The following is a 72,089-nucleotide window of genomic DNA, read 5'->3' as shown; positions in this document are numbered from 1 at the left end:
ATCATTCTTATAGCATAACACTAAGCTCCTTTTTATAGCATTCTACTAGGCACATTCTTATTGCAAGAAACTAGAACCCTTCTTATAGCATAGCACTAGGTACACTCTCAATTAAGTAACTATGATCATTCTTATAGCATTGCACTAAGCTCCTTCTTATAGCATTGCACTAAGCTCTTTCTTATAGCATAGCACTAAGCTCCTTCTTATAGCATTGCACTAAGCTCTTACTCATAGCATAGCACTAAGCTACTTCTTTTAGCATTGCACTAAGCTCCTTCTTATATCATTCCACTAGGCACATTCTTATTGCAAGAAACTAGAACCATTCTTATAGAATAGCACTAGGTACACTCTCAAACAAGTAACTATGATCATTCTAATAGCATAGAACTAAGCTCCTTCTTATAGCATTGCACTAAGCTCCTTCTTATAGCATATCACTAGGCACATTCTTATTGCAAGAAACTAGAACCATTCTTATATCATAGCACTAGGTACACTTTCAAAAAAGTAACTATGATCATTCTTATAGCATAGCACTGAGCTCCTCCTTATAGCATTGCACTAAGCTCCTTCTTATAGCATAACACTAAGCTCCTTCTTATAGCATTTCACTAGGCACATTCTTATTGCAAGAAACTAGAACCATTCTTATAGCATAACACTAGGTACACTCTCAAACAAGTAACTATGATCATTCTTATATCATTGCACTAAGCTCCTTCTTATAGCAATGCACTAAGCTCCTTCTTATAGCATTGCACTAAGCTCCTTCTTAAAGCATTGCACTAAGCTCCTCCTTATAGCATTGCACTAAGCTCCTTCTTATAGCATAGCACTAAGCTCCTTATTATATCATTTCACTAGGCACATTCTTATTGCAATAAACTAGAACCATTCGTATTGCATAGCACTAGGTACACTCTCAAACAAGTAACTATGATCATTCTTACAGCATAGCACTGAGCTCCTTCTTATAGCATTGCACTAAGCTCCTTCTTAAAGCATTGCACTAAACTCCTCCTTATAACATTGTACTAAGCTCCTTCTTATAGCATAGCACTAAGCTCCTTCTGATATCATTTCACTAGGCACATTCTTATTGCAAGAAACTAGAACCATTCTTATAGCATAGCACGAGGTACACTCTCAAACAAGTAACTATGATCATTCTTATATCATTGCACTAAGCTCCTTCTTATAGCAATGCACTAAGCTCCTTCTTATAGCATTGCACTAAGCTCCTTCTTAAAGCATTGCACTAAGCTCCTCCTTATAGCATTGCACTAAGCTCCTTCTTATAGCATAGCACTAAGCTCCTTATTATATCATTTCACTAGCCACATTCTTATTGCAATAAACTAGAACCATTCGTATAGCATAGCACTAGGTACACTCTCAAACAAGTAACTATGATCATTCTTACAGCATAGCACTGAGCTCCTTCTTATAGCATTGCACTAAGCTCCTTCTTAAAGCATTGCACTAAACTCCTCCTTATAGCATTGCACTAAGCTCCTTCTTATAGCATAGCACTAAGCTCCTTCTTATATCATTTCACTAGGCACATTCTTATTGCAAGAAACTAGAACCATTCTTATAGCATAGCACTAGGTACACTCTCAAACAAGTAACTATGATCATTCTTATAGCATTGCACTAAGCTCCTTCTTATAGCATTGCACTAAGCTCTTTCTTATATCATTGCACTAAGGTCCTTCTTATAGCATTCTACTAGGTACATTCTTATTGCAAGAAACTAGAACCATTCTTATAGCATAGCACTAGGTACACTCTCAAACAAGTATCTATGATCATTCTTATAGCATAGCACTAAGCTCCTTCTTATATCATTTCACTAGGCACATTCTTATTGCAAGAAACTAGAACCATTCTTATAGCATAGCACTAGGTACACTCTCAAACAAGTATCTATGATCATTCTTATAGCATAGCACTAAGCTCCTTCTTATATCATTTCACTAGGCACATTCTTATTGCAAGAAACTAGAACCATTCTTATAGCATAGCACTAGGTACACTCTCAAACAAGTAACTATGATCATTCTTATAGCATTGCACTAAGCTCCTTCTTATAGCAATGCACTAAGCTCCTTCTTAAGCATAGCACTAAGCTCCTTCTTATAGCATAGCACTAAGCTCCTTCTAATAGCATTGCACTAAGCTCTTTCTTATAGCATTCTACTAGGCACATTATTATTGCAAGAAACTAGAACCATTCTTATAGCATAGCACTAGGTACACTCTCAAACAAGTAACTATGATCATTCTTATAGCATTGCACTAAGCTCCTTCTTATAGCATTGCACTAAGCTCTTTCTTATAGCATTTCACTAGGCACATTCTTATTGCAAGAAACTTGAACCATTCTTATAGAATAGCACTACGAACACTCTCAAAAAAGTAACTATGATCATTCTTATAGCAAAGCACAAAGCTCCTCCTTATAGCATAGCACTAAGCTCCTTATAGCAATGCACTAAGCTCCTTCTTATAGCATTGCACTAAGCTCCTTCTTAAAGCATTGCACTAAGCTCCTCCTTATAGCATTGCACTAAGCTCCTTCTTATAGCATAGCACTAAGCTCCTTATTATATCATTTCACTAGGCACATTCTTATTGCAATAAACTAGAACCATTCGTATAGCATAGCACTAGGTACACTCTCAAACAAGTAACTATGATCATTCTTTCAGCATAGCACTGAGCTCCTTCTTATAGCATTGCACTAAGCTCCTTCTTAAAGCTTTGCACTAAACTCCTCCTTATAGCATTGCACTGAGCTCCTTCTTATAGCATAGCACTAAGCTCCTTCTTATATCATTTCACTAGGCACATTCTTATTGCAAGAAACTAGAACCATTCTTATAGCATAGCACTAGGTACACTCTCAAACAAGTAACTATGATCATTCTTATAGCATTGCACTAAGCTCCTTCTTATAGCATTGCACTAAGCTCTTTCTTATATCATTGCACTAAGGTCCTTCTTATAGCATTCTACTAGGTACATTCTTATTGCAAGAAACTAGAACCATTCTTATAGCATAGCACTAGGTACACTCTCAAACAAGTATCTATGATCATTCTTATAGCATAGCACTTAGCTCCTTCTTATATCATTTCACTAGGCACATTCTTATTGCAAGAAACTAGAACCATTCTTATAGCATAGCACTAGGTACACTCTCAAACAAGTATCTATGATCATTCTTATAGCATAGCACTAAGCTCCTTCTTATATCATTTCACTAGGCACATTCTTATTGCAAGAAACTAGAACCATTCTTATAGCATAGCACTAGGTACACTCTCAAACAAGTAACTATGATCATTCTTATAGCATTGCACTAAGCTCCTTCTTATAGCAATGCACTAAGCTCCTTCTTATAGCATAGCACTAAGCTCCTTCTTATAGCATAGCACTAAGCTCCTTCTAATAGCATTGCACTAAGCTCTTTCTTATAGCATTTCACTAGGCACATTCTTATTGCAAGAAACTTGAACCATTCTTATAGAATAGCACTACGTACACTCTCAAAAAAGTAACTATGATCATTCTTATAGCAAAGCACAAAGCTCCTCCTTATAGCATAGCACTAAGCTACTTCTGATAGCATTGCACTAAGCTTTTTCTTATAGCATTTCACTAGGCACATTCTTATTGCAAGAAACTAGAACCATCCTTAAAGCATAGCACTAGGTACACTCTCAAGCAAGTAACTATGATCATTCTTATAGCATAGCACTAAGCTCCTTTTTATAGCATTCTACTAGGCACATTATTATTGCAAGAAACTAGAACCCTTCTTATAGCATAGCACTAGGTACACTCTCAAACAAGTAACTATGATCATTCTTATAGCATTGCACTTAGCTCCTTCTTATAGCATTGCACTAAGCTCTTTCTTATAGCATAGCACTAAGCTCCTTCTTATAGCATAGCACTAAGCTCCTTCTAAAAGCTTTGCACTAAGCTCCTTCTTATAGCACTCCACTAGGCACATTCTTATTGCAAGAAACTAGAACCATTCTTATAGCATAGCACTAGGTACACTCTCAAACAAGTAACTATGATCATTCTTATAGCATTGCACTCAGCTCCTTCTTATAGCATTGCACTAAGCTCTTTCTTATAGCATTTCACTAGGCACATTCTTATTGCAAGAAACTAGAACCATTCTTATAGAATAGCACTAGGTACACTTTCAAAAAAGTAACTATGATCATTCTTATAGCAAAGCACTAAGCTCCTCCTTATAGCATAGCACTAAGCTTCTTCTGATAACATTGCACTAAGCTTTTTCTTATAGCATTTCACTAGGCACATTCTTATTGCAAGAAACTAGAACCATTCTTATAGCATAGCACTAGGTACACTCTCAAGCAAGTAACTATGATTATTCTTATAGCATAGCACTAAGCTCCTTCTCATAGCATTCTACTAGGCATATTCTTATGCACTAAGCTTTTTCTTATAGCATTTCACTAGGCACATTCTTATTGCAAGAAACTAGAACCATTCTTATAGCATAGCACTAGGTACACTCTCAAACAAGTAACTATGATCATTCTTATAGCATAGCACTAAGCTCCTTCTTATAGCATTGCAATAAGCTCCTTCTTATAGCATAGCACTAAACTCCTTCTTATAGCATAGCAGTAAGCTCCTTCTTATAGCATTACACTAAGCTCTTTCTTATAGCATTTCACTAGGCACATTCTTATTGCAAGAAACTAGAACCATCCTTATAGCATAGCACTAGGTACACTCTCAAACAAGTAACTATGATCATTCTTATAGCAAAGCACTAAGTTCCTTCTTATAGCATTGCACTAAGCTCCTTCTTATAGCATTGCACTAAGCTCCTTCTTTTAGCATAGCACTAAGCTCCTTCTTATAGAATAGCACCAAGCTCCTTCTAATAGCTTTGCACTAAGCTCCTTCTTATAGCATTCCAGTAGACATATTCTTATTGCAAGAAACTAGAACCATTCTTATAGCATAGCACTAGGTACACTCTGAAACAAGTAACTATGATCATTCTTATAGCATTGCACTAAGCTCCTTCTTATAGCATTGCACTAAGCTCTTTCTTATAGCATTGCACTAAGGTCCTTCTTATAGCATTCTACTAGGCACATTCTTATTGCAAGAAACTAGAACCATTCTTATAGCATAGCACTAGGTACACTTTCAAACAAGTAACTATGATCATTCTTATAGCATTACAATAAGCTCCTTCTTATAGCATTGCATTAAGCTCCTTCTTATAGCATTGCACTAAGCTTCTTCTTATAGCATTGCACTCAGCTCCTTTTTAAAGCATATCACTAAGCTCCTTCTTATAGCATTGCACTCAGCTCCTTCTTATAGCATTGCACTAAGCTCTTTCTTATAGCATTTCACTTGGCACATTCTTATTGCAAGAAACTAGAACCATTCTTATAGAATAGCACTAGGTACACTTTCAAAAAAGTAACTATGATCATTCTTATAGCAAAGCACTAAGCTCCTCCTTATAGCATAGCACTAAGCTCCTTCTGATAGCATTGCACTAAGCTTTTTCTTATAGCATTTCACTAGGCACATTCTTATTGCAAGAAACTAGAACCATTCTTATAGCATAGCACTAGGTACACTCTCAAACAAGTAACTATGATCATTCTTATAGCATTGCACTAAGCTCCTTCTTATAGCATTGCACTAAGCTCCTTCGTATAGCATAGCACTAAACTCCGTCTTATAGCATAGCAGTAAGCTCCTTCTTATAGCATTACACTAAGCTCTTTCTCATAGCATTTCACTAGGCACATTCTTATTGCAAGAAACTAGAACCATCCTTATAGCATAGCACTAGGTACACTCTCAAACAAGTAACTATGATCATTCTTATAGCAAAGCACTAAGTTCCTTCTTATAGCATTGCACTAAGCTCCTTCTTATAGCATTGCACTAAGCTCCTTTTTTTAGCATAGCACTAAGCTCCTTCTTATAGCATAGCACTAAGCTCCTTCTAATAGCTTTGCACTAAGCTCCTTCTTATAGCATTCCAGTAGACACATTCTTATTGCAAGAAACTAGAACCATTCTGATAGCATAGCACTAGGTACACTCTGAAACAAGTAACTATGATCATTCTTATAGCATAGCACTAAGCTCCTTCTTATAGCATTGCACTAAGGTCCTTCTTAAAGCATTCTACTAGGCACATTCTTATTGCAAGAAACTAGAACCATTCTTATAGCATAGCACTAGGTACACTTTCAAACAAGTAACTATGATCATTCTTATAGCATTACAATAAGCTCCTTCTTATAGCATTGCATTAAGCTCCTTCTTATAGCATTGCACTAAGCTTCTTCTTATAGCATTGCACTCAGCTCCTTTTTAAAGCATATCACTAAGCTCCTTCTTATAGCATTGCACTAAGCTCTTACTCATAGCATAGCACTAAGCTACTTCTTATAGCATTGCACTAAGCTCCTTCTTATATCATTCCACTAGGCACATTCTTATTGCAAGAAACTAGAACCATTCTTATAGAATAGCACTAGGTACACTCTCAAACAAGTAACTATGATCATTCTTATAGCATAGCACTCAGCTCCTTCTAATAGCATAGAACTAAGCTCCTTCTTATAGCATTGCACTAAGTTCTTTCTTATAGCATTTCACTAGGCACATTCTTATTGCAAGAAACTAGAACCATTCTTATATCATAGCACTAGGTACACTCTCAAACAAGTAACTATGATCATTCTTATAGCATAGCACTGAGCTCCTCCTTATAGCATTGCACTAAGCTCCTTCTTATAGCATAGCACTAAGCTCCTTCTTATATCATTTCACTAGGCACATTCTTATTGCAAGAAACTAGAACCATTCTTATAGCATAGCACTAGGTACACTCTCAAACAAGTAACTATGATCATTCTTATAGCATTGCACTAAGCTCCTTCTTATAGCATTGCACTAAGCTCTTTCTTATATCATTGCACTAAGGTCCTTCTTATAGCATTCTACTAGGTACATTCTTATTGCAAGAAACTAGAACCATTCTTATAGCATAGCACTAGGTACACTCTCAAACAAGTAACTATGATCATTCTTATAGCATAGCACTAAGCTCCTTCTTATAGCATTCTACTAGGCACATTTGTATTGCAAGAAACTAGAACCATTCTTATAGCATAGCACTAGGTACACTCTCAAACAAGTAACTATGATGATTCTTATAGCATTGCACTAAGCTCCTTCTTATAGCATTGCACTAAGCTCCTTCTTATAGCATAGCACTAAGCTCCTTCTTATAGCATAGCAGTAAGCTCCTTCTTATAGCATTGAACTAAGCTCTTTCTTATAGCATTTCACTAGGCACATTCTTATTGCAAGAAACTAGAACCATCCTTATAGCATAGCACTAGGTACACTCTCAAACAAGTAACTATGATCATTCTTATAGCATAGCACTAAGTTCCTTCTTGTAGCATTGCACTAAGCTCCTTCTTATAGCATTGCACTAAGCTCTTTCTTATAGCATAGCACTAAGCTCCTTCTTATAGCATAGCACTAAGCTCCTTCTAATAGCTTTGCACTAAGCTCCTTCTTATAGCACTCCACTAGGCACATTCGTATTGCAAGAAACTAGAACCATTCTTATAGCATAGCACTAGGTACACTCTCAAACAAGTAACTATGATCATTCTTATAGCAATGCACTCAGCTCCTTTTTAAAGCATATCACTAAGCTCCTTCCAATAGCATTGCACTAAGCTCTTTCTCATAGCATAGCAGTAAGCTCCTTCTCATAGCATAGCACTAAGCTCCTTCTAATAGCATTGCACTAAGCTCCTTCTTATAGCATTTCAATAGGCACATTCTTATTGCAAGAAACTAGAACCATTCTTATAGCATAGCACTAGGTACACTCTCAAACAAGTAACTATGATCATTCTTATAGCATAGCACTTAGCTCCTTCTTATAGCATTGCACTAAGCTCCTTCTTATAGCATAGCACTAAACTCCTTCTTATAGCATAGCAGTAAGCTCTTTCTTATAGCATTGCACTTAGCTCTTTCTTATAGCATTTCACTAGGCACATTCTTATTGCAAGAAACTAGAACCTTCCTTATAGCATAGCACTAGGTACACTCTCACACAAGTAACTATGTTCATTCTTATAGCATAGCACTAAGTTCCTTCTTATAACATTGCATTAAGCTCCTTCTTATAGCATTGCACTAAGCTCCTTCTTATATCATAGCACTAAGCTCCTTCCTATAGCATAGCACTTAGCTCCTTCTAATAGCTTTGCACTAAGCTCCTTCTTATAGCATTCCACTAGGCACATTCTTATAGCAAGAAACTAGAACCATTCTTATAGCACAGCACTAGGTACACTCTCAAACAAGTAACTATGATCATTCTTATAGCAAAGCACTAAGTTCCTTCTTATAGCATTGCACTAAGCTCCTTCTTATAGCATTGCACTAAGCTCCTTCTTTTAGCATAGCACTAAGCTCCTTCTTATAGAATAGCACCAAGCTCCTTCTAATAGCTTTGCACTAAGCTCCTTCTTATAGCATTCCAGTAGACATATTCTTATTGCAAGAAACTAGAACCATTCTTATAGCATAGCACTAGGTACACTCTGAAACAAGTAACTATGATCATTCTTATAGCATTGCACTAAGCTCCTTCTTATAGCATTGCACTAAGCTCTTTCTTATAGCATTGCACTAAGGTCCTTCTTATAGCATTCTACTAGGCACATTCTTATTGCAAGAAACTAGAACCATTCTTATAGCATAGCACTAGGTACACTTTCAAACAAGTAACTATGATCATTCTTATAGCATTACAATAAGCTCCTTCTTATAGCATTGCATTAAGCTCCTTCTTATAGCATTGCACTAAGCTTCTTCTTATAGCATTGCACTCAGCTCCTTTTTAAAGCATATCACTAAGCTCCTTCTTATAGCATTGCACTCAGCTCCTTCTTATAGCATTGCACTAAGCTCTTTCTTATAGCATTTCACTTGGCACATTCTTATTGCAAGAAACTAGAACCATTCTTATAGAATAGCACTAGGTACACTTTCAAAAAAGTAACTATGATCATTCTTATAGCAAAGCACTAAGCTCCTCCTTATAGCATAGCACTAAGCTCCTTCTGATAGCATTGCACTAAGCTTTTTCTTATAGCATTTCACTAGGCACATTCTTATTGCAAGAAACTAGAACCATTCTTATAGCATAGCACTAGGTACACTCTCAAACAAGTAACTATGATCATTCTTATAGCATTGCACTAAGCTCCTTCTTATAGCATTGCACTAAGCTCCTTCGTATAGCATAGCACTAAACTCCGTCTTATAGCATAGCAGTAAGCTCCTTCTTATAGCATTACACTAAGCTCTTTCTCATAGCATTTCACTAGGCACATTCTTATTGCAAGAAACTAGAACCATCCTTATAGCATAGCACTAGGTACACTCTCAAACAAGTAACTATGATCATTCTTATAGCAAAGCACTAAGTTCCTTCTTATAGCATTGCACTAAGCTCCTTCTTATAGCATTGCACTAAGCTCCTTTTTTTAGCATAGCACTAAGCTCCTTCTTATAGCATAGCACTAAGCTCCTTCTAATAGCTTTGCACTAAGCTCCTTCTTATAGCATTCCAGTAGACACATTCTTATTGCAAGAAACTAGAACCATTCTGATAGCATAGCACTAGGTACACTCTGAAACAAGTAACTATGATCATTCTTATAGCATAGCACTAAGCTCCTTCTTATAGCATTGCACTAAGGTCCTTCTTAAAGCATTCTACTAGGCACATTCTTATTGCAAGAAACTAGAACCATTCTTATAGCATAGCACTAGGTACACTTTCAAACAAGTAACTATGATCATTCTTATAGCATTACAATAAGCTCCTTCTTATAGCATTGCATTAAGCTCCTTCTTATAGCATTGCACTAAGCTTCTTCTTATAGCATTGCACTCAGCTCCTTTTTAAAGCATATCACTAAGCTCCTTCTTATAGCATTGCACTAAGCTCTTACTCATAGCATAGCACTAAGCTACTTCTTATAGCATTGCACTAAGCTCTTTCTTATAGCATTTCACTAGGCACATTCTTATTGCAAGAAACTAGAACCATTCTTATATCATAGCACTAGGTACACTCTCAAACAAGTAACTATGATCATTCTTATAGCATAGCACTGAGCTCCTCCTTATAGCATTGCACTAAGCTCCTTCTTATAGCATAGCACTAAGCTCCTTCTTATATCATTTCACTAGGCACATTCTTATTGCAAGAAACTAGAACCATTCTTATAGCATAGCACTAGGTACATTCTCAAACAAGTAACTATGATCATTCTTATAGCATTGCACTAAGCTCCTTCTTATAGCATTGCACTAAGCTCTTTCTTATATCATTGCACTAAGGTCCTTCTTATAGCATTCTACTAGGTACATTCTTATTGCAAGAAACTAGAACCATTCTTATAGCATAGCACTAGGTACACTCTCAAACAAGTAACTATGATCATTCTTATAGCATAGCACTAAGCTCCTTCTTATAGCATTCTACTAGGCACATTTGTATTGCAAGAAACTAGAACCATTCTTATAGCATAGCACTAGGTACACTCTCAAACAAGTAACTATGATGATTCTTATAGCATTGCACTAAGCTCCTTCTTATAGCATTGCACTAAGCTCCTTCTTATAGCATAGCACTAAGCTCCTTCTTATAGCATAGCAGTAAGCTCCTTCTTATAGCATTGAACTAAGCTCTTTCTTATAGCATTTCACTAGGCACATTCTTATTGCAAGAAACTAGAACCATCCTTATAGCATAGCACTAGGTACACTCTCAAACAAGTAACTATGATCATTCTTATAGCATAGCACTAAGTTCCTTCTTGTAGCATTGCACTAAGCTCCTTCTTATAGCATTGCACTAAGCTCTTTCTTATAGCATAGCACTAAGCTCCTTCTTATAGCATAGCACTAAGCTCCTTCTAATAGCTTTGCACTAAGCTCCTTCTTATAGCACTCCACTAGGCACATTCGTATTGCAAGAAACTAGAACCATTCTTATAGCATAGCACTAGGTACACTCTCAAACAAGTAACTATGATCATTCTTATAGCAATGCACTCAGCTCCTTTTTAAAGCATATCACTAAGCTCCTTCCAATAGCATTGCACTAAGCTCTTTCTCATAGCATAGCACTAAGCTCCTTCTCATAGCATAGCACTAAGCTCCTTCTAATAGCATTGCACTAAGCTCCTTCTTATAGCATTTCAATAGGCACATTCTTATTGCAAGAAACTAGAACCATTCTTATAGCATAGCACTAGGTACACTCTCAAACAAGTAACTATGATCATTCTTATAGCATAGCACTTAGCTCCTTCTTATAGCATTGCACTAAGCTCCTTCTTATAGCATAGCACTAAACTCCTTCTTATAGCATAGCAGTAAGCTCTTTCTTATAGCATTGCACTTAGCTCTTTCTTATAGCATTTCACTAGGCACATTCTTATTGCAAGAAACTAGAACCTTCCTTATAGCATAGCACTAGGTACACTCTCACACAAGTAACTATGTTCATTCTTATAGCATAGCACTAAGTTCCTTCTTATAACATTGCATTAAGCTCCTTCTTATAGCATTGCACTAAGCTCCTTCTTATATCATAGCACTAAGCTCCTTCCTATAGCATAGCACTTAGCTCCTTCTAATAGCTTTGCACTAAGCTCCTTCTTATAGCATTCCACTAGGCACATTCTTATAGCAAGAAACTAGAACCATTCTTATAGCACAGCACTAGGTACACTCTCAAACAAGTAACTAGGATTATTCTTATAGCATTGCACTCAGCTCCTTTTTAAAGCATAACACTAAGGTCTTTCTTGTAGCATTGCACTAAGCTCTTTCTCAAGCATAGCACTAAGCTCCTTCTTATAGCATAGCACTAAGCTCCTTCTAATAGCATTGCACTAAGCTCCTTATAGCATTTCACTAGGCACATTCTTATTGCAAGAAACTAGAACCATTCTTATAGCATAGCACTAGGTACACTCTCAAACAAGCAACTATGTTCATTCTTATAGCATAGCACTTAGCACCTTCTTATAGCATTTCACTTAGCTCCTTCTTATAGCATTGCACTAAGCTCTTTCTCATAGCATTGCACCATGCTCCTTCTTATAGCATAGCACTTACCTCCTTCTTATATCATTTCACTAGGCACAATCTTATTTCAAGAAACTAGAACGATTCTTATAGCATAGCACTAGGTACACTCTCAAACAAGTATCTATGATCATTCTTATAGCATAGCACTTAGCTCCGTCTTATAGCATTTCACTAAGCTCCTTCTTATAGCATTGCACTAAGCTCTTTCGCATAGAACTAAGCTCATTCTTAAAGCATTGCACTCAGCTCCTTTTTAAAGCATATCACTAAGCTCCTTCTTATAGCATTGCACAAGGCTCAATGTATAGCAATAAACTTGGAACATTCTTATAGCAAGAATCTAGGTTCATGCTTATTGCATTCCACTGGGCACAATCTCATAACATTGCAATAGGATATTCTCATAGCAGTGTGCAAAACACATTGTAATAGTATTGCAGTATGCACATTCTCATAGAAAGAAACTAGAATATTTGTTAAAGCAAAGAACAAGGCACATTCTTAACAAGTAACTAGGATCATTCTCATAGCATTGCACTAAGCTCTTTCTTATAGCATTGCACTAAGCTCCTTCTTATAGCATTGCACTAGGCACATTCTTGAAGCAATACACTAGGCACATTCTTATAGCATAGCACAAGGCACATTCTTAAAGCATTTAATTATGCTCTTTCTAATAGCAATACACTATGCACATTCGTATATCATTGCAATATGCACTTTTATGGCATTAACTAGGCACCTTTTAATATCATTCCACTAGAAGCATTCCAATATTATTCCACTAGGCACATTTTTATTGCAAGTAACTAGGTACATCCTTATATCATTTCTCTAAGCTCCTTCTTATTGCATTGCACTGCACTAAGCACCTTCTTAAAGCATTGCACTAGGCACATTATTATAGCATTGCATTAGGCTCTTTCTTGTACCAAGGAAGTAGGATCATTATTATAGCATTGCGCTATGCTCCTTCTTATAACATTGCACTAGACACATTTTTATATCAATACACTAAGCACATCTTATTGCATTGCATTAGGCTCTTTCTCATAGCAAGGAAGTAGGATAATTCTGATAACATTTCACTAAGCTCTTTATTATAGCATTGCATTAGGCACATTTTTTATAGCAATACACTATGCATATTTTATAGCATTGCACTTGGCATATTCTTATAGCATTGCACTAGGCACATTCTTATAGCAAGTCACTAGAATTATTTTTTTAGCAAGAAACAAGAATCATTCTTATAGCATAGCACTAGGCACACTCTAAAAACAAGTAACTAGGATCATTCTTATAGTATTGCACTTAGATTAATCTCATAGCATTTGGGCTAGGCTAATTCTCATAGCATTTGCCAGGCACATTTTTTATATCCTTACACTAGGCACAGTCTTATAATCAATGCTATCTTTGTACTTGTTTGGCTAAATAAATATTTTGATTTGAGCGTCACTGATGAGTACTAAGGGCATACGATACAGTTACAGGGGAGGTAATGATGTTGCTAACGTAAAATGTTATTTTCGCGACGTCAAACTGTGACATATCGGGAAAAGATGCCTTTTTCGACTGATTTTTATCATTCAAACTGATTTAATTTGAAAACGAGTTCATGGACCCCTAATTTTGAGCAAATATACAAAATTTCGACCTCATTTTATTCAAAAAGTAGCACATGAAGGTATATTTTTTATTACATATTTAATTTAATCAAGTGAAAAATAGCCTATATGCAAATTTTCATGAACTTGTAAATACAGGATCAAAACTGTCTCGTATGGCCTTCAGTAGACGAAACGCGCGTCTAGCGTACTAAATTATAATCCTGTTACCTTTGATAAGTATTATAACATTGCACTAGGCACAGACTTACAGTTATAAACTAGAATAATTCTTATATCATAACACTAGGCAAATGAAATTCTTATCTGGCGGCAGCGAGGAACTTTTTATTATATTTCAAAAGTTGACGACCATTCAAGAGCATTATGTTAATACGAAGTTATATGATAGTTATATTTGGTAAAGGGTATATATCCTAGCAAGGTTTTCATATCTGCTTGACAGGATTACACTGACCCTGAACTCAATTCATTGGTCAATGATCAAGGTTAAAGTAGCGAGATAAGGTTCGCTTCTCAGATACTGAACTTCTACTTCTTCTATATTGGGTGTATTCAATAATTGCAAGGTGTTCAAGTTTGCCTTTTAGATATCTCATGACCTTGAATTCATTGTCATTATTCATTGGTTAATGTTAAGTTCTTTTGTATGTTTTGGCCTGTTATTCAGATACTACCAGGGATATTTCAGTTATATTTCGTGTATGGAATGCTTGTAATAAAATTAACGGTACCAATTTTCTTGCACCAGATGCGCATTTCGACAATACATGTCTCTTCAGTGATGCTCGTGGCCAAAATATTTGAAATCCAAAGCTTATATAAAAGATGAAGAGCTATAATCCAAAAGGTCCAAAAAGTATAATCAAATCCGTAAAAGGAATCAGAGCTTTGCATGAGGGAGATACATTCCTTAATTTATAATAATTTCTATATATTTTGAAACAGCAAATTTTAATAACACAAAATGTCCGTATTTTCATTATTATTTATTTTATTATTATACAGTATTTATAACAGCGCATTATATAATATTAAAATTACCCTAAGCGCTTTACAATATATTTCCATATACATATATAAGTATTAACAATAAAATATAAAAGCCCATGTTTAAAACTTTTAAAAACAAAAAGATTTGAAAAATATAGCATTGATAAAACAATAAAATTTATATAAAATGGGCATGATAAAATTAAGGAGATATTGAAACGGTACCAATAAAAGTAAGTTAAAACTTCAAAATATTTGCTTAAAAAAAACAAATCTAAAATAACCAATAAAAGTATACTAAATTAAAAATTCAAATAAAGTAATATCTTAAAAATTCAAATAAAGTAATATCTTAAAAATTCAAAATTACAATGATGTAGAAATATTTTAAGAACTATTAAAAGCATGACTGAATAAATGAGTTTTCAATTTTTTCTTAAAAACGTTCACACAATGGATGTTTCGTAGATCACTTGGTAAATCATTCCACAGAACGGCTGCTGCTTTGTCGAATCTCCTTTCCCCATATGTTTTAGTTCTTACACGTGGCGTTGTTAAAATCATGGAATTATTAGATCTAAGTGCTCGCATTGGTTTGTATATTTGAACGAGTTCTTGTAGGTAGACCGGTGCCTCCTCGTGCAAAGCCTTAAACACATACAATAGAAGTTTATACTGGCATCGGTATGTTACGGGCAGCCAATGGAGAGACTTGAGGATTGGTGTTATGTGGTCGTACTTCCTCTTCCTTGTAATGACCCTAGCTGCTGTGTTTTGGACTCGTTGTAACCTTTGGATAGATGTTGCTGGGAGTCCATACAGTAATGCGTTACCATAATCTAAACGGGAGGTTACAAGAGAGCATACTAAGGTTTTGCATGCTTCTTCGGTAATAAAAGGTCGAATTCGTCCAATGTTTCTGATCTGATTGAAACATGATTTAGAAATAGCACTAATTTGTTTGTCCATTGTCAAAGTTTTCTCAAAATAAACGCCTAGGTTTTTTACGCACTCAGCATCACTAACAATGTTTCCACCAAGGTTGAGATTCATGTTTGAAAGGTCCTTCACTCGGTTTTTTGGAGCAAATACTATCAGTTCCGTTTTATCCTCGTTTAATTTTAACATGTTCGAGCACATCCACTTGCTGATATCAGCTACGCAAGCCTCAAGTCGCTTTGATATGTTCGTCCAGTTATCGAGTGGCTTGAATACGAGATAAACTTGTGTGTCGTCTGCATAACAGTGATAACTCATGTTATGGCGTTTACATATTTCGCCAATTGGTCTTGAAAAAATGCAATAAAGTTTTGGTCCCAAGACCGATCCTTGAGGAACACCAAAAAGGAGACGAATCTCATCTGAAAGAACAGAACCAATAGCGATTCGTTGAGTCCGAGTTTTGAGATACGACTTCAACCAACTAAGTGCTGTACCGGTAATCCCACATGAGTATTCCATCCGCTTTATCAGAATAGGATGATCTATAACATCGAAAGCGGCCGATAGGTCTAGCATTAGTAAAACGGCACAACAGTCGTTATCAAGTGCAACGGTGATGTCATGATGTACACGAAGTAATGCTGTCTCGGTCGAATGACACGCACGGTAGGCTGATTGCACATTGTCGTGAAGAGAGTTTGTCGTATGATGGTTTTCAAGGCGGGTCTCAACAACCTTTTCAACTACCTTGGATACAAACGGAAGATTCGAGACGGGTCGATAATTCTTCAATACCTCTTTGTCTAGTACTGGCTACTGGGCTGGTGATACCCTCGGGGACTAATAGTCCACCAGCAGAGGCATCGACCCAGTGGTAGTAATAAAATTAAGGTATGTGTGTCTGTCTGGCAGTATCATCTGTAAAGTATCAGTTGTGCCTTTGCAACTTTGATATGCATGTATTCAGGAAGAAAACAAATTAGCAAGGATTTGGCTAATGGTCAGGCAAGAACTTTTTGACAGCTACTAGAAAATTAATTCATGTTGGCTTGAAAGATTAATTGTAACAGGTCATATACTAATCCTTCAAACAGTCATTGCAAGAATTATTTAAAGTTCAAAGAGTGTGATATTTATCTTCACATGGCATCACATTAAACATTCCTATTTGGACCTTAGGTGAATGTGTATTTATACATCCGGCATATCAAAGCGGACGCCCCTCTTTTTATCAGTTTTAATGTGGGATTCGAGAAGTTCATGTTACCAGATGTATATCCAAGTGAGAATAAATAAAAACATGAATTCACAATCCAGTAAAAATATTATGATTTTAGTATCTTCCTCGAGAAGTTATTTGTATTTTATACTGTACATAGTCAATGGGTTTCTGTCCTCCTAGCTTGTGTTAGTTTCAATATATACAGGACCATGGTATTGGTTGATTTGGAATCGAACTCAAGTTCTCTTCATTGTTAAAAATCCTAACTTTAATAGTTTCATTTGTCTTATCCGGTGATTCATACGTTTTTACACATATGAGAAATAGAGGTGTGGGGTAAATGTTTATGACAAGTAAATTACAAAAAAATAACCAAAAGAAACTCAAGAAAATGTCAACATGTCTAAATCGTGTCCATGTTCCATAACAGTTATGAATGAATTGTATACAGCATACATCTAGGGGTGTTCAGTGTATGTGATGGTGATCATTTTGGACTAAAAGCCTCAAAACCTGTTAAGATTTGGAATGATAGAAAGTTTGACATGTGTTATCGACAATTAAGTGATGTTGCTGAATTTATTAACAACGTTATCAAAACATTATATTTAACCAGATGCCTTGTTCGTCATTTTTACTGCACCAGATGTGCATTTCAACAACTATTGTATCCTCAGTTGCTCGAGCGCAATCTGATCTAAAACAGTGCCTCATTTCATAAAAAATCTCCAGTGTCAAATACTCCATAAGTCATACACATTTTAGTATAACTTGTGATCAATTCTAATTGTAATATTTTTGTGTGAAAAGAGGTGCAGATCCTGTGTCCAACCTTTGATACCTCGGATCTGAAATGCACTGTTCTACTTACAAAGTATGTCAATAAAAAAATATTATAAAAATCTTTTTATTCAAAATCACTAATAAAACAAAATTTATGGTAGATAATTTTACCATATAGTTTCAAATCATAAGTAAATATCTAGTCTCACACAGAGTGTAAACCAGAAAATAAAAAATAAAAACAAAGAGTTAAAATCAGACAAAATACTATAAAAAAAATGATTGACAACAATTAAACATACTATAAATTTAAAAGATAAGTACAGCCATTATACCGTTATAATCAAGATATTTTTGTTTCATGTCATGTAAACCATTTGTTCTTAAAATCTTTGTGTCATTTATTGTTCCCTGTTCAAAGGCCATAACTTTAAATGAACAGTGATGTATTCCAGTACAGTTAATTGTACAGTAAAATGACCTTCACCAACATAGCAAAAATAATACCTTAAAAATTTAACGATATATATGTTAATATCTTCTCCAATCTTGTAAGTGAAAAATACACTAATGAAATGATAATAAAGAAAAAGTCAAACTGACCTAACAAAAATGACTAAAACAATTTTAAACAAGTTTCTCATTAAGGGAGTCCATGAGTCCTGGACTCAGGAATATCTGTCTGGCCTGATCAATTCCAAAGATGCATCAAGATTGTAAAATATTGTATCAGCAGAGCACATGTATTATCACTTTATATCTAAAGATATTAAACAAAATATAAATTTGATGTGATTCCCTTGCTCTTTTTTGTCATGGAGAATAAATTAATAAGTCTTCTCACTTTTGGACTAAAAATGTCTGCAAGAACCCTTTAAAGCTTAAAGAATACCACTATTCTTAATTGTCGACTAACAGAGCACTAGAATTACTTGAATGAAATAAAAATTTCACATTGGAAAGAGAGATGTTGTCAAAAGCACTGCTATAATTCCTACTTATAAGGTTTATACTGATAAAGGGAAACAAAATGCTATCTTTTTACAATTGTATTGTTCACTGACAGGGACTCTTATCTTCACTTTCCTGCCAAAGTAAAGGGTTTTCTCTGAGTATCCTGGCTTCCTTCAAAGTAAAGGGTTTTCTCTGAGTATCATGGCTTCCTGCCAAAGTAACGAGTTTTATCAGAGCATCCTAGCTTCCAGCCAAAGTAAAAGGTTTTCTCTGAGTATCCTGGTTTCCTGCCAAAGTAAAGGGTTTTCTCAGAGCATCCTGGCTTCCTGCCAAAGTAAAGGGTTTTCTCTGAGTATCCTGGCTTCCTGCCAAAGTAAAGGGTTTTCTCTGAGTATCCTGGCTTCCTGCCAAAGTAAAGGGTTTTCTCTGAGTATCCTGGCTTCCTGCCAAAGTAAAGGGTTTTCTCTGAGTATCCTGGCTTCCTGCCAAAGTAAAGGGTTTTCTCTGAGTATCCTGGCTTCCTTCAACAAACTGACAGTCATGATATAGCCAAATACTCAGAAATTGTTGTTAAACACCAACAATAAATCTTGCAATAAAATATGTATTAAAATCCCTAGATACCATTTAAATACTGGGTTTATACTTCGTAGCAATTAAGCAAATGGTTTCCAAAGAAAACAAAAAATACTGAAAAACTTTTCATGAGAATGATCCATCACCGATTAATCTTTGTAAGCAAGTATTTCTGACTAGACAATTCACCGTCATAAAAACAATTTGGCAAAGGTGTAATATATATGTATGTCAAAAATATAACAATAAATACTGAGTAACAAGTTATAGGCACTTCTCTGTTGTATTTGGTAATGAATGTAAAAATGATATGTTTTATTGTTTACTAATAATCTATATATTTAAATAATTAAAAATAGCAAATATCATAACACTGAACACACTCTATTAACTGTATATTACACACAAATGGGTCAATATCTTTTATACGCCTCAAATTGAGGTACTAAATAAAGTATGTAAACAATAGTTTACACTGCTACAGTGATAATGGATATGTCTAAATTTTTAGTGACTAAGCTTAACCATTTGTATACAGAAAATTTAACCACCAATGTGAAAATGTCTCGGCTTCAAAACAAGTAAGCATACACATTCAAGTTTAGGGTACCACCTATCTGAAATAAATATTTTTCTCTATTTGAATTCTTCCATTAGTTATTCTATAACTGTTTTTAAGTTTCATTTGTTTCATTACTTGTATCTTTTAGAATAACAATAAATTCAACATCCTATATTGTGGTTTACATCTCAAAAACTGTTAAAAAAATCATGAAAGTGTCAAAACAGCCTTCTCTACTTAAGTGTAAGACCACCAATTAAATATCCCTATCTGTTCAACCAAATTTTGCAATGTTCACAGCTTTCTGAATATTTTAACTTAAGTTTAACTTCATAGAAACCAGGTATATCCTGAATTGCACATGTATCATTTACTGTATGACAATCTTCAACTTACTTTTAAAGCCTTTTAAAAAAAAAATTACCTTCAAAAAGAGGTACTTTAAAAATAACCCCTGGTTTTCTGGAAATCTTAGTATACTATAGAGTGCATAAATACTCAATTTCTAATGCAAACTCATAGACAAGTAAGTTTTAGCTCAAAATGGTCTAAATATATTTCTATTTCACCAAAAGTTTCATTTCTGAAAATTTGTTGGTTAGTTTAAGTAAACAACGACATCTAAAGCACTTTTTTTCTGTCAGAGTAGGGCTACTTTTACATGCATTCTAAATTGGAGGGAGTAATTGGTGGTCTGACACCTAAAGAACACATTAAAAGTGAGTAAGAAATTGTAAACCAAACTGCAAGTAAAAATAAAATAAACATTATGAAGTAAATAAAATAAAATCAACAGTATTCATTTATCTTCAGCAAAATATTTTCAAGGCACCTTATGCGATCTGATGATATGAACAGCATCAAAGTCTTTGTTATCATTTGTCATCCTGCTCAGATCTGTCTACTGTTGAGCCATAATCTGAAGTCAAACAAAACATAAGATTTATAATACATTGTACTGAAGAATTGAATAATTATTTTGTGTATTTTTTTGACTGAAAATTGTTGAATGAAGAACACATTTTGTTTCATGCATGGACGAGCTTCATACTCAAAAAGTTGTTCATTATAATTAGTTTAATTTTACAGGTCAATGAAATAACACACAAAGAAGATTCTGAGTTGCTCATCTGTCAATAATTGGATATAGTATAGGTAAAGATCACCCAAATTAGTAAAAAAAACTTGTCATAATTATCGTGGCAATATTAACTCATATATATACAGAGTCATCCAATGATTTCAGTCGTACTAGTTCTGTCTTAATCTTGTTTTGCTGAATATTTTGGCTGTTTTCAGTAATACCTTTCTTTTATAATGTTTGAGATGATAGGTGATAACTGAATACTTGTTAAAATCAAAATTCTAGTGTCCCAAAAACAATAGTATGTAACATTTTAGCCTCTCTTTGTAATTTGTACATCATAAACAGACAAAAGGAGGAGGCCTTAAAATTAAAATTTCACATAATTTGCAAGATTAAGAATGTGAATTTTTACAGATACTTACTTGCATAATCAGCTTCAAGCAGTCTTGATGAGGAATGATTAGGTGTAAGTATTCTGCTTGGTGCTCTTGAACCTCTGTGACTATTAACTGATGCTAACCTAGATAACACTCTATCTTTCTTTGCTGAATGGAGAGGCATGCAGGCATGTCCCAGTATTGAGGCAAAATACATAAAACTTAACAACATCTGAAAATTAAACCGATTAAGTAGATAAATTGGTTGATTGGTGTGGTGTTAAGGTGGTACCTAACACTACAGTGAGATAACTCTGTAAAGTCAGCTTAACGTTTTAATTACGTTGTGTTGTAAAGGGAATATTAAGCTTTTCAATGATCAAATTTGGTGTTTGCCAAACTGCTATATAACCAGTGTAATTTTTCTGAAAGAACGGTTGGTTCAAAATTTTCAAAATTTTTATGTTTTTGTTAAAGGGTCAAAGTAAATACTGTGTCAAAATTGTATGAAAATTAAACGAGCCAAATTAATTTTAGCGAAAGTGTTGAGTACCACCTTAAAAGCCACTTTGGACACTTTTTTGCTGTTTTGTGGCAGTTTTTATTAAAGGAGGAGGCTGGTGTGCCAACAAAGAACCGCCAACCTTTTGGAAGAAAAATCTCCATGGAAATTATGATTTGAGTCAAGTAAGCCTGCTAAGATTCAAACTCAGAACCTTAATTTTGCCAGGCTAGTAATACCACATGGCCACCAAAGCCCCTAAATACAATAGCATTACATTTTGAAGGTGTCGATCAGGTTAAGTTGAGTTTGACAAATAAAAATTATTTACCATTTCTATAGAGTATAATTCCTCAACAATAAAAACCATTGCAGTAAAAAAATATTATAAGAGCTCTATTTGAAGAGTTTTTCAGGCTAAAATAAAATTTTGTTGTGCTTAAAGATTCAAATAATTTTCCTTCCTTTTCTGTGACCATGGCGACAGAACAAAGAATCCATTATCAACAGAAATGGTCAAAACTATATTACTGTTACTCGTTAGTGTGGCTAAGGTACACAATTAATTGTCTTACCTGCATTGAAACAAATATACAATTGTACCAGTCATAAGGTGTGATGTCAACATTCCCACATAGGGTACCAGTAGACACAGAAAAGTACAGGAATTTACAATAAATTATAGCAATATACACTGGGTCATCTACATCCTCTCGTAAATATTTCCAAGATGACGGCTGCAAAAAATAAGAATCATGCATAATAAAATTCATTATAACCAATTGAAAAAAAAATCAAATCCTTATTGTCATTTACTGTGTGAGAACCAATTTTTGTGGATTGAGGAAAAAAAAACTATTTTGTTGAATATTTGATTTCATGCATGTTTTTCCAAAGTCAATATACAAGCCGATAGAAAATGTAACTTTGTCATAATAATTATGTGTTTTTGTGATATTTTCTTATTGTTTTTGCAGTCTGGTACCTAACACTTTCACAAAAATTAATTTGACTCGTTTAATTTTCATAAAATTTTGTCTCTTTAACAAAAATATATAAAAATTTCACTAATTTGGAACCAACCATTTTATCAGAAATATTACACTGGTTATATATATATATAGCATATATTGACAAACACCAATTTTGATCATAGAGAAGCTTAATATTCCTATTACAACACACTGTAATTAAAACGTTAAGCTGAATTTACAGAGTTATCTCCCTGTAGTTTTAGGTACCACCCTAAGATGAATTTTATCCTGCTGTATTCTTTACCTTTAATCGTTTAGTGATAGTATACAATCCAGCAAACAACAACAGTGTGGCAATGTATGACTGTATAAGGAATATCCAACTAACAGGCTGAATACCTGAAATCATCTGTCTGGCTAAATTAGCTGAAAGTAAAAATAACAATAGAGTAGCAATGTATGACTGTATCAGATATATCCAACTAACAGGCTGAATACCTGAAATCATCTGTCTGGCTAAATTAGCTGAAAGTAAAAATAACAATAGAGTAGCAATGTATGACTGTATCAGATATATCCAACTAACAGGCTGAATACCTGAAATCATCTGTCTGGCTAAATTAGCTGAAATTAAAAACAAATAATTATATAAAGGCAATAGATACTGTGATTTAATTGTAAGGAAAATATTCATTTACTTTGAGTAGTTAGGACTCTTACCTAAGTTGATAATATGGAGCCATTAATTTACGTGTAATGATTGGTACATGTATATACTATATCAATTTTATCATATATGTAGCCCTGCACATTTTCTGCTTTTTACATGATGCACTATCAGTCAATAGAAATATCCCATTATTTTCAAGTAATGTAGTCAAATTTCTTTACCATGGATTAAAAGATTTACCATTTGACTGTTAAAAATCATTAAAATATCTGTTGATATTGTTTAAGAAATTCAAAATTCACTACATGTATAAACAACCAAAAAAACAAGCCCTCAAAAATGTATGCAACTTTTTAATAATCTAACTTACTTGATGTTATGATAATGAGGACTAGATTTATAAGCTGAAGTATAATCATGGTAGCACTACTCTGAAAGAAAATATATATAAGGAAATAACATAAAAAATTTGGTGCACACTGAATAACGTGTGTAGAGGGTTATTTAACAGTGTGCACCACATTTTTTATGTTATTTCAAATAGACAGAAAAAATATTAGTCATTTCTTATAATTTAATCCTAAATTCCATTTTAAACCGTTGAAAACCATGAAAAAACATGATGACGTCATGGTCACATGACTAAATTATGTCTATGGGCTGATAACAAAATAACGTCAGCCAATCAGAAGACGTGTTACATCCAAAATTAAATAATATTTTGATGTTTATCAAACTGTGCTGCAAAATGTTTCCATCTTTTTATTTACTAGGTCTGAAAATCTGTCATTTACCAAGTTTTTAGTATAATGCATAAAAAGTCATTATCATCTTCACAACTTAAATACATTCTATCATTATGTGTGAAATTATGAAAATGTTCAGCCATTCATAAAGTTCTATCTTATGGAAATAAAAACAAAATTGATTTTATAAAAAGAATTGATAAATTGTCTCCCTTAAATAAGTTTTGTTAAAACACATTTTTGCTATTCAATGATTGAACTTTTAAAGTACTGTCTTCGAAGGTTTATCTTTGATTTGTCAATGTCATTTTATACTAATTAGAGAGCATTGGTTGTACATGTAATTAAGGTGGTACCTAACACTACAGGGAGATAACTCTGTAAAATCAGTTAAACTTTTTAATTACATTGTGTTGTTAAGGAAAAATTAAGCTTCTCAGAGATCAAAATAAGTGTTTGTCAAGCTGCTATATAACCTGTGTAATTTTTCTGATAAAACGGTTGGTTCAAATTTTTTGAAATTTTTAAATTTTTGTCAAAGGGTCAATTTAAATTCTTTGTCAAAATTTTAAGAAAATTAAACGAGCCAAATTTTAGTTGGGTACCACCTTAAAATAAAAGAGATCACATCTTTTTATTTCTATGTTCAGAAATGTGTGTGTGCAATTTTTATTGAAATTGTTTGAGGTGTACAAAGATGCAAGACAGATAATTGAGATTTCAGGAAAAGCTGCATATAAACAAAGATTATCTGAGACGCAAGTTTTCATGTTTAAGATGCCTTCAGATTTTTTTGTACATAAATTAGGTCATTAGTTTTCTTGTTTGAATTGTTTCACGTTGTTCATTTCGGGGCCTTTTTATAGCTGACTATGCAGTGTGGACTTTGTTCATTGTTGAAGGCAGTACAGTGACCTACAGTTGCTAATTTCTGTTTCATTTGGTCTCTTGTGAAGAGTTGTCTCATTTGCAATTGCACCTGATCTTCTTTTTTATGCATACATCACAATTTTTCTTTTAAAGTTACAGTATATTGATACTTACTGCCTCTAACACTGCATTTGTATCATTTTGTGGTAGAAAGTCTATTATTGTTTGTATTAACAGATTGATACCCTGAAAATAAACAAAAAACCTAGCTTACAAAAGCTCTGTATAATTGAGGTACAATATTGCCAGTTTTATATATTCTTGAATTTGCCAAAACAAATAAATCTAAACTAGGAACTTGCTGTAATTATTGACTGCATTTCTACAATAAAGATTAAACAAATGAAAATTAATTTTACTTTTAAAATGTGCAAACCAGATGCTCCGCAGGGCGCAGCTTTATACGACCGCAGAGGTTGAACCCTGAACGGTTGGGGCAAGTATGGACACAACATTCAAGCTGGATTCAGCTCTAAATTTGGATTGTGATTAAATAGTTGACACAGCATAGGTTTCTTTCACAGAATGAATGTGGTCTAATGATCTTTTAAAAAAAATGTTTGCCTTTGAGCAATTCACTATGCTGTTGAATATTAATCCTCTCAAAAAAATGTTTGAAGAAATTTTCTTTTATTTATGAAATCTGAAATGAAAAAAATTGACCCCCCAATTTTTTTTTCACATCCCCCTTTCCCTTATTTCAAAACTGATCTCAATTCAAATTTCTAATAAAGTTTGTAACAATAACTACTCATTTAAATACATCATAAAATATTAAAATGTAAAAAAAGTGCTTGTTATTACTGAATGGTAAAGATTGTTTTAATCTATCAGTTTGTAGTAAAAGTGACTATACATTGTATATTGTATAAAACAATGATTTAAATTGATTCAACTACTATTCTAGACAAAGAAAGATAACTCCAATTGAAATCCAATTGGAATTTCTTGCTATTGCACAATATTGTGCAATTAAGATATTTCTTGCTATTGTGCAATACTGTGCAATTGAAAATATTTGCTATTGCACTATACTGTGCAATTGAAGATTTCTTGCTATTGCACAATACTGTGCAATTGAAGATTTCTTGCTATTGCTGAATACTGTGCAATTGAAAATTTCTTGCTATTGCACAATACTTAATATAATAATTTTGGATCCTGATTTGGACCAACTTGAAAACTGGGCCCATTATCAAAAATCTAAGTACATGTTTAGATTCAGCATATCAAAGAGGACCAAGAATTCAATTTTTGTTAAAATCAAACTTAGTTTAATTTTGGACCATTTGGACTTTAATGTAGACCAATTTTAAAACAGGACCAAACATTAAGAATCTACATACACAGTTAGATTTGGCATATCAAAGAACCCCAATTATTCAATTTTTGATGAAATCAAACAAAGTTTAATTTTGGACCCTGATTTGGACCAACTTGATAACTGGGCCAATAATAAAAAATCTAAGTACATTTTTAGATTCAGCATATAAAAGAACCCCATGGATTCAATTTTTGTTAAAATCAAACTAAGTTTAATTTTGGACCCTTTGGACCTTAATGTAAACCAATTTGAAAACAGGACCAAAAATTAAGAATCTACATACACAGTTAGATTTGGCATATCAAAGAACCCCAATTATTTAATTTTTGATGAAATCAAACGTTTAATTTTGGACCCTTTGGGCCCTTTATTCCTAAACTGTAGGGACCAAAACTCCCAAAATCAATACCAACCTTCCTTTTATGGTCATAAAACTTGTGTTTAAATTTCATAGATTTCTATTTACTTACGCTAAAGTTATGGTGTGAAAACCAAGAAAAATGCTTATTTGGGTCCCTTTTTGGCCCCTAATTCCTAAACTGTTGGGACCTAAACTCCCAAAATCAATACCAACCTTCCTTTTGTGGTCATAAACATTGTATATAAATTTCATTGATTTCTATTTACTTAAACTAAAGTTATTGTGCGAAAAAAAAAAAATGCTTATTTGGGCCCTTTTTTGGCCCCTGATTCCTAAAATGTTGGGACCAAAACTCCCAAAATCAATCCCAACCTTCCTTTTGTGGTCATAAACCTCGTGTTAAAATTTCATAGATTTCTATTCACTCTTACTAAAGTTATAGTGCGAAAACTAAAAGTATTCGGACGACGACGACACCAACGTGAAAGCAATATACGACGAAAAATTTTTCAAATTTTGCGGTCGTATAAAAATATTTATTCTTTATATATTTTGAATACTTTTCCATTTATATCTCTGTTCTTTATAAATAAGCAGCCCATAATATTCACTTTTTATTCATTTTCTATTTGCCTTTTGCCTTTCTTTATTAGTTTGCCCATTTGTTGTAGTATTGACGCATTATTTTTGATTTTGTGAGCCCCATCCAGACCTTCAAAGTACAGAAATGACTGATACAGAGAATATTAGTCAGGTGAAAGTCAAAGTTACAATATCCAGGGTACCAATTTAGGAATTCTTTAGGAACTTTTGTCCTCAATGCTCTCCCACTTCATACTTAATTTGGCTTTTTTTTTAAACATTTTTGGATTCAAGTGTCACTGATGAGTCTTTTGTAGACGAAACGTGCGTCTGCTGTATATACAAAATTTAGTCCTGGTATCTATGATGAGTTATTTTAATAGGTAATCTCATCTTGATGAAGTTTGAAGCACTTAAAGAAAATGCTTGTTAATTCTTTTACATTTATTCAAAACATATGTACGACTTGATATTTAATATAATCATCTCTCTCTGTTGAAGACTGTATATTACCCTTTGGATGTCTTTAGGTGTTTCTGTTGTTTGGTTGTTGGCTCATTCCTTTTTATAATTTTTTTGGGTTCGTTATTGGTTTTCCAAAAAGAAAAAATTCACCAACCCTGATTGGTATATTGGAATTTTGTCTTGAGAACTAAATCAAGGTCAATAAGTCTGCTACTACACATAAATTTGTCCTGAGGAAAAGGTAAAATTGATAAACTTAACCTATAGATATACCTGGAGAATAACTGTAAAAATTATAGTTTTCGTTCCAGTGACAGTCCTGAGTACAGATAAACATTTTTTACACATATAATCTCTACATCTGTTGCCATACGTTGGGGTACCAGATGACTGTTCCCTGCTGGCTTGTTTCTGCAAATGAAAACATTCTGTTTGTATACGTTTATTCTGAGCAGACTCAATAACATCCTTTAATTACTAGTATTTGCATGTACAATATATTATCAGCTATAAACAATTTAGAGCAATTGTTCAAAGCATTGTCAAATTTAAAAGTAGTTCAGATCTTACAAAACCCAACCTCAGAATCAGTCTTAAAGGGCATAGGATATAGTTACAGGGGAGGTAATGACCTTGCTAACGTAAATTGTTATTTTAGCGATGTCAAACTATGACTTATTGGGAAAATATTTAGTTTTTGACTGATTTTTATAATTCTAAACTATTTAACTTGAAAACGAGTTCATGAACCCCACTTTTATAAAATGCCATTTGGTTTGATTATGCAAGAAGATTATGTGTGCCAATTTCCTGAAAACTTAAATAGTGATAAATATACAGCAAAAAATTATGTTTTTTTTCTACATTCAGGAATATTTGATAAATATGAGTCATTTCTGAATATTAGGATACTTATAAAATACAGAAATGAAAAATTATTTAACAAAAAAAATATTAACTGTCATTATTCGATCACCTTTGTGGTATTTAAATACCTATTGCCTGACCAGTATAAAAAATTGTCAACACAATTTGTCCATTTAAATTGTACAATAGGTATTGTGAGAACTCATCAACAGGTGGTCATTTAACTACCCCCAGTAAAAAATCTTCACTAAAAGGTAAAATTTAAATGACTGATAGCTAGCTTGCTTTCCTCATGTATCATGACCAATGTCCTGAATAGACTATTCTATTAGATATGGGACATTTTAAGCCATTTCTTTTTGTGTCTCTAAATAGTCAAGATGGAAATGTCAATCAGTGAATATAGTTTATAAAAAAAGGAGATATATGTTTGCTTCATAGTGTTTTTAATGTGGGATGTATTTTAAGTTTCTGATTCCTGATATGGAATTAAAGTGTTTGTGAAAAGGATTTTTTTTAATATACCATCTAATTGTTAATAATTCTACAAGATGAATTATGTGTGGCTTGGTGTTTTCTAATGGGATATATTTTCTAATATATTACGATTCCTGAAATGGAATAGTAGTGATGCTAAGTTTCATTTAACATTCAGGATCTACTTCAATTGGAATTACTGTTAAAAATTTATTTTCAATATATCAAAAAAAAAGTACAAATGGCTTATAGTGAATAGAAATTTCAGTGCTTTATTCTTCATTATGAAAGTGGGATTTACCAGCAATGATTTATTTGTGATTGTAAGCAAAATAAATAAATTTACAATAAATATCATTATTATAAGAACAAATAGTGTATTAAATGTCCCATTCATAAATAGAATAGTCCATTCAGGACATTGGACATGAGGAAAGCAAGCTAGTTATCATTCATTTAAATCAGCTCTGCCCAAAACAAACCAGGTAAATCTACAGGTAGTTAAATGACCACCTGTTCACTGGTATTAAAGAGATAATAGTAACTGCAATTACGGTTATCCCAATATGGCGACGGCAGATATAGGTAAAATATTTACAGTCATTTTACTCAAATGTAGCATGTTTTTGTCACTAATTACTTCGCTGCAAGGTTTTTCTATACCATTACATTATATTAGAATCGTAACGGTGCACTGGAATTGTCTCAGCGATTTGAAAATTGCCGTTGAAAAATTCGGGATGATAATCGTAACTCGGAACAAAAGATAATCGTAATTATGGTATTAAAAAAGAGAAGATAATCGTAACTGAATAGTGTTTTATTGATATTAACACGTATATCTGATAGCACATGAGGAAATAATGGGGATGAATTAATCACGTTTCTACATCTTATGACAAATCTTTTTGTGCATATATTATTAATGGTTCTAATGAAAACAGCTACATAAATTTGAAGGGTGAACAAGCTTCAGGAAATTTGAATATGGGAAAAACACGAACTATGTTAAAATACACAAAACTCCCAAAAACTAGGAATGTTATGATATATATATGGCAATACTTGTAAGGGGAAACGCAATTGTCACCCTACATCAGATTTGTGATTAATAAAATTGAGAATGGAAATGGGGAATGTATCACAGAGACAACAACCCGACCATGGGAAAAACAACAACAGAAGGTCACCAACAAGTCCTCAATGTTGCGAGAAATTCCCGCACCCGGAGGAGTCCTTCAGCTGGCCCTTAGACTGTTAAAGAACATTGATTTATCCTGAATAAAAACATAGTAAATATAGTAATTATTGTTTTAAATCATTTAATGCAGGTGGCTATGTGTGCTATTTCTTCCTCCGGGAAGCGACTGCTGGTTCAACTCTAGTCCATACCCGTTATGCCATAATGAAGTAGGAAAGACGTTTAGTATTCGCAAGAGACAGTTTGATGAGAAATTAAGAACAACATTTTTGCGCTTTTGGAATATGGGATAATGCTAATCCCCCTCCATTTTCTCCCCCAAAAATCACCTTAAACGCGTACATTTCATTGAAACTTTGAAAACACTTAGAATATCTACCTACCACAATACCTGACCCGACAGCTGCTTCATTGTCAATATATTGAACAGGTACATAGATATAGGAAGATGCGGTGCGAGTGCCAATGAGACAACTCTCCATCCACATAACAATTTCAAAAAAAGTTAACTATTATAGGTCAATGTACGGCCTTCAACATGTATACATTAAAAGGTAATGCATATTGTTGTCTGTTATAAGGGCATTTTTCAACTAGAGGCTCCAAAGAGCCTGTGTCGCTCACCTTGGTCTATGTGAATATTAAACAAAGGAAGCAGATGGATTTATGACAAAATTGTGTTTTGGTGATGGCGATGTGTTTGTAAATCTTACTTTACTAGTCTTGCTGCTTACATTTATCTCTCTCTATAATGAACTTGGCCCAGTAGTTTCAGTGGAAAATGTTAATAAAAATTTACAAATTTTATGAAAATTGTTAAAAATTGACTATAACAATAACTCCTTAGGGGGTCAATTGACAATTTCGGTCATGTTGACTTATTTGTAAATCTTAATTTGCTGAACATAATTGCTGTTTACAGTTTATCTCTATCTATAATAAAATTTAAGATAATAACCAAAAACAGCAAAATTTCCTTGAAATTACCGATTCAGGGGCAGCAACCCAACAAAGGGTTGTCAGATTCATCTGAAAATTATAGGGCAGATAGATCTTGATCTGATTAATAATTTTACCCCGTGTTGGATTTGCTCTAAATGCTTTGGTTTTTGAGTTATAAGCCAAAAACTGCATTTTACCCCTATGTTCTTTTTTTAGCTGTGACGGCCATCTTGATTTGATAGTCGGGTCACCGGACACATTTTTAAAACTAGATACCCCAAAGATGATTATTGCCAAGTCTGGATTAATTTGGCCCAGTAGTTTCAGAGGAGAAGATTTTTGTAAAAGATAACTAAGATTTACAAAAAATGGTTAAAAATTGACTATAAAGGGCAATAACTCCTAAACGGGTCAACTGACCATTTCGGTCATGTTGGCTTATTTGTAAATCCTACTTTGCTTAACATTATTGCTGTTTACAGTTTATCTCTATCTATAATAATATTCAAGATAATAACCAAAAACTGCAAAATTTCCACAAAATTACCAATTCAGGGGAAGCAACCCAACAACGGGTTGACCGATTTATCTGAAAATTTCACGGCAGATAGATCTTGACCTGATAAACATTTTTTCCCCATGTCAGATTTCCTCTAAATGCTTTGGTTTTTGAGTTATAAGCCAAAAACTGCATTTTACCCCTATGTTCTATTTTTAGCCGTGGCGGCCATCTTGGTTGGTTGACCGGGTCACACCACACATTTTTTAAACTAGATACCCCAATGATGATTGTGGCCAAGTTTGGTTCAATTTGGCCCAGTAGTTTCAGAGGAGAAGATTTTTGTAAAAGTTAACAACGACGACGGACGACGACGGACGCCGGACGCAAAGTGATGGGAAAAGCTCACTTGGCCCTTCGGTCCAGGTGAGCTAATAAAAGTGTGAATTTCAGACCTAAAAAAAATAAAAATCGAAATTTTTATTTCTAGAGTTATTTTGAATACCTCTATTGTAGACCTGTTTGTAAATAAAAAGTGCAATCTTAAATACTCGTTAAAATGATATCATTTTCATAATGTCTGTACTGTTTTGCAGGGGACATTTGTCCACTACGAAACTGCTTTTAAACGCACATCTTATTGCATTTTAATGTCTCCTATAGACATTCTATGTTGTTGTCCTTTATAAACTAGAAAGATCTCATTTTTTTCTGAATGTGAGAACCATTCATTATCGATAAATATTAGACAGTACTTCACATATGAACATACAACTTATGTTACGCAGTAGACATTTTCATGAGTGTCGAGTGGACAAACCCGTTTGGATCGTAGTGGACAAAACGTTTCGTAGTTGACATCAACCCTATACTATGTGGATAACATACTGAAAATTACATGAAACTAACCCTTGCTATTTGTTTTGCACGAATAGAATTGAAAAAAATAAAAATCTCCAATACTTGTTTCGTAGGTGACCGTTTTGTAGTGGACATATTTACATGTTTTCTTCCACAATCTCCATATTGCAATAGTAACAAGAATGATTTTATTCACCAAAACACGTATTAAGCTGTACACTGATTTTGTTTCATAATTTTAAAACCAGATACTGAAAGAGATTTGAACCGTTTCGAAGTGGACATTAACAAAAATACGATATCACTCTGGTCCATTTGATGTGCTCTTTTTTGTCAACAATTAAAATGTCGTTATCAAAACATCATTTCTTTTGTAAGACCCTTATGTTTATATCTCTTGCAAACACTGAGCATGAATGTTGAATAGGGCGTTTAGGGAAATGCCAGGAATCCATAGCTTATTAGTCCCTCTAAAAATAGTATGTTTCTTTGCTTAAAAAATGTTAAATCTTATTCCATGGACTGACTGCACACAAAATTACTTGTAAAGATCAACAACATTTTTTTTAAAAGTTGCTTGGACAAGAAATCACGGTTTTGTAAAAAAAAAAACGCCAATAACGAGAGATATATAAGTAAATTTGTCTTAAATATTAACCTGTAAGTTTTTCATTTTTTTTATTTTCCGTTGATTTCATCAATTAACTGTACATTTGCATGTTAATACACACAATACGATTGAAATGCTGAAAGACACATTTAATTTTTCGGTTACTATTATCCGATAAAGAAATTACGATTATCAAACAAGAAAAATTCCATAGAGTTACGATTATCATCCCGATTTTTTCAATGGCTATTTTCAAAGCGCTTAGACAATTCCAGTGCACCGTTACGATTCAAATATGATGTAATGGTATAGAAAAACCTTGCAGCTGAGTAACTATTCACAAAAACATGCTACATTTAAGTAAATTGACTGTAAAGATTTTACCTATATCTGCCGTCGCCATATTGGGATAATCGTAATTGCAGTTACGATTATCTCTTTAATACCAGTGCTGTTGATAATAGCTCTCACAATACCTATTGTACAGTTTAAAAGGACAAATTGTGTTGACAATATTTTATCCAGGTAACACTGTAGGTATTATAATACCCCAAAGGTGATCGGATAGGCACAGTAATTAAACTCCAAGAGGTGAACCAGCCTGTGTGAATCATTTCGATAGAGTCCCTGAAGTGGATACCTTGATATGCCTAGTTGTCAAATTATGCAAATGAATGCAACATTAAAATAATACTTCTAAATTGACAACAACACTTCAAATGGTCTGCAATTTTGTATTGCTACTTTCACTTTTCATTGTTTCTCTCACCATGACGACGTCAAATTCAATGCACCACTTTGAGTACTTCAGGGATTAATTTCTGTATAAAATTGTCCTGATGAAGCCTGCCTTGCAGGCGAAACATGTAGACCATAGCAAATAAAATTGCAGACCATTTGAGTGTTGTTGTCAATGTTTTTAATTACATATTTGATTTGATCAGGTAAAAAATAGTCTATATGGAATTGTTTATCAAAATGTAGATGTGGGATCAAAACTGTATGGTATGCCCATAATACACATAATTATAGTTTAATTCATTTATTACAGTCGGTAGAACATATTAAGTGCTAGGGGATGTCTTTGAACTTATGGTAAGATTGAGATTTTGCTCAGTGTTGAAGACCACACTGTGACTTTAAGAAGAAGGACAGTTAAAAAGACATTGTTTTTTTCTTCACTTTTGGGATTTGCCAGATACCTTTGTAATTATTTTATGTCATGGATGAAGGTTTAATTTGGTTCTTCATTTCTTTATTCTCTACACTAGCTGTTAAGATTCATTGAAATCATTGATTAAGGGTTTGTATGTTGACATGAGACAATTGATCTGACAACCCTATTACTGCAATTTATATATTTCAGGGAGAAATTGGCAACAGCTGGACTTAATCCATTTCTTTTAGAATGGGGCAGCAATAAAACAAATAATAGATACAATTGAGAATGGAAATGGGGAATAAAAGCTTTAATACAAAGAGGTACCAATCATACCTTCTCAAGATCTGCATCTATTTCTGACAAGTAGCTGCGTAAGATATCACTGGTTTCCTCCAGATTCTGTATTAGCTGTAAGGTCTGCAAATAATTCAGGTTCATACCCTCATCCCTACAAAATACATACAGTTGTAAACTAAGAGAAATAAAAAAGCTCTATATAAATTTTCAGAAAATATAAATGAGTTGCCATTAAAAAAATGAAAATGATATTCATGAGTTGGTTTAAATGAGGTATTTATGGCTAAGTGACAGCTCTCCAACAAAAAAAGAGAGAATGTGTCCATAGGGACACAGATGATGCCCCGCTATCATATAAAGTTATAAAGGGACATAACTCAGGATCTGTAAAGTGAAGCAAAATTTGAACTTAAACTGTGTTTGGTGGTTATAAGCATTATATATACATTTCATTAAATTTATTTGAGCAACCTTAAGTTTAGAGAACAAAAGCGAAAAAATCAGCAATTTTCCAATAATAAAGGGGGCATATATATAAAGTAAGCACTGAATGGTGAAGATTGCTTTAAATTATCAGTTGGTTGTAAAATTGAATATTGCATTGTATAAAAGCATTGGTTTTAGTTGATTCAACTAGTATTCTGGAAAAAGAAAGATAACTCCAATTTTCAAATTAAACTTTTAAAAGCATTGATTGTAGTTGATTAAACTATAATCATGGACAAAGCAAGATAGCTCTGATTTAATAAAGAATTTACTTGATTGATATTTTTTATTTTTTTCAGCAATTTTTCCCATAACAGTAAAAGTGATGGCCCCGAAATTCAAATCTAATCTGTTTATTGTAGTAATAAGCATTGTGTTTAAGTTTGACAATATTTAATTGAGGTAAACTTAAGTTAGAGAACATAAACCAAAAACTTAGCAATGTTTCCATTTAGAAAGGGGCATAACTCTAAAACAGTAAAAGTGATCCCACTAAAATTTAAACCTGATCTGTATTTAGTGGTAATAAGTATTGTTCATAAGTTTCATAACATTTGAGGCAAACTAAAGTTAGAGAACAGAAACTAACTTTGGGACGTACAGATGGACAAGCGTAAAACTTTATGTCCCCTCTGCTATAGTGGGGGCATAAAAACCATATTGATATCTAGAGGTTAAATATGGTTTTGAACAATTTTAATGTCAATGTTTGACAGCATTTGTCTTAAGTGTGGGGGTGGGGGTGGTATTAGGTGATTGATAGAGTTTTGGTTATGTGGCCCCACCAAGTCCTAAAAATAGGTTGTCAAAATGAAGTGACGTAACATAGTATTTTAAGGACATCTACCCTCGGCTTGTTCACATACCTTTCTTATCTACCTAATGGTCTGATGTGTGATGATACAGGTATGGTAGACAAATACCATAGATACAGGTATGGTAGACAAATACAATAGATAAAACAATGTAAACATTTAAATCAAAAATTATTGTCATTTAAAAGTGAATCATACACTGCACAGAGGGGGGATAAGACCTTAATCAGTACTCCAGGATCGTGTGTTTTTAAACTCGAGATTTCAGAATTGACCCTTTAGGGTTCTGGGAATTCTTGTTTTTGAATTTCGAGAACACCGGATCTATGTTTTTAAGACCGGGATTTCAGGATTTCATGTTTTTAAACCCGGGAATTCGGGATAAGGACCCCTCCTACCCTCCCTGCATACACTTAGGATCAGAATTGTGCCTGTCTGTTCCAATGGAATGGGCCAATCACATTAAAATAACATTATTGTTATTTAAAGGTATTACTGACAGGAACTCAGGCAGAGGTGAAGCAGTAGGCTTGAACCCATTTTTTTTTTTATTTTTTCATAAAAATACCCTAGAAAATTATTATCTGCATCCCTTATAGTTCAGCTTATTAATTAGCTTACACATTACCTAAATATTTAGATCTGACCCTGTCCCAAACATTATGCCTTTATAATAACTCACATATTTTTACATACAAATCTATTCAAACCGCTATGAAATATATCTCAGGTATCTTGTTCAAACTGTGAACATCTTAAAACAGTGATTGCATGGTCCTAATACTTTAGGAATGACTGTAATATTTTTTCTGTCTATGAAGAAATAACATAAAAAATGTGGTGAACACTGAATAACGCGTGTTGCAGGTTATTTAACAGTGTGCACCACATTTTTTGTGTTATTTCGAATAGACAGAATAAATATTACAATCATTTCTTATAATATAATTCTAAATTCCATTTTAAACTGTAGAAAACCATGAAAAAACATTGATGACGTCACGGTGGCATGACTAAATTATGTCTATAGGCTCATAACAAAATAACATCAGCCAATCAGAAGACGTGTTACATTCAAAATTAAATTATATTGTGTTGATAATGATGCAAGATTTAACACTTATATTTAAAATCTTGGCTGACTAAAATGAATTAAACATACACACTTTAATCTGACTACCTTTTCAGTTCAACCCAGTTGGTCACATCAATTAAATAGATTGATTGATTTTTTATTAAAAGCAATGCACATGACAAATGAATATTTTAAAATCCAGTGGCAAATATTTCATGCATATTCAAAACATTAAGAACAAGTTCTAACTTAACTATAAAAAAATATCCAAGTATGGAGAAAGATCAATAGATAGATGGACAGCTGATATATATGTTAATCTAATTCATGTATGCCACTGCAAAAATTAAAACCGGTGAAGGCCAAAAATACAAAAATCATATACATGATTTATATTCAAAACATATAAAACTAAGAGATTGAGATGAATGTGTTGTTTCACACAAGAAGCAGTGCAGCTAGAATCTTATGATATTTAAATTGTTATAAAGTATAACTTATATAATAGTGTTAATGAATGAAACAACAAAATTCAAATATGATCTTAATTAATGCATACCAAAAATGTATCAGATACCAAACTGAATATACTGCATTAACCATTAAAATGTGCTTTACTTACAATTTGTCTTTCCCCATCTTATGGGACTGTATATTGGTCAATTGAAACATTTGTATATTATCGTCAGTAAACTTCATAAATAGCTATTTATTTGTTATCTCATCAAAATTGATAATGATTATAAAATGTGATATCAATTGCTTATGAATATTTATATAAACACAATGTTAAGTAAGGTGAATACTTATATCTGTCACAGGTGTACTCTCTTGCTAGAAGAGATATGAAAGCAACAAAAGTAAAGGAGTAGGTCCAGTAAGACCTGATTTTGACCCCAAAATATAGCAGTTTTACAAAATTGTTAAATTGTAAACTTTTAGTTATTTATTGGAAATTCTAATATGACATGCTTCTTTCGCCTTGTAAACAACACTGCGATAAAATTCTCGATATACTTCCCACATGTATTGAAACCTATTTGCAGAACCTTTGCAGATTTTATTGATTTAAAAAGTACAATTAAAAAATGACAAAATAACTGTTATTCTTATCTATTATCTGAAATTAAATTGTAGTGTTTTTTAATGACTAAATCAGTTAAAATCTTTGACATAAACTAATGGAATCAATTGAAATAAATACTTAAAAGTACTTAAAAAGTGTCCATAATCTTTGGTCAGATAAACCTGAAATTAAGGCCAAAATTAGCCCTTACTGTACCTATAGCTACTCATTTGATTTTCCTGCATTTCAGTTTTATATATGTGTAACATAAATAATAGGAAGTTGAGTGTTTGATACTGACTATATCATGTGGAATATCTGGACGAGCCCGTTTACTGAGGGCGAGTTAAGATATATAGAACATGATATAGTCAGTTTAAAAAAAAGAAACTACCTATTATTCTGTTTATCTGTAATTATGACGTCACGCAATGTTTTGCCTAATATTTTCAGTGATACAGCCAGTACGCAATGATACTTGAAAATATTAGGCAATAAGATCAAAAAGGTAAAATATATGAATTACCGCTAATCAGGTTTATTGATGATGAGCAAAAACATTATACTTACTAAAATTGCTGTTGAAAAACTTCTATTCCTGCATATTCAGAGATAAATTTTCTTATCAAAGTTGTGTCAACCCCCCAGGGCATGCAAGGGGAGATGGGGGGGGGCTTCATTCTAAAATTCAATTTAAATGTAAAAATTGAACACATATACCATACCCTTACCTTATTCAATACCATTTTATTTCCAATTGTTGTGTTTACATTTAAGATTCATACTGTCCCAGACATATACTTTAATAAAAAAAAAATATGCAAAAATCACTTTAATAGTATAATCTTTTATGAATCTTTATTTCATTTATATGTTGTTTTAATATTATAATTGTCTGTATTTGGATCACGCCTCTATTGTGCTCTTTCCAATAAAATATTGAATTGAATTGATGTTGCAGAATTACAAAATTTTTTTTAGGATGTCTATCAAATAAATAGTATTAAGATGTATTATGGACATGTTTAAGCATTCAAAGATGTCTATAGTATTGGACCTGTTGTCATATTTTTATCATCACACAAAAAAGAAAACGACCGTTACCATATACATGATATATAACGTGAGTATAGCTTTTTGGTTATTTGTTATTTCTTTGGCTATAAATTGAATATATATTTTTTATGTTAAAACCTTTTTGATCGATGCAACGGTGTGTTTTCGTCATTCTCTGTCGTAAACGGTGATATATCTCCTAAACTTTCGCCTCCATGATCCCAGTATAACTCCGTAGATAACTCAGCCATGCTGTAGTACAGACAGATGGTTGATCATGTGACAGGGAAACTGAAGGGGTTCCTGTGGAGAGCATATTGGCTTCAAGAATATTAAAGCTAAATGAAAATTACAATGTATAACAGGAAGTCTTTTTCTCGATGAGAGTTTATAAAATAAAGGAGATTTTTTAAATCACAGAAAAATTCAAGTAGGCCTATGATCTTGAAAACTCGTGTATCTTTTATTTGTTATTGTCTAAAGAAAAAGTGTGGACACAGATCAGTGTTGATAGATGAAAAAATGAACTACTACTAGTCCGGTGTTTATAGTATGATTCACGAAGTTTTCTCCGGTAAATCTATTTATAGTTCCAGACGTTTCAGTCTGAGCTTGATGTGAGTCTTTCTCATAGGGTTTTATGTTCAACAGACGACTCTTTATTCAAGTTGACTGACTGTTCGTTTAGCCGGCTAAAAAAAAACTTAAAAAATCTTTCAATAATAGAATTGAGAATGGTGTATACTAGAAGAGTCATTCTGGTATCATGAGTGCACGATTTCATTTGAATGTGTAATAAAGTGTTTTAGAATCTAGATGTGTATGTAATCCTCATAGTTCCATGTTACACTGTCGGCCTAACACTGAGAAGTTTCAAAGTTATACAAATTGGCCATACTATATATTACTATTGGACCAAATATTCTATACCATTTATTCCGTTAGGAACATATACTGTTATATTTATTAATGAGGCAACCATGTCATATTCCAGATATTTTTTCCAGTTTGGAACTTATAATATTATGAAGGAACTTCTATTCCGTGAAACCTGGTAGCAGTATGCGTGGCAAATGATCTGTTTGTGGTAATAAATATGAACTATGCCAACTCCTAAGACCTACATGTATGAACTTCAAAATGATCTTTTATTATTGTTATATGATTTTTTTTATGTTGTGTTAGGTTAGGTTTCATGATAGGATTGAGTCCTCACAGAAACGTTTAATCCGGTCATATTCTGTATGAGTCTATCCTAAGTCAGTAGTCTTTAATTTAGTGGTTGTTGTTGGTTGTGGTCTGTCATGTTTGTTGTTCAGTGTCGAATATTGTTTTATACATAAATATGGCTATCTATCTATCTTCATATTTCCGCACTCAGTCACAACTTTGACTATTACGTGCCGTTGCATGAGTAGAGAGGCTTATTTACAATTTAAATTTTTTTTTTCAGTAATATTACGTTACATTGCATTGGTGCATAGAAAAATCAAGTAAATATATAACAGTGATTTAATAAATATCTTTTGTGGATTGTTATCCTATGTATATTTCTTGGTAAAACTATGTATATGTAGCTTTTGGAATATTTGTGAAAGAGCAGATATAGACGCGGTCGGCTGTTGTACAATGGATTGCTGATGTAGGAAGTAGGTTCCATTGTACTATTGTGTGGATAAAATGAGAAATTGTAAGACTCTTTATTTGTTTGAATTTGTTTAAAGTGGCTGGTATGCTTATGTCTTGTTCTACTGTCTGACGAGAAGATCTTTATGGTAGATTGCCATGTGTAAACTGTTGATGTGTGATCTTATAGAGCTTTGCTCTTGTTTGTATACGTCTCAATTGTAATGTATGCCACTGTAAAAGATCCAGCACAGCTTAAGACAGAGCTGGTATATTACATGTATACCGAGCAGCTCTTCGTTGGACCATCTCAATTTGGTTGATTTGATTTTTGTTCTGAGTGTCTCAGACGCAAGAGCTGTACTCAAAGGTTAGGTCTAATATTTCAAAAGCTACATATACATGGTGTAACTAATGGCATGTATGCCCTTTCTTTATTTTTTTTTATGAAACTTTCAGGTTACGTTTAAGAAAATTAATTTGTCGAATTGTATTAGCTGTTATATTATCTATGTGTTAATTTTATTTGAGGTCTGATGGACTGGTTATGCCTAAATATTTTGTAGTTTGATTCAGTTTTATTATTTATTTTGCATGCTGCATGCCTTGTTTTATTTGTGATTGCATATGTTTTTATATTCGGCGAAAAGCTCATTAAAGCTTATGTTTGTACTGTTTGTCAATATGCCGAATCCAAATAAAGTCAGTTTACTTCAGGCGCGGATCCAGAGGGGGGTGGGGTGGGGTTCCGGGGGTTGGAGCCCCCCATTTTTTTGGACGATCAATGCATTTGAAAGAGGACATGTAATTGGAACCCCCCTTTTTGAAATGGCACGATCCGCCCCTGTAATGATCTTTTGAAAAATATTTATAAGATGATGTTTTCGGATCTAACCAGGTTTCAGTACCTATCAGGATGTGTCACGGGTATCAATCAAAATATTTACTTCTGATTTTTTGTTCTTAATAGACTGGAAGTTAATATTTACTATTTTTAAAGGTTTAAGTAACCTATTTTGGGTATTTATACTTTTTTTGTTTTGTTTTCTGATGTCCTATTGTGATATTGGTGATGGACAATCATGTGGCTGTCCAGGACTACCAATGTCGCTTACTGACACTGAAAAGAATTGCCGGTTTGTGACTGATGACGTTATGTCAGTATGGTTGAAAAATGGACTACTAAAGTTTGGGAGTCCATATTTAATACAATTCCAGGACAGGTTACTGTTGTCCATTATGTTATACATTGTTGTTTGCATTCCACCTTGAAAGTCTACATGATACCGAGTTTTACAAGAGTCGCACTCTAGATCCTTGTATGACATTGCTCCCCTTTGATACTTCATCCGGGTTTATATTACCATGTTGTTTTAAGCAAAAGAGCATGTTCCAGCCACTTTTCGTTATGTATTGATGTAAAAAAAATCAGTATTCAAGTTTTCTAATTACTTTTATTCGATTACCAACATTGTGGTTCATGGACTTCATATTGAAACTTTGTTCATTGTAGCTTATTGGTACTATGCTTGGTATAACTATATTTGAATGCATTATTATAATACAGCACCTTTCGCCAAACTATTAGTTGTCAATATATGTTTTTGATGTTTTTATAGATGTTGCTGAGCCTGTCATCGGCAAATAACCTTAAAGCTAATGCCTAAATGTTTTTTTCTCGTTCTATTTTTTTAAATACATTTCAATAAAATGTTCATAATGTTTGCTCAGAATAATTGTTGTGACCATATCCAGACCATCAGTGCTTTTGTATAAAAATAACAGAACTTTATTGCATACTCTTTTTTTCTTAGAAATTTTGGTGATCGGTCGAACCAGATAAGTTATCTGTTCTTGAACAGTGCAAATACCAACTAGAATTGTTTGGTTGCCACCTTTGTTGTCTGTTTGTTCAAGAGTTAGAAATTTATATTATATCGTTCGAATAGCAAAGTAAGCACATAATTAGTATTAAGAGGAGGAAGTTCATTTTTTTATTCAAACGGGATATTTTACAGGATACTTCATAATTTTTATACAGCTCCAAAACTTGGGGCCAAGTTGGCAAAAGAGGGACGAAAGATACCAGAGCGGGACAGTCAAACTCATAATTAAAATAAACTTACAAGGCCATGGCTAAAAATGAAAAAGACAAACAGGCAAACAATAGTGCACATGACACAACATATAAAATTTAAGAATAAGCAACACAAACCCTAGTCCAAATAATTATGACGTCTGGCAAGGCAATTTTTTTTCTGGGACACCTTCCGTCGTAGGAAGGCGTCCCCCCAAAAAAAACCCAAAAATTAGCCTTGCTAGACGTCATAATTATTTGGACTACACAAACCCCACCAAAACTGGTGTTGATCTCAGGTGCTCTGGAAGGATATTAGCCTGGCTGCAGATCCTGCTCCACATGGGGCAACATGAATAACCGAATAACACTCGTAAATATTATGACAGGATAACACTTGAAATTTCAATATTGGCACATAGCTTTTGGGTCAATCCAGACCCCCCCCCCCCCCCCCCAATTTTTTGTTTAAATGTTAATGATTTTTATAAGCCCGTCAACACCTTTGTTATTGTCTGTTTGTTCAAGAGTTAGAAATTTATATTATATCGTTCAAATAGCAAAGTAAGCACATAATAAGTATTAAGAGGAGGAAGTTCATTTTTTTTTTATTCAAACGGGATATTTTACAGGATACTTCATAATTTTTATACAGCTCCAAAACTTGGGGCCAAGTTGGCAAAAGAGGGACGAAAGATACCAGAGCGGGACAGTCAAACTCATAATTAAAATAAACTTACAAGGCCATGGCTAAAAATGAAAAAAACAAACAGGCAAACAATAGTGCACATGACACAACATATAAAATTTAAGAATAAGCAACACAAACCCTAGTCCAAATAATTATGACGTCTGGCAAGGCAATTTTTTTTCTGGGACACCTTCCGTCGTAGGAAGGCGTCCCCCCAAAAAAAACCCAAAAATTAGCCTTGCTAGACGTCATAATTATTTGGACTACACAAACCCCACCAAAACTGGTGTTGATCTCAGGTGCTCTGGAAGGATATTAGCCTGGCTGCAGATCCTGCTCCACATGGGGCAACATGAATAACCGAATAACACTCGTAAATATTATGACAGGATAACACTTGAAATTTCAATATTGGCACATAGCTTTTGGGTCAATCCAGACCCCCCCCCCCCCCCCCCCCCCCCCCCCCAATTTTTTGTTTAAATGTTAATGATTTTTATAAGCCCGTCAACACCTTTGTTATTGTCTGTTTGTTCAAGAGTTAGAAATTTATATTATATCGTTCAAATAGCAAAGTAAGCACATAATAAGTATTAAGAGGAGGAAGTTCATTTTTTTTTATTCAAACGGGATATTTTACAGGATACTTCATAATTTTTATACAGCTCCAAAACTTGGGGCCAAGTTGGCAAAAGAGGGACGAAAGATACCAGAGCGGGACAGTCAAACTCATAATTAAAATAAACTTACAAGGCCATGGCTAAAAATGAAAAAAACAAACAGGCAAACAATAGTGCACATGACACAACATATAAAATTTAAGAATAAGCAACACAAACCCTAGTCCAAATAATTATGACGTCTGGCAAGGCAATTTTTTTTCTGGGACACCTTCCGTCGTAGGAAGGCGTCCCCCCAAAAAAAACCCAAAAATTAGCCTTGCTAGACGTCATAATTATTTGGACTACACAAACCCCACCAAAACTGGTGTTGATCTCAGGTGCTCTGGAAGGATATTAGCCTGGCTGCAGATCCTGCTCCACATGGGGCAACATGAATAACCGAATAACACTCGTAAATATTATGACAGGATAACACTTGAAATTTCAATATTGGCACATAGCTTTTGGGTCAATCCAGACCCCCCCCCCCACCAATTTTTTGTTTAAATGTTAATGATTTTTATAAGCCCGTCAACACCTTTGTTATTGTCTGTTTGTTCAAGAGTTAGAAATTTATATTATATTGTTCAAATAGCAAAGTAAGCACATAATAAGTATTAAGAGGAGGAAGTTCATTTTTTTTTTATTCAAACGGGATATTTTACAGGATACTTCATAATTTTTATACAGCTCCAAAACTTGGGGCCAAGTTGGCAAAAGAGGGACGAAAGATACCAGAGCGGGACAGTCAAACTCATAATTAAAATAAACTTACAAGGCCATGGCTAAAAATGAAAGAGACAAACAGGCAAACAATAGTGCACATGACACAACATATAAAATTTAAGAATAAGCAACACAAACCCTAGTCCAAATAATTATGACGTCTGGCAAGGCAATTTTTTTTCTGGGACACCTTCCATCGTAGGAAGGCGTCCCCCCCCCCCCCAAAAAAAACCCAAAAATTAGCCTTGCTAGACGTCATAATTATTTGGACTACACAAACCCCACCAAAACTGGTGTTGATTTCAGGTGCTCTGGAAGGGTATTAGCCTGGCTGCAGATCTTGCTCCACATGGGGCAACATGAATAACCGAATAACACTCGTAAATATTATGACAATAACACTTGAAATTTCAATATTGGCACATAGCTTTTGGGTCAATCCAGACCCCCCCCCCATCAATTTTTTTAAAAAATGTTAATGATTTTTATAAGCCCGTCAAAATTTTGACAGGACGTATTATGGTTTACACATGTTCGGCGGTGTCCCTCTGTCTGTCCGTCTGTCTGGCCGTCTGTCTGTCCAGCGTTAACATGTTGCACTGTAACTTGAGAACGACTCATCCAAATTTCATGAAACTTAACATAGTTGTTTCTTATGATGGTCAAATGATCTGTATACTTTTTGGTGAAAATTAGATTTAAACTTTTTGATTTACGGCACTTTGTTACTAAAACAGGGGTGTGTTTTTTTCTCACATGTCGCACTGTATCTCAAAAACAATTCTTGATTATGGCTTAAAACTTTAAACACTTCTTAGTTATATTAATCTTAATATCTGTATACTTTTTGGTGATGAATCAAAATTTTATTTTTGAGTTATTGAGTATTTTGTAAAAAAGGGGGAGGTTTTTTTTACATGTTGTGCCGTATCTCTATAACAGTTTATGATTATTGCTTAAAACTTTACACACTTCTTTGTTATATTGATCTAAAGATCTGTATACGTAACTTTTTGGTGATGATTCCAAATTTTATTTTTGAGTTATTGAGTATTTTGTTAAACAGGGGAGTTTTTTTTTAAATGTCGCGCTGTATCTCAAAAACAATTTATGATTATTGCTTAAAACTTTACACACTTCTTTGTTATATTAATCTAAAGATCTGTATACTTTTTGGTTTTGATTCAAAATTTTATTTTAGTGATATTTAGTTTTTTTGTAACACAGTGTCTCAAAAACTATATATGGTTATTGCTTAAAACTTTCTCAGAAACTATTTATGATTATTGGATATAACTTCCACATAAGACGTTTGGCGTATCATGCACTCATGGCGCAGCTGTTTATTATGTTAATGTAGAAGGTGTACAAGATTTTTTTCAAGATTATTGGGTATAATTATTTAAGGAATGACTGTAATATTTTTTCTGTCTATGAAGAAATAACAAAAAAATTTGGTGCACACTGAATAACGCGCGTAGCGGGTTAATAAACAGTGTGCACCACATTTTTTTATGTTATTTCAAATAGACAGAACAAATATTACAGTCATTTCTTATAATTTAATGCTAAATTCCATTTTAAACCACAGAAAACCATGAATAATGTTGATAACATCACGGTCACATGACTAAATTATGTCTATGGACTCATAACAAAATTACGTCAGCCAATCAGAAGATGTGGTACATTCATTTTAAATTATATTAAAACGTATATAAAAAGAATTCAGATATCCGGCGCGTAGCTCTCTTTACGCCAACACGCAGTTGAGTGCACATCAATTCAGCATTCAAAAAAAAAAAAATAGCAAATAAAAATTTATAAAATGTTTTAAGAAAACACATATATGTAATCAATTTTTTAAATGATGTAATGTCATTAAATAGCAGCATTTGGTTTCAAAATTAAAGTTTAATTGGAGATGAAAAGACTAACAGTAACTTGCATCCAAGATTTGAATTTGTTATACTCTATAGTAGTTTCAGGGCACTTTTAAGAGTATGGTTTAACTTGTAGGGCTGTGATGTACCAAATGACATTAGATTTATCAGTACCCTTCAATATCGTTGAAAGTATGCCAAGGCGATGTGTTCGACAGACTACCAGAGGCAATACCACTAGCAATCGACCCAAAAGCTATGTGCCAATATTGAAATTTCAAGTGTTATTCTGTCATTTCAAGTGTTATTCTGTCATTACAAGTGTTATTCTGTCATTACAAGTGTTATTCTGTCATTACAAGTGTTATTCGGTCGTTCGTGTTGCCCCATGTGAAGCGGGGCGCCTGAGATCACCACCAGTTTTGGTGGGGTTTGTGTTGCTTATTCTTAAGTTTATATGTTGTGTCATGTGTACTACATGTACCAGGATATCTGTTAACAATTTGTGTTGTATATACATGTATTATATGCAAAATGGAGTTTAATTTTTTTTTTATCATCAATTGGCTCTTATCATTGCTTATTTGTAATTTATCCACAGACAAACAGAAAATAAGATACCAGTAGTTTAATTTACAGTACTATTAGTAATGATACTAATCTCAATCTTCAATAGTTGCCTAAAAATAATGCATGAAATATCCAACTGGCTCAAACTGTATCTATACATTTAATCACTTTTTTAGGTGTGCAGAGCTGAAAAGAAAGCATAGTTAAGCGAGATAGCTGAATTGAACATATTTCTAGTCAAGAGTGTACAGAACTTAATGAATCTAACTTTTCTTGTTTGGAATTCTGAAAGAATTAGTTTGATGTTACAAAAAGTCAATATCCATACCATACCACTGAACCACTTTGGAAGTAAATATGGAAGATGATATTGATGTACCAGTTAAACTTGAGGTGTGCAGTGAATCAAATGAAACGCTTACCCAAACTGCTGAAGTGAACAGTGAATCAAATGAATTGCTTGACCAAAGTTCTGATGTGAACATTGAATCAAATGAATTGATTAACCAAAGTGCTCAGGTTCGTAGTAAATCAAATGAATCGCTTTACCTAGATGCTGACAATCAGGTCCGTAGTCAAATGCAAAATGTTGAGAAATTGTATGTATGTAGTGAATGTGGCAAAAGTTTTAATCACAATGGCAACTTTTATAGACATCTTAGGACCCATACAGGTATTATACAATATAAGTGTGAGGAATGTGGAAAAGGGTTTTGTCATATAGGACACTATAATAAACATTTAAGGATGCATACTGTTCAAAAGCAGTTATTCTGCCCAGAATGTGGAAAACAATTCAGCACTAGTAGAAATTTACATCGGCACATTAAAATCCATATCATTGAAAAAGCCTATGCATGTGGGCAGTGTGGAAAAACGTTTAATTCACAAAATTACTTGAAAACACACATGAAAGTACACACTCAAGGTAAAGCTTTTAAATGTGATATATGTGGAAAAGACTTTAGACAAAGTAGCAATTTAAAGACACACATGATAGTACACACCAATGAGAAACCATATAAGTGTGGAATTTGTGGGAATTCATTCAGTATGGACACTATTTTGAGACACCACATGAAAACGCATACAGGTGAGAAACCACATAAATGTGATGTGTGTGGTAGAAAATTTAGTCAGAGTAGTAATGTACGTGCACACATGAAAATACACACGGGTGAAAAGCCGCATAAATGCGATCAGTGTGACCAAGCGTTCAGTCTAAAGGGACAACTTCAAGCTCATATGAGGATCCATACGGGAGAAAAACCATACAAGTGCGAAGTATGTGGTAAAGAATTTAGAGTCAGTGGAACGTTAAAAAAACACCAGAGAACGCATACCGGTGAAAAACCATATGTATGCAAGGTTTGTGATAGAGGATTTTGTCAGAGTGGTCAGCTTCAATCACATTTGGTTATACATACAGATGCCAAAAATGATAAAACACACAAATGTGACGAATGTGGCAAAGGTTTCAGACTCCGTGGAAACTTAAGGATTCATAAAAGATCCCATGCAATCGTTAAACCGTTTAAATGTGGCGAGTGTGGAAAAGGATTTACCATGAACAGTTCTTTAGGGTCACACATGAGAACACATACGGGGGAAAAACCTTATAAATGTGAAATTTGTGGAAGATCTTTCAGTGAGAGTCATAGTGTACAGAGACATATGACGGTCCATTCGGGAGAAAGGCCATTTCAGTGTGATGTATGTGGTAAAAGGTTTAGTTTGAGAGGCAACTTTCAGACACATACCAAGATACATATAGAAAATACTTTGAATTCTATGTTTGTGATTGATGCTGAGTCATCGTCCTCATGATCTTTGAATACTTGATTGAAAGATTATGTTTTTGAACTTTATTTATACATGTGAAAATAGTATGGTGTAAGATACATTTACATGTTGTATGGTAGACATGGTAGATATATAAAACTTTCTGTATACATTATATGTAGCCAAAAATCTTTTAATCCATTATTATTTTAGTTAAGATTAGAGGTCTGAAAAATCTACCTTTGAAACCATTGCCCTGTGAAAAATAATGTTCTTACAATTCTTGAACCAATGCATACAAACATTATAAACTTAGTCTTCTGTGCACTAATTTATCATTTTTTACGCATAAATTTCGTATAATCGTCAATATTTTCAATCAGTCAGTGTTGTTGTGAAAATATGGCAGCTAATTAAAGTTCGTGTTTTGAAAAGCCGAAATTAACGATTGCATGTCACCTGTTTGTCACCAATCAACAAAAATGCATGGATATTGAGCATGTTTTGAACATGTACATTGTACAATCAGATAATAGTTTATTTTGAAGGACATCCATGCATATTCTTATCACTGGATTTTTACGAGATGGGTCACACTGAGGTCACATTGCATACAGAAAATATGTCGGGGAATTGCTTCCTGCAGGAAGCAATTAAAATAAAGAAACTTTCGAAATTCTTCTTAATATGAACAAATTAAAAAAAATCTTAAGAAAAAAGTATATGTACATTAGTTTTATTATGAAAACTATCCCCATTGAGTTATACAAAAACATATGCATTATTTTTTTTTAATTTAAGGTTTCTTATGACTTTAAGGAGGCTTACAAAAATTTCAGCAAAAAATTCTACATTTGTTTTTTCTTTTCAAATTTTATTTTATACACTATAAGTTATTCCTTTTAATATGATATGGTACAAAAATCAACCAAAAATATCAATTCTGTTTGGCACCAGATCACTTTTAAAATATTTATATCATTGATTAAGCTCCAAATTATCTCCCTTTGGTGCAATAAAATTAAAATTGAAATATCTTTTTTAACTCATCGATGACCTATACTATACAATTACTGTCTTTTGATAAGGTAAATGTGTGGTTTTATTGACTTTTGAAAAACTGATATTCACTGAGGCCAACAGCCAAAGTGAATATCAGTTTTTCAAAAGTCAATATTTAAAATCACATATTTACCGAAACAAAAGACAGTAAAAATATAATTGTTTACTTTCATGTACTGAGAGAAATGTATGTAATGGAAAATATTTACCCAAAACCAATTGTACATCATACGTTTTTTACCAAGATTGTACACGTAAAAGCATGCAACGTTTTGCACGGTGAATATCCTTTTCCACAGGTGAAAAAGCTTATTTATTCAAAATCCTATTCTTAAAGAAAAACCTACTAAACTAAAGTTTTAGGCTCTTTTAGCAATATGGAATTATTTCATTACATCTCTTTCCGGTCAGTACATTGTTAGTCTTACTTACATTTTGTAGTTATAATTTATTTTGACACCATGCACTTTTACTAGTACTACTGTATAACTGTTGTAAATTGAAAGAGACATCACATTTATAGACCACAATATTAAATAAGGAGTTTCAGATTGTTTTCGGATTGTACCATTGAGGTGGTAAGGAGCTAGTTGTTATATAAAGCACCTTGATACAATGTATATGCAGCAACAGAGTTCCCAAAATCTTTGAATTCTTGAATAAAAAATGTGCTTGTTTTTTAAAACAAATCAGTTGAAGAATAAATTATCTTGTTGCCCATTTGTAAAATCGAGGGCCAAAAAATTTGGTGATCACTCTCGACAACTCTAGTCTCTGCAGCAATTTGATTTGAGAAAAAAATGGATATTAGGTTTTGCTTTTAATCCACTTTTGAGGATAAACATTGATTTCACTCTTTCTTTGCCAAACTCGTCACTGGGTCAATCAGTGTGTTCTTAGATATAGGAAGATGTGGTGTGCATCTTGTATTCTTGACCGCTCATCACAGTATGGTTTAATGGGTGGTTTCCTCATTGAAATATTTACCCAATTTCTAGTGTGGATCCAATGTTTTTTCGTGGATGGAGGACAGTGTATTTTCCTGGGCATTTGCTTTTGTGATTTTGCTAATAAAAATTTGAATAATTTGTGTTTCACTTGGCTCATTTTACATACGAAATCCATTTCAATTCTAGATCTATTATCTGCTCTTTGGTCGGGTTGTTGTCTCTTTGACACACTCCCCATATCCATTCTCAATTTTAATTCTGTTAGCTTTGTGCCAATCTGGTGAGTGAAGAACAAAGGGGGGAGGAGGAGTAGGGGGTGTGTGTTACGTTTTATCCTTATTCGTCTACGTACGTATTTACAAATGCATCAAAATTTGTTTCTGTTTCCGAATTTTAGTTATGAAACTTTTACACAATACCTTTTACCATAAACCAAGATTAAGTTTGAATTTGGGTAGCTTCACTTTTAGCGTTCTAAAGTTATGTACCTTTACAAAAGGAAAACATGCCTAATTTTTGGTTTTCGTCTTTAGCTTTTGGTTGCCTCAACCATATGTTAAGCAAAGTAAAATCACAAAAAGCGCAGAGGAAAGTCCCTAATCAAATGAGATCAAATGACAAAATCAAAAGTTCATGAAACGAATGGATAACAACTGTCATATTCCTCACTTGGTACAGGCATTTTCTTTTCTTAATATGTAAAATTGATTAATTATTAAAACCTGGTTTATATAGCTATCAAAACCTCTCTCTTGTATGACAGTCGCATCACAAAAATCCATTATACTAACAACAATATGTGAACAAAACAAACAGAAAAAATAGGTAAAAATGTAAAAATTTGGGGTAAAACAATCAACATTGTGTATAATCTTATTAATCCTCACTTAAAAAATTAAGAAATTATACATGTATGTAAAAAAAAAGAAACACATGTACAAGATGGCATATTGACAAAGCACAATTGTATATAACTAAAAACAAAAATACAAAAAATTAAAATATCACGCTGACACAATGACGGGATGTACAAGTACAGAACGTTATATGTAACAAAGAAACACATATACGCTATACGCAGAACACATTAGCAAAAACGAAAAAAAATCCAAGAATATTTTTTTTTACCATAGCACAATATCAAATTGAAGAGATGTATAAGTACAGAGCCACGTCAAATGGATATAATTAAACCAGCGTAAAAAGTAAAAGTAAATCTTTATAAAGACAAATAAAAGAATACTATAACACGTTATATAAATGAAAAACAACGTCAGTACCAATAATCTATACCATCATGTATTATTTGTGAAGTTGATGCGGAATATTTATCAACAAGGTCTTGGTACCTTTCGATGAACTTTATTATAAAAAGGACGAGACCTTCTTTGACATATCCCTAGCTCATCCACTCTCTACGAAGACACTGGTTACGTTTTCAAAGTCCTGGTAGCACCTTATAGATCCTTATAGTTAGGAAGTTTTCGTCTGTTGCATTTCCATTGACATTGAAATCATTTTCATGGTTCAGTGGAATATTTTGTAATGTTAAATCTTCTCATTATAAGTAATAAGACACTTTAGCTGACAGGCGTCATCTGACCTTGACCTCATTTTCATGGTTCAGTGGTCAAAGTTAAGTTTTGAGTTTTGGGCTTTATTTCTAATACTATATGCAATAGATTAAATATATTTTGTGTATTGAAATATTATGACGTGAAAACAAGTCTGGCATGTTTTATTTGACATTGCACTCATTTTCACGGTTCATTGCGCAGTGTAAAGTTTTTGTGGTTTTTTTTCTTTCTTAAACTTCAAGCAATGGATCAACTATATTTTATGTTTGGAAGGATTGTAGGCTATATATGTCTGTCTTGCAGGTATCCTCTGACCTTGACCTCGTATTAGTGGTTCATTGGTCAATGTTAAGTTTTCATGGTTAAGTTTGGTTCTTAGCTTCTATAAGCAAAAGGTCAACTGTATTTAATGCATAGAATAATTTAAGGTGTACATGTCTGCGTAGCCTAGTTCATCTGACTTTGACCTCACTTTCATGTTTCATTGATAAATGTGTATTTTGTTTTGTTAATTCTGTATCTTAAAAACTCTTAGCAAAAGCTACATGTCAAATAAATTGAGTTTATGCAATGATTGTCAGGTGTACATGACATTGATTGTATTTCTCGTTTGGTTTATCTGACCTTGGCCCCATTTTTTTAATCATGTTTAGTTTATGTGATAGTTGTAGGAATGCTTTATATGTAGGACTATCAGTAGAGTATCAATGGTTTGTAAAGAAGGCGAGACATTTCAGCGTGATACATGACTATTAAAATTTATTCAATAATAAAGTTTTTAACTTTGTGAATATTTGGATTTCGTCATATTTCGTCATTGCAGTGTTTTGTTCTTCTTTAGTGTTTAGTCTCTGATGCTTTACTCATTAGTGGTATTTGTAAGGCATATTGGTAAACGTGTTGATTGCGATCCACTGTTTCCTGGATGTGGACTTGTTTCTCCACACATTGTCTTGTACAGCGTAAGCACACGATTATTGCAGGTAAAAGAAATGAAAATAAAAACTCCTTGTAAGGCATGCAGTACTGAAACTATGTTGGAAAAAGCTGAAGTTATTAAAAACGAATCAATTATCTGTAAAACCCAGGATATTCCTGTGATTGAAAATAATTTAAGGTACACTGTAAAATACACACGATCTATTTTCGTCGAATGTTCGGTTCGAAACTTTGGTCTAGTTGCAATTTTTACTGAAGTAAACACAAAGAATAGTATGTTTGCGACACACACAAGTGAAACTGGTATAACAAATGTAACAATTATAGAAATTGGTTGGCTTATAAAACACATCAATTCACCGTATCCAACAGATCCATCGTTTGCGATGATTGTATTAATAACAATATTCAAACCCACAATTATCGCTGGAATGCCATACGAATATACTATGTACAATTTAATGTTTAATTTTTCATTTGAACTGATGATTGTTTTATTCGTGAACACTTTGTACATATGGTAAGAGCATATATTTAAGCATCCAAATGTTACTAACCAAAAATAATGTAAGACTATGCCTATTATTTTACATAATATTTCCAACTCGGTCTCGAAAACCCCAAACTGTAAAATAGTATGTGCCCAGAACATTGCAAATATCAAACACATATTATTTTTTCCTGGAACAGTTCGTAGCGTAGGAAACAAGCAATATGTCTGGAATGTAACAAACAAGCATAATACAGAAATCAACGTACATATTCTTAAAATTATTCCCCAAAAGTCTATTTGCTCTTTCTGTGCTGACTGTATGGACATCACCCGTTCAAATGTGTCTAAGCATACTCTTGCTGTTTTAAATGTCGTTAAGATAAACTGATCTTCTGTTAACTGTAATCCATTTTTCAAAAACGTAAGATTCATACTGAGTCTATCAATTTCAAATTCTGATGATTTTAATTCTACCTGATTGCATGTTAAAAGATTTGTAACCTGCGAATGTACAAATAAATCTGGACTAGCTTCACGGTACCTCTTTGCATATGTCTGTTTCCTGAAACATTTGTTAGTAAATCCACTCTTCCTTATTAAACTATACGTATTGAACGCTTCACTGACTGGATAAGTATGAAAAGTATATGTAGCTCCTTCGTGGGTTACATTGAATTGAGAATTCAGATTTTGTAGCAGGATTATTTCAATTGACATATTCTGGTATAAAAATAGTAAGCTGACCAACAAGAATTATTTCAGTACCATTTTCCCATGTTGTTCCAGTGCCGCAGCTTAAATCTGTCAGTAAAAGTGATGATTCGGTGCAAGAGTTCATTTTAAATTCCAATTTTCTATATAGATGCATTTGAAAAAACGTATCAATGGATTGTAAAAATAAACGAGTCGAGTTTATCGTTTCTGTTAGTAAACTTTTCATACCGACGGCTAATATATATCCAAGATTAGTAGATGTTGGAAGAAGTGGAATACAAGAGTCATTAATCAAAATTCTACCTGGATAGCACTTCAAGTTCCGACATTCACCCTGAAATTAAACAATATGAATACAGCGCCTCCCTTAAAAAAATTAACGGTACCAATTTTCTTGCTCCAGATGCGCATTTTCACAATACATGTCTCTTCAGTGATGCTCGTGGCCAAAATATTTGAAATCCAAAGCTTATATAAAAGACGAAGAGCTATAATCCAACAGGTCCAAAAAGTATAGCCAAATCCGTGAAAGGAATCAGAGCTTTGCATGAGGGAGATACATTCCTTAATTTATAATAATTTCTATCATTAAGTAACAGCAAATTTTAATAACACAAAAATCCGTATTTTCATGCCAGTACCGAAGTACTGGCTACTGGGCTGGTGATACCATCGGGGACTAATAGTCCACCAGCAGAGGCATCAACCCAGTGGTAGTAATAAATGTCTAAATTATTAGAACGTTTTCGACAGATGCTTCATCGTTGTTCAGTTATTAAATGTTAAACCAGTCTTACCTGATAAAGCTTCTTTATTCTTATTGAATACTTTATTTTAATACACCAAACGAGTGATTCAGTGACTCAATGATAATTGAAAAATTGAAATGTGTTGAGATACACTGACAAGGCCAAAAGACAAACAAGTGCACAAAACGCTACACAGAAAACGAAACACTGAATCCCAACACATTAGTAATGCAATGGAATAAGGGACGACATCAAAAGATCAATGGAGGATAAAAAAAAAATTAAATCAAATAGTTTGGGATGGGGTGGGGGGTCGGGGGGGGGGGTAAAATTCTGCAAGTTTTGTATATCTAAAATCGATTTTTACATATATCCCTTTTGGTTAATCAATTATTCCCAAATTAAGTTCAGAAGGGGCTGGGGTGGTGGGTTGCAGTTAAAAAAACTATGTGAATTAAGTTTTTTTATCCTTCATTAAACTTTTGATGTCGTCCCGAAATACCTTTCTGTATCACTTTTTATTTATCCATACATTTGGTTCCATGAATGAAGATTAGAAAGAAAGAAACAGAATCCTATGAAATCAAGAAGGAGCGAGAAAAAGTTTTTTTTTTATTGAGTTAAGTCTGCCAATTGATATTTTATCGTGTGTTTTTCTATGTTGTGATGTTATGCTATTGTTTCAGAAAAAGGGAGAAGGTTTGGATCCATTAAAACGTTTAATCCCGCTGCAAATGTTTGCACCTGTCCTAAATCAGGAATCTGATGTACAGTAGTTGTCGTTTGTTTATGTAATATATACGTGTTTTTCGTTTCTCGTTTTGTTTATATAGATTAGACCGTTGGTTTTCCCGTTTGAATGGTTTTACACTAGTAAATTTGGGGCCCTTTATAGCTTGTTGTTCGGTGTGAGCCAAGGCTCCGTGTTGAAGGCCGTACTTTAACCTATAATGGTTTACTTTTTAAATTGTTACTTGGATGGAGAGTTGTCTCATTGACACTCACACCACATCTTCCTATATCTAATCAGCATAATCGTAATTAAACATAATACCTGTAACGAGTCATATTTTTCAATGCTGTTCTAAAAGAAGGACAATCAAATCCATAATGACATAAGGTGGACGTCACTCAATTGAGAACTAAATACTTCTTTTTGGAACTTCATTGGGTGTAAAAGTGTTGACCGTGAGCACATTTTTAGAATGAAGCGCGGGAATATTTTAGCTATGATCTTAAAAACACAAATTTTACATTTTTTAAAATTTTAATTCACCTGTACACTTTATTGTGGGACCACGCGTTATCATGAATGATAAGTTTAATTGAGTAAGGCAATTGCTTAAGGAATAACACGTGATGTGCAGTTAGCCAACCAGAATAAAGTTTTATAATGAAACATACATCTAATGCCATTATTTTAGAATGAATGAAACAGTAAAAAGTCAAACCATATGTAAAGAAAACAATCACCAATCGCTTGGTTTCTTTTCTTATTTGATTTACGACTTTGAATAAATTGAAATGAAGTTTAAAGTTCTTACCGTTTCCTGGATAAACACATCATCACAACTGCTTTCATTTGAACTGTCTAATTTGTTTTCATAACTTGTTAATTGTAATGTAAATAAGACTCGGAATGAAGGCAAACCATTTGGTGGTGGTCTGTGAGTTGTTATTATGTGACTACTTGAAAACAAATATGAATATTCATTATATTGTCTACACAACTCATTTTTATACGGTGCCTCATTCGCAATAGCAGGAAGAGTTAAACAAAGATGTTCAATTGTATTAAAATCATACATCGACGATTTCAAAGTCATATTGCATGATGAAATTAACGTTTCATTATGACGATTAGGGTGCCAATTGAGACAGAAAATTGTAGAAAATGTCGAAGTGTTCATATTTTCACATACATATTTGATATCTGGATCAATTCTGTGCCACCGTCTAGTAACGTTACTTTTGTTAAACATTATTTCCACACCCTTCCTTCTCGCTGGATTTACAGGTTTTGGTGGTCGACTTGATAACTGACATTTATTTCTCATAGCGAAATTCACTAGGTCATTATTCACATGATTCACTATACCATTGTTACATATGTAACAATAAATATTTCTAAACGGAAGTACGATTGTAGATGACATACCCATTTTGCATGCTTGTTCTAAATTTGAATCATTATGCCGCCATAGACCGGTTATGTTACATTGAGAAATAATATTATCTTGGTTGCGTGGAGGGTTGCATATAAAACAGAATATGTTCTTGAAAAAGGGATAACTTTTCTGATTATATGTCTCACACGCTTTTTGAATATCTGAATCATACTTTTTCCATGTTCCAGTAATATTGCATTTTTGAACTCGTATTTCATCCACTGAGATACATATCGGTAAATCACGTGTTGGAATATCGGTGTGGAATCCGATATTACATCTTTTGGCATTAACAGTATTAAGGATTTCTTCATATGACGATAGGAAATTGAAATCTGCGAAATCGGTACATTGAATTTCCAGCTTCCAATTAATTAGATTTTCTTTAGTTTCATTATGACACAACGCACAATAAATATTTCTATAAATCAAATTATTTCTTGTAGAAGTAACCGGTGAATTTTGTATTTTATCTATTAGCTCGTCGTTCTTCTTTTCGCATAGATACATTGTTTTGTTGTCGGCAAAGGATGGACAAGTATCAACCATTAGAACTGAAGTACTGTTTTTATAAGGACTTTTTTCTACAATGTTTGTGTTTGTGCATTTTAAGGGATAAGAAAAATAGAAATCGGGACAACAGTTCCCCTGCGAAAAACATTGTTTGTCACAGTAACAAGGAGGGCATTCAGATATGTTGAACCTCTTGATTATATCCGATTGTGTAGCATGTGTAGAACGACCACAAAGTTTAGATCCACAAATGTTAGTATACACTTCGATAACATGCGAAATATTCAGCGAGTGAACCTCTAGTATAAATAGTAGTAAAAGCAGAAAAGCCATGTCTTTGAACCTGTAAAATATTTTGAAAACAAACAATCATTTGTAATGATATTCAGGGTTATCATTTAAATTATTTTTTGATTCTGGTGTTATTTTTTGTCTAGATAACATGTTTGTAATGCTCATCTTTGATCTTTAACTTTGTATTTGTTTGGCTTTTTAATATTTCGATATGAGCGTGACTGATGAGTCTTGTGTAGACGAAAAGCGCGTCTGGCGTACTGAATTATAATCCTGGTACTTTTAATAACTATTTTAAGATATATCATCTTATAAATAAAATATAAACAGGGATACGTGTCATCAAAGAAATAAAATTAAGAAAAATACAAAAAAAATTGCATCGCTTGTTTGTATACCCTGTTACACCTTGTACGTCAGGAAAATTGAAATTCCTTAATGGTTGAACAGAACGTTTTAGATTGACGTTAGTGCAAACATAGTTGCCAAAACAATGCACATACAACTTTATAAGTATAAGCTATAAAATTAAAAGATATGGTATAATTCTAAAAGACAACTATCATTTAAGGAAAATGAATAAAATCATCAACGCCTACAAGTAATGTATAGCAGTATGCTATAAGGATGTTAATACCATATAATAAACTTTCAAAAGCCTTGTGAAAAGGGAAATAATTTTTAGTTTCAAAGGTACCAGATTTATCGTATTTTAAGAAATTTAAACGCCATTCAAAGTATAACATGGTACCTTTATTAACTATCAACACCACTTGGTCGATGCCACTGCTGGCGGACGTTTCGTCACAGAGTGTAACATCAGCCCAGTAGTCAGCCTGTTGGTGTTGACATGCATATTAATCATATGGACATGTTTATAAATTAATTGTTTGCATAAGTATTATTTTTTGGAATACTTAGGATTTTCTTATACTAGGCAATTGTTGGAATTGTGGATCCTCAATGCTCTTTTACTTTATACATGTACTGTTTGTTGTTCGCATTTTCACTCTTTTGATCTGATGAGTTTTAAGTAGACGAATCGCGCGTCTGGCGTATCAAATTGTAACATGGTACCTTTGATAACTCATTATATGTTTATCCCTAATAATGTTTCATAATCTAATATTTAAGAATCATCCAGTAAAAAAGTTTTGAAGCCTCTCCAGAATCCATAGCACACTAGTTTACATGAACCGAACATGATTGATCGAGGCATGTTATTTAGTTAAACAAAATCGTTATTCGCCTAAATTCACCAGTGCCGCATTAAGCAAACTCATATATAATCATTTTCATCTGAGGATGTTGCGTAATCTCTCAGCTGATTTGTTTTCTTTTTAATTTATTTGGACGATCAATTTTACTGTTTGATAGGTAATGTATATGAATGAACGAAATATGTTTTATATATTTTACTTAAAACTTGAAATATTAAAGGTAGGAAGCCATCTAATGGATAAGTTGATTGCAACCGTTCAACACATGGCCAGCTTGTGATGTTTTTTTTTCACTACCAATTTGCTTACGAAAGAGATATCTTTTATAACAAAATGATAATTATAGCTCTTTATCGATTAATTAAATAGTGATTGCTAGATAGTTTTATTATATAGGCTTTCAATCTTTCACGTGATTCTCAACATACAGCTGACATGATGTCCTGGTCAGTCAATATTTAATAAAATTATGACATCAGACATGTGATGATTAACAATAAACTACCCAGTTATTTAAAAGTCATCACATAAACTGGGAATAATATGTTTCTGGATTTTATGATTAAAAAAATAAATAAAGCAGACGCTCATGGGACTAATGCAAGGCAAAGATTATTACTTTTATTTGCAACAAACTTAAATTCCAGATAGGGAGGCTCGAGAGTCTAAAATTTTCAGAAAAAAATCAAACATTTGTTTTTCATTGCAAATTTCATTTAATACCTTTAGTAAACAACCAGTGTTGGCTCCAGATGACTTTAGAATGTAGATGTCATTGCAAAGGCTCAAAATTATCTCCCTTTGATGCAAACATGCATTCTATTTTTTGAAATCAAAATTGAAATATCTTTTCTAATTCATCGGTGACCTATATTTTTTATTTTAATTTTGTTTTAATTTGAAAATCAAATGAATTTTATAATAATTGTCACACGATGATGACTGCTGTACCCATATTTTGTCTATTTTATTTATTACAGGGGCGGATCCAGCCATTTAAAAAAGGGGGTTCCAACTATATGTTCCCATTCAAATGCATTGATCGGCAAAAAAAGGGGGGTCCAACCCCTGCTATAAAACCAGGTTTAATCCACCATTTTCTACATTTGAAAAAAAATGTATTTTAAAACTTTTACTGTGGTCGAACTTAACAATGTCAGACCTTTCAAAATTGATCATTAGAAGATAGATCACATCATGGTTGATCGCGAAAGAAGAAGTACTTCGTGCGCAGCCACCATTCAAACGGATAACCGCATCTTAACGTCTTCTGATTCCTACCATAAGTCGACTAATTTCTTGCTAAGATAGCAGCAACCATTCCTGACAAAGGGTATTTAATGACGTGTTTAAACTGGGGTGTTCTTTCGTGCACTAAGCGCCCAATAGTGTCGCATATATGCTCGATATTGTTCAAATTCGGACTACGATGGAGCCAAGGAAGGTAAACCGAATTCCATTGGAACAATGGATCTTCCTCCACGATGCTAATTTCCAACTTTGGCGAGCTCTGCACTATATTGGATACGGGAAACTGTTTGTCTGTTCGTAGGTAAAGGTCCCCGAAATGGTCTTATCGCACGATAACCATGCAGTAGCTATGAGCCGATCTCGAACAGTTCTTGATTAAAGGCTAATGTATGGTCATCACTCCCTTTTTAGGATGTTATTGTTTACAATGGGTTTCCTTCTGACCAACTATCATTATGCTTGATTTTCCCTAGCAGATGTTATAAGGGGTCTTCTTGATCTCGGAAGGTCTTAAATATCGTTTGTTGCCTTATTTTTATTCTCAAAACGACTTATAGTGGAATGGTGATGACCAACAATACGTGCAATTGTCACAGAGACATACCTGCTTCTCTCATGCTGATTATCTGCCAACTTGCTGCAGTTATGAATTGTGGATGACCAATTACAAGTTGTCAATTACATAACTTTATAAACTTGGTCATTTAAAGTGTTGAAAACAATAAGGATAAAACATCTGTTTTATTGTTTAGGAGTAGAGTAGCTGCATGCACAGATAAGAACTTATCGAGTCGATATATTTGGATAAAACACAGGTGATATTTAAATAATGTTTATCTAGTTCTATATCAACAAATTATATCTCATAAACATATAAAGAGTGATTTTTTAATTTTAATTTCAATTTGGTGTTGCAATACTTTTTCCATGTGTATATAATTGACAAGATCACGAAACGAGCATAGTTTTTAACTTTATGCAGTGTTGCACTTAATCATGGAAGTTTTGAAGCCGATTTACGAATATATACAAGACAAGAGTTAAAAATTAAAAACTGAAAATCTATGTCTTCGGATCATTCAAAGAATGTTATTTGATATTATTTTAATCTTTTTATTCTCGAATTCAAAGGGGTGAAAAAGTGGTCTTATCACACGTTTATCTTTGATATGGAATTAGTAAATGGAATACCACGATATCGACAAAGAATATATATATATAGATTTTAACAGAATCCATAACAAACACATCTTACCTTCACGATCAAGCGTACTGTTTTTACAGTTTTTAATTCACATATAGATATTTCCCGGAACACTTTGATATATCATTCAAGGATGGTTACACCTGATACCAACAAGTTTGTTCAGTTGTTATATTACATGTATAACTCGAAGGTAAACTGCTTTACTTTGTAGTCCATGCATGTAACAGATGATCAACAATTTATGTAATAATAAGCAGCTGATGTAAACTTGTAAACATGCAGTTATTTCTCAAGGGGTATTTCCTGAAACACTGTATTTAAACTATATCGGATCCACAAATTAGATTTATATAAAATTACATAAACACAATCGCTTATTTCTTGACTATTTGTTCATCTTTCGGAAGTTTTAACGATGATTCCATCTAAAGAATGAAACCAAGGAAAAATCAATCATTTTACAGCATACATATCTTAGCTCGCGTTATTTATACACACAGTCTCTAATAGTTATGAAAGGTACAAGGAATATATTTTATTTTAATACGACAGACGAACGTTGCGTCTACCTAAGACTCAGCAGTGACTCTCAGATAAAAATAGTTATAAAGTCAAACTTTTATGAATCTTGATTATATGATTGCTCTGTATGCATATTTGTATTAGATGTGTTAGAAAAGTCGACACTACTGCTGGCGCTCGTGTTGGATGAAGATTAATACGATATGATATATAGGGGTCATCTCCAAAAGTTTAAATACTCTCTCATATTTTGTTATACCTGTATGGGTGTGTTTGATACCACTGTAAGGCGTAATTATTTTTAGCAAGACATACGCATTGTATGTGACTTTTAAAACTAATCACGTGGAATATTGAAAAAAAGTATATTCACACATGCAAATTGGTATTATTTGATTAAAGGAATATATATAAAATTATTAAAAAAAAAATCTTAATTATTTTTCGTTGAAAAGGGGGGCAATGCTTGTTTCTATTTTCTTTTCAGAATCAACAAATGCTAAATGACTTGCAAATCCACTAAAGGAAGAAGATATAGTATGTCTTCGCCTTTACTCCTAGGAGACTCAAACTATTGTTTTATTCTCATTTAGTGACGATTTTTTCCCCAATATATTATAATGAAACATTTTTTTTTTAAATATTCCTTGTTCATAAGATAAAAGCATGATGCTTATATGCCAACGTAAATACAAGATTTTGTGGGCTCTCGTCTTATAACATAAGCATTGTTTAATTGGGTAGAATTTGTTTAATACGAAAATAAATCATGTTGTCTTTCAACAAGTCCAGCACATAATTCAACAATTTGATAAAGTTCATTTCTGCGATGTCTCCATAAAGTTCCAACAACTCTAAATGTCTTAAGACGCCTTATTGCATGTTCAACGTACACCCGACACGTAGACATTCTTCTATTAAATTTCTTACATTTTCTTTCTCCCTCGGCGTTCTCCGTCTCAATTGATGTCTGCTTTATGGAGTAACAATAGGTGCACGATCTGCATAAATTTTATCGGCTAAAATGACATAATTTGGCGGAAAATCTAATTCTAAATTAGTCCCAATATTTGGTATTGTTTAATTGGGTGGAATTTGTTTAATACGAAAATAAATCATGTTGTCTTTCAACATGTCCAGCACATAATTCAACAATTTGATAAAGTTCATTTCTGCGATGTCTCCATAAAGTTCCAACAACTCTAAATGTCTTAAGACGCCTTATTGCATGTTCAACGTACACCCGACACGTAGACATTCTTCTATTAAATTTCTTACATTTTCTTTTTCCCTCGGCGTTTTCCGTCTCAATTGATGTCTAGCTGCTATATGGAGTAACAATAGATGCACGATCTGCATAAATTTTATCGGCTAAAATGACATAATTTGGCGGAAAATCTAATTCTAAATTAGTCCCAATATTTGGTAACAGATTGAATTGTTGAGCATCGTTTTGATGGCCAAGAAAGCCACTTTTAACAAGGCGTATATGATTTTCATTGTCCACTACAATTTGTGTATGGATACAATGAACATGGCAATGTCCAGAGTAATATTCCTCCTGCGGTTCTACTTGAGACCTGTATATGGCATGGGAGGTTCCATCAATGGCTGCTAAAGCAGTAGGAATGTTTGACCAGTTCCCATGTAACTGAAGCCATTGTTGACGGCTATATTTGGTGAATATATTTCCCATAAAATTGGTATAAGGGCTCTTATATGGGGTGAGGATGGAGGGGATTAGGGGTGTATTTTAATGTTTCTGCTATTTGTTTTGAACTATTTTTTCTATCTTTTTAATTTACTTTCAGCTGTTCTACTATCAGTGTGCTAAAAAAAACAATTTAATATAAAAACGTAAATATGAGAAGTCATGCGTTATACGACTATGTCCTTTTTACCATTTGTTTACAAAACGTAAAACAAGATTAATATGATAATTGATAAAAAAAAATATAAAAATTTAAACTATTTTACTTTTTTTTACATGATATTTGATCGTCTTCTGTGTTATTTATTAAAAAACTGCTGCAAGTAAACATCCACGGTATCAAACACACCCATACAGGTCACAAAATAAAGGATAGTATTTAAACTTTTAGAGATGACCCCTGTATATCATATTGTATTAATCTTCATCCAACACGAGCGCCAGCAGTAGTATCAACTTTTCTAACACGTCTATTACAATGACATAATATCTACTATACCACGTATGCATCACTACCTTTCAAATTATTGGGTACTACTCAGTAGCGACCCAGATGGCTGTAACTCCATGAAAACGTTTCTGTCGCACGAAAAAATTCAGTGTTATTCTATATACCTATCGTTAGTTATTCAAATGTACATTTTCTCCGATTATGTACAGCCAATAAATGTAGTTTCAATTACTTACAAACTGTTTCTTATTGATTACATTTTTGTTTCGTAATTCTTTAAATTAAAAAAAAAATAAGGATTTTCTTATCCCAGGAATATATTACGGAAGCCGTATTTGACACACCTTTTTTGAATTTTGGATCCTTAATGCTCTTCAACTTTTTACATGTTTGCTTAATAAATATTTTGATATGAGCGTCGTTGAGTCTTTTGCAGACGGAACGCGCGTCTGACGTACAAAATTATAATCCTGGTACCTTTGGTAACTATTCTGATATTCTAACTTACCTTAGTACTAGCATACAGTTCCAAAGAACAATAACATGTGGTTGAGAAGTTCACTAAATTAATGAATAAAACAGCATCTATGAAAACATAAAACATTTAAAGTTTTCAGTTACGCTTCAAATCATCAATCTCTGCATGCTTTGAGAAAAAAATTCATAATCTTTATTTTCACAATCCAACCACATCTAGTCAACAATTTCTAGATAAATCATTTATAAAAACATTTGTGTCTTTACAGCTAGAACATGCATGACGACCGGATTGTTGTAGATGAATTGTAATAATTTACTTGCTTTGTTTTATGGATGTTAGAAATACTATTGCGCAAAAATATGATATTGTACGTCATGGACATAATGATCAGTGGCAAATTATATTCTTACTCTTGAATAAGTATCCACAATATCAACAATATTTATCATTTATTTTGTTTATCAAGCAATAAGTATAACATATCTGAAAAGATATTTTTTGTATTTAACATTTAGTCAGTTAGATAAGTTAGATTAAAATTGTGATAACAAATAAGAAGATTCAGATTTTGATATTGTACCAGGTGCACAGTTTGTTGAAATGTATTCTTTTGTAGGGAATCTCGATATCGGATATATGAACAGCAGTAATTTCTTATTTTATGATTAATCCAAAACTACATTTTTGTCGAGCCTGTGACTTTTGTCGCAAAAACCTCGACATAGGGAAAGTGATCCGGCAGCGCAGTGCAAGCTAACTGTTTAAAAGCTTTATATTTAAGAAGGTGGAAGACCTTGATGCTTCATAGATATAGGAAGATGTGGTGTTAGTGCCAATGAGACAACTCTCCATCCAAACAACAATTCAAAAATTAAACCATTATAGGTTAAAGTGCGGCCTTCAACACGGAGCCTTGGCTCACACCGAACAACAAGCTATAAAGGGCCCCAAAATAACTAGTGTAAAACCATTCAAACGGGAAAACCAACGGTATAATCTATATAAACAAAACGAGAAACGAGAAACATGTATATAGTACATAAACAAACGACAACTACTGTACATCAGATTCCTGACTTGGGACAGGTGCAAACATTTGCAGCGGGATTAAATGTTTTAATGGGCCCAAACCTTCTCCCTTTTTCTGAAACAATAGCATAACATCACAACTTATAAAAACATACGATAAAATATCAATTGGCAGACTTAACTCAATCATATTTGTATATATCGATGCCTTATGGACGAAGTTTCCGTATGTCTCATTTGCATAGCTCAGAGGCTACTTGAAAAAAAGTTTTGTAATCTTAATTACTTTCATGTTATGAGTAATGGGTGCGTGCCCGTCACACATTTTTTTCACTTGACCTCAATCTCATTTCATAGATCAGTAAACAAGGTTAAGTTTTGGTGGTCAAATCCATATCTCAGGTACTATAAGCAATAGGTCTTGTATATTTGATGTATGGAAGGATTGTAAGGTGTACATGGCAGGTGTCATCTGACCTTGAGCTCATTTCATGGTTCAGTGGTTATAGTTTTTTGTGTTTTGAGCTGTTTTATTTTTACTGTATGCATTATGTCTTCTTTATTTGGTGCAAAGAATGATTGTCAGGTGTACATGTCCAACTGGCATGGTTCATCTGAACGTGGTCTCATTTTTATGGTTCATTGGTCACTGTTTAGTTTTCTTAGAAACTATAAGGAATAGGTCACTTATGTTTAGTGCATTGAATGATTGTAAGGTGTACATGTATTTCTCGTTTGGTCTATATGACCTGGCCTCATTTTCCTGGATCATGTTAATTCAATGTAGTAGTGGTATCAAAGCTTTTTTATTTAGGACTATCAACATAATATCAATGATTATTAAAGAAGGGGAGACATTTCAGCGTGTGTACTCTTGTTCAAAACAGACATAAACTCTTGTATTAAAATATCAGCAATAAAGTCATACATTTCCAATATATTCTCCTGTTTAATAAATAACGCTTGATTACAAATTCGAAACAAAATGCAAATCAAGTTTAACAAAAAACGTTCGCTACCTCTAAAACGGCACACCTCATTCAAAGATTGTTTTTGCTATACATTTCAAAATATTGAGAAGAAAAACACATTAGAAGAGTAAATTTACATCATTGTTCTACTGTACTAGAAAATGGAATTTTGTCTGAAACCGTAATTTTGACTCAAACATCACCATCTGGAAAGTTTGAAGGAGGAGACATTCAGGCGTGTAATCCGTTCATTCACGTATCCACAGCGGAAATTTTAGTTTAATCTATTCATAGCCTTGAATAAATCTACGGGCCCACATAGAAAAAAGTAAAATTACCAAAAAACCCAACTACAAGGAAAATTCTAAACGGAAAGTTCCTTAGCAAATGACTAGGCCAAAAACGCTAAAACATCAAACGAATTAGCAGTCACTGTCCTTCCTGACCTTCTTGCATTTTTTTTGTAGTAAACGGGAGATAAAACCTGGTTTCATAGCTAGCTAAACCTCTTAATTGTACGACAGTTGCATACAATTACATTATATTGACAACGGAGTGTGAACTTAATAAAAAGACATAAAAGGAAAAAAGATAAAAAAAAATATGGGTTCAGTAGTCAACTTTGTGTTAAACTCTTAATAGGTTTAAATAAACCAAGATGTCAACACAGAAAACAATAAGGTATATCGAAATGACGACAATGGGGAATTCATCCATAAAAGTGAAAATTCAGAAGTTTTGTAAATATTAATCAATTTCAAATTAATGAATAGAAAACATAAACATCAAAGACGTAATATTTGTTTTCATGTACTGTAAGAGTACACTTCCCACCAAAAAAAACATGCAACAGTGTTCTTTATTTTTTGGTTGAAAATACGGTCAAAGATTCGGTACCCGTCTGTCCACTTTTCCGAATGTTTAATTCATATCAGTGATAACGATGAAATATCGACATTTGCCATTTAGCTGATAACTGCCTTGATTTATAAAAAAGAGATATATCATAATAAAGCGTTTTCTTTTGACTTTCATTAAGACTTTTATGTCTGGATTAGGCATTTTCACTATGAAAAAGGATCGACATCCGATTGAACTATAGACCGAAAGAATATATAAACAGAAAGGTAGAATACAATGATAAACTATAACGAGTAAATCGACGTATCTTCTTTTCATAAAAAAATAACTATCACAACGAGTATGTTCAATATTTACATTTCAAAATATGTATTTTTTAACTCATTTAGGTTTAGAAATGTTTGCATACTATCGTACGAAAACGTTGAGTGGAGTAGAGTTTTTGAGTAGACTAAGTTATGGATCTAGGTTAAAAGAGTATTCAAGTGGGCCATTGGTTTAAAACTTGTACGACAAGATTGAGTAGAGCGCAGTACAGTGCAGTCATGGATTTGTGTACAATTTTAACATTAATTTTTTAATCAACAATAATTCATCTTATGTATAATTATTTTAAATTGTTTGCCCCTGTTTTTTTATTCTTTCAAAAGTCATTTCTCCTGCGTAGCAGAGCCATGCTAATTATTTCATTTGTCATACTTAGTCTATGCTTCAAAGTTGGACAATGTTCTGGGCAATATTTGACAAGACCTTGGTTGGAGGTGTGCTAAAGGTGTGAATCTGTTTCCACCCTGTTTTAGATTGAATATGATAAATATAGTTTTAATAGTTTTGAAAGGTTAGATATATGAGGGGAGAAAGAGAAGTCGAATTCTTTTTTTAAATGTGTCACATGGTTCAAATGACATATCTGTAAAAGCAAACTATTACTGTGTTCCATGATTAACAGTAGGTGGTTGTCATCATCTGTTAGTTTTGGTTGTACATTGCAATAAGTTACTCTAGTAATGCATCATTACACACAATTAGATTGCATCAATATGAACCTAAGGGTTAAATTTTTATCCGAAGAGATTTTCTCACAGTTTCTTATGCATTAAAACCTAACTTCTGTATATACAAATCTAGCTGTTAGAAATGAACTAGGACTTTTGCCATTAGAAACTTTCATAAAAACCCAAACTATGATGTACCTATCTAGATTAAATAATGAAAATCTAAACCCACTTCTTAATGAAGACTTTAAAGTAACTAAAAGTTTAGATACCAAGGGAACATACTCTTGGTATACTTTTGCAAAAAATGTGTCACAAGATATAAATATTGACAATAAACTTATTGAGGAAACTAAAACTTTAAAACAGACTAAAATGTTAAAACCCCAATTAAAAAAAAGTTATATCAACTATTATCAAACTCTTATTGATGATAAAATAAATGAAAATAATAAAATATATCTATATAAATTTCTTAAATCTAATATAATTAACCAAATGCAATACTACCTATCACACCCAAGTAAAGAGACAAGAAAAATGTTAACCAAATTTAGAATAAGCGACCATTGTCTCTTCATAGAAACTGGACGATATACCAAAATACCACGAAATGAAAGAAAATGTAAAATATGTAATATCTTTTGTTATTCAATGAATTTCATTTTTTCTTCAACTGTAAAATAAATAAAAATATAAGAGAAATCTTTCTAAAATATTATATACAAAAATATGCAAATTTTAATACTTTTAATTTTACTGATAAACTCGTGATAATACTTAATCCATCAACACCAAATGATGTAAAAGCAGTTGTTTCTTTTATTAAAGAGTCATTAGAACTGATCAGGAAAGGAGAACAGTAACTGTTTTTATCAAATTTCGTATAATATTGTCGAGTTTTCATTATGTTTCATTATGTTTGTTTGTCAATGTATTTGCCACAACCAAAATTGGTTTTTGTATGTTTTGCAAATAAAGATATATATATATAATTGGTTACATTTTTAGACGAAACGCGCGTCTGGCGTATATAAAAAAATAGCCCTGGTATGTGAGTTTATTTACATGCACTTTTAACTGATGATATAACAACTTAATTCTAAAAATATGCTGCTTGTCAGAATATTAATATATTATAGTAATCATCTCAAATGTTGCTGTGTCTATTATTTTTAACAATAAAAGCAAGACAAAAGTATGGAAGATTGTAGATTTTACGCGTCTTTTGGTCAAAGAGAACATAATAAAAAACTAACTTACCATTTATTTAGAATCAACTGCATTTATTAACAAGCATAGAAGACATAGCCGCTTTGAATATCCAGCCCTAAATGCGGGCGTAAAAGTCAATAACTGGTTTCCTGGCGACGGCAATGATAGTTCATTCAAATTACATAATTTGATATATCATTTTGTTTTTATTTTCGCTACAGTAATTTTTGTCATGAAATATAATCTGTCTATTTTTCATCATATATATAGTGTACAGCATACTTGTGTGGAAATATGTTTTATATAGGTATCAGACCACCAATCAAAAGTCTCTTTTTGTTCAACCAAATGTTGCAGTTTTCACAGCTTTCTAAATATTTTACCTTAAGTTTAACTTCATAGAAACCAGGTATATCCTGCATTGTACATGTATCAGTTTTCTACATGCTAATTTTCGAAAGATCTCTTAAATCATATAATAAAGAAGAGGTCTTCCTAATAGAGGTACCACAATAAATAACCTCTGGTTTTCTTGAAATCTTGAAAAAGTATATCATAGAGTGCATTAATCCTCCATTTTGAATGCAAACTCACAAACCAGTAAATTTGAGCTCAAAATGGTCTTAATATATTGAGAAATAATAAGATTGGCAAAATAATGAGACAAGGATGTTGTATTCATTTAAGAATCGAGTGCTTCTTTTAGTATATTCTAGGGGTGTTAAATCGTTGACCGAAGTACATTTTGTATGACGCGCTGATGCGCTTCATTCTAACAATGTGCGCACGGTCAACGCTTTTACAACCCTGTGAAATTACTAAAAAAAAAAGCATTGAATATTTTAATCCTGGTTCTTTTGATAACTATTTCGCAATGACAATGGAAAATCGATTTTTATCACTTCTTTCTCTAACTTATGCACTTTTTGTGAAAGCACCTGTCATCAAGAATTTTAAACTTTCTTGGACTATGAAGGTGAATTTAAGTATGACGAACAAACGTTGTTATACAATCAAAATAACGGATTCTCCTGAAACATACATGTTATGTTTAACATAACCGTATTGCTGTCAATAATGACCATATCCGTAACGTTATTGTCTCCGATAATGTGAATAGCCTCAACTACATAGATAACTGTAAACAGCCTAGAGAAAATCATTAACGGGCTCTTTTGACATTTAATGAATTAAAATCGTCATGACAATACAAATAATGAATATGAATATAATGGTGAAATTGTCATTCCTGCGTAAATCTTTCAGACAAAAAGTTATTCATATGTCGATGACACCACTTTCTGTCATTTATCATATTTATGTTATGCATGATCTAAGCGATAGAAAATTCAATT

The 72,089-nt window shown here is 33.1% G+C and overlaps 4 protein-coding genes across 5 annotated transcripts; 1 reads left to right on the top strand and 3 right to left on the bottom strand.

Moving 5' to 3' along the window:
* Window positions 1-18,004: 18,004 nt before the first annotated feature.
* Window positions 18,005-39,673, bottom strand: LOC134693403 (uncharacterized). 2 transcript variants are annotated; one of them, XM_063554215.1, is made up of 9 exons: window positions 39,483-39,673; window positions 34,883-34,997; window positions 28,204-28,341; window positions 25,313-25,384; window positions 23,893-23,953; window positions 23,157-23,278; window positions 22,454-22,615; window positions 21,422-21,608; window positions 18,005-20,831 (listed from the first exon to the last, which is right to left on the bottom strand). In XM_063554215.1, exons 1-9 carry the CDS (start codon window positions 39,593-39,595, stop codon window positions 20,788-20,790), a joined length of 1,014 nt encoding a protein of 337 aa, XP_063410285.1. In that variant the 5' UTR covers window positions 39,596-39,673; the 3' UTR covers window positions 18,005-20,787. The 2 variants fall into 2 exon arrangements, with proteins under 2 accessions (XP_063410285.1, XP_063410286.1); XM_063554216.1 differs by lacking the exon at window positions 39,483-39,673 and adding an exon at window positions 37,845-37,937.
* A 4,576-nt stretch (window positions 39,674-44,249) lies between these two features.
* Window positions 44,250-50,051, top strand: LOC134693401 (zinc finger protein 664-like). Its single transcript, XM_063554214.1, has 2 exons — window positions 44,250-44,313; window positions 47,756-50,051. The coding sequence occupies exon 2, from the start codon at window positions 47,937-47,939 to the stop codon at window positions 49,404-49,406; it is 1,470 nt and encodes a 489-aa protein (XP_063410284.1). The 5' UTR covers window positions 44,250-44,313; window positions 47,756-47,936; the 3' UTR covers window positions 49,407-50,051.
* A 3,655-nt stretch (window positions 50,052-53,706) lies between these two features.
* On the bottom strand, window positions 53,707-55,090 carry LOC134693400 (putative adhesion G protein-coupled receptor E4P). The gene has a single exon (XM_063554213.1). It carries the CDS (start codon window positions 54,812-54,814, stop codon window positions 53,810-53,812), a length of 1,005 nt encoding a protein of 334 aa, XP_063410283.1. The 5' UTR covers window positions 54,815-55,090; the 3' UTR covers window positions 53,707-53,809.
* Window positions 55,089-70,861, bottom strand: LOC134692320 (uncharacterized). The gene is made up of 4 exons (XM_063552771.1): window positions 70,783-70,861; window positions 65,691-65,767; window positions 57,390-58,869; window positions 55,089-55,430 (listed from the first exon to the last, which is right to left on the bottom strand). The coding sequence occupies exons 2-4, from the start codon at window positions 65,702-65,704 to the stop codon at window positions 55,089-55,091; spliced, it is 1,836 nt and encodes a 611-aa protein (XP_063408841.1). The 5' UTR covers window positions 65,705-65,767; window positions 70,783-70,861.
* Window positions 70,862-72,089: the final 1,228 nt, after the last annotated feature.

The sequence above is a fragment of the Mytilus trossulus genome, chromosome 12 (genome assembly GCF_036588685.1).
Source record: "Mytilus trossulus isolate FHL-02 chromosome 12, PNRI_Mtr1.1.1.hap1, whole genome shotgun sequence".
NCBI lineage: Eukaryota > Metazoa > Mollusca > Bivalvia > Mytilida > Mytilidae > Mytilus > Mytilus trossulus.
The sequence above is the reverse complement of the archived record's forward strand: the minus strand, read 5'-3'. Positions and strand labels throughout refer to the sequence as shown.

What these genes read in the sequence shown, in the direction of transcription:
- LOC134692320 (XM_063552771.1), bottom strand. An exon ending in ATGTGTTTATCCAGGAAACG is followed by an intron (nt 55,431 to 57,389) that starts GTAAGAACTTTA and finishes GTTTAATTTCAG; the next exon opens with GGTGAATGTCGGAACTTGAA.
- LOC134693400 (XM_063554213.1), bottom strand. Translation starts at nt 54,814, where the DNA reads ATGAATCTTACGTTTTTGAAAAATGGATTACAGTTAACAGAAGATCAG.
- LOC134693401 (XM_063554214.1), top strand. Translation starts at nt 47,937, where the DNA reads ATGGAAGATGATATTGATGTACCAGTTAAACTTGAGGTGTGCAGTGAA.
- LOC134693403 (XM_063554215.1), bottom strand. Translation starts at nt 39,595, where the DNA reads ATGGCTGAGTTATCTACGGAGTTATACTGGGATCATGGAGGCGAAAGT. An exon ending in TTTTTACAGTTATTCTCCAG is followed by an intron (nt 25,385 to 28,203) that starts GTATATCTATAG and finishes GTTTATTTTCAG; the next exon opens with GGTATCAATCTGTTAATACA. An exon ending in GCTTGAAGCTGATTATGCAA is followed by an intron (nt 20,832 to 21,421) that starts GTAAGTATCTGT and finishes GTTTGACTTCAG; the next exon opens with ATTATGGCTCAACAGTAGAC.